Genomic DNA, 60,948 nt, shown 5'->3' with positions numbered 1-60,948 from the left:
ATATTAAAGTGTGTTTGAATGTTTGCCGGTTCCCGCCTCCTTCCCACAATAACAAACTTTGTTACAGATGGAAATCAAAAGTTTGATAGTAATGGCATTATGAAAGCCAGCTACTGTGAATGAAACATTTAAATAGATGAAACAGTTATGTTGAGTAGTGAAAAGGATACTTTGTGATTTTGAAAACACAACTGAAAACATGATGAAATGCTTGTAAAAAGTGCACTTTTGATGATCTGTTGTGATATAAACACCTTACTTGTGTGAAAATAGTATCAAAGCAAAAAAAAAAAAAAAAAAAAAAAAAACTGTAAATCATAAGAAGCCTCAAAATGAAAAAAAAGAAATATGACATAAAATAGTTTGCTAAAGCATTATGTAAACATGACCAAACAAATTTCCCATTCGTGCATCACAGCCTCAAAACTATTCAGTTTTGTTCCTGGTAACCTGCTGCAGTCATTCCTTTACTGCTAAAAATGCAAAGTATTTATACTTATGAGGAAACTAGGAATGACTGACATTGCTAATTTGTATTCTAGATCACAGTGGAAGGGTTCTCTTTCGAGAGATTGCAAGGATGAGTCAGGGTAAACTGTGTTATAGTCATTTCAGTTTGAATATTGGACATTTAACAAAATACATAATAACAAAACTAAATTCAGACAAAAATAAAGTTACATAGAGTACCTTTAAAATTGCTGTTATAATTGCATGTGAATGAACCCAAGTGCATGATTACCTCTTTTCTGAGTGAAATTTATATTTTTGCTTCATGCATTAATACCCTTTATTCTTGCTGCATCATTGAACTTTGTTATGCTATTAGTGTCTTGTTTTCTGAAAGCTTCTGCAGATTCTCATGTACATAGGTCTTAGCATACACGTTTCTGCCTTATTCAAATTAACTTTTTGCTTGTATCATAATATAAAAAGGCCAAAAGCACAAGTCTGTTCCTTCAATGCTATCACTGACTGAAGAAGACTAATTAAGTGCATGAACCATATCGACATCTTTTTTGGCTTTTTTTGTCCATTTCGAAGATAAATTATTAACTAGTCTAAACTAGTCTCAAAGTTCACACTTATTAGTTTAGCAGAAGGTTTTAGCCAGCGAAGCGGCTATGAACAGTAGCCTACAACAAGCTATTCTTCCTAGCATGAGAAGAACTGTAATGCCAAGTTCAAAAATTGTTCAAAGTACAACAGTTTATGTAAAAGATACATCATGCAGAAATATTTTTATTTGTTTGTTTAAATAAGCCAAAGAAGGGTTTATTTATAAAGGAAGAATATAAAGTGAAGATTATAGCCTCTAGATGGCATCCTCTGTACTGCTTTTAAACATTCATGAAGAAAGATTATCAACAGAATGTGGCACGTCAAATTTGCATTTGTTTTTACATAATATTATATAATCATGCTCAAAACACCAATATCAAAGTGCAGAACTATATTTATCTGCTCTGCCTTAATTCTTAGTTGCTGTTGTCATAAAAAATTGTCCAAAAAAAGTTGTCATTTTAAAAATTATTATCTGGATTATGTTAATAAAGTATATGATTCTATTTTAGGTTGCCATGGAAGACTGTACTTTAACCTTTGAAAGCTGATATTCAAAATAGTTTTCTACAGAAGCATAGTTCCCTTGTCGCTTGTGGGTGTTACTCCACCCCACTTTCTCTTTCACACAAATGAAGGAGAAACAACCACCAATTGTTCATGTGAAGACGTTGTTGTGAGCTTTAATAACACACACCTGCAGAAAGAACAGAAGGAAAGGACTGAAAATGGGTAAGAATCTACATCTACGCAATATTCCTGTGGCTATGACTATGTTTATACTAATATAATATAGCAAGCTAATTTCTGTTTTATTGAGACAGATGTCCTGTGAAAAGAAGTGGGTGATGTGGGCAGTTTATGCTTGCTGCAATGCTTTTTCAAAATGACATGCATTTTTTATTCCTCCACCCCTTGGTTGAGGTCATTATCTTGACTTCTTTGAATTGCTGATTTGATCAAGATTATGCAGCATGGCGTTGAGTTAAAAGCTTAGACTCTAATCCAACAGAAGTCAGAAAGAGATCTCATCATCCATCCCTGCTGTTGTTTTTCAGTGTAAACCACTATTTTAAGATAAAATAAGAAAAAAGAAAAAAGAAATATATATTGCATCTCTGGCTAGTTTTTGAGACTTCAGTCACGTGTGCAATATACATGCCGTGTACGTCAATACTGGTTAAAAAGCTGTGGTCAGAAAGGATGTGTCATTTGAAACTGTATTTACTGCTTAATGCAAAATGTATTTGCGTTAATGCAAAACTGGCTGAAAGCATTAATGAGACCAGAAAAGCAGGAAAATTATATTTTGTCTTTTCAATGTTCAATTTTGTGGTCTTATGTTGCATGTGAATTGTGCAACACATTTTGCTGACACAGTCTTTTAACCTACCAGCCACAATTTAAGCTGTAGACAGCAAAAATACTTGGTTGGGTTATAAGTACTCTTGTTTATTCTTTTAAAAGCGTAAAAGCATATTTTTGAGTTAAAAGACCCAGTAAAAGATACACACATCATGCATTTTATACATAAGAATATAGGACATGATGCCCCCTGGTGGCATCACGGTAAGATTGAGCATCTCCTTCTCTAAATTTGCAAACATTTATTCCCCATAATTCTGACAAATAAAATGAGATTATTCATTAAATATAATTTAGCCTAATCTTGAGCATGATTAACAATGAACTGGTAACTAAGGTTCTAATTTGAACAACAATAATAAGATTCATACTTAAAATCAGAGCTGTAATAACTATCCCAAAATTATTTTACAGACATTCAGCTTTATACACAACTGAAAATCATTCATTTCCAACTCCAGTGAGCTGTTAACCACTGCAACCGGATTGCTGAATCAGTTGGATTTCTGAATGAATCCTTCTAATTCAGTTTTCAACCAAAATCCAAAGAAAGAATCAGAAATGTTATGACTTTATTTTACAGTTTGCTTTCTCTTTTTCTCTGTGCAGCGAATGCAACCTTTTTGTGTGCAGTGAATGCAACCTTTTTGAGTGCAGTGAATGGGACCAATGCAACTCAGATGGAAGCCTTTTCAAGCATTGAAATCTTCAATATATGCATATATTTTGTCGTCTTCGCTCTGGGTATCGTTGGAAACGGGCTCGTCATATTTGTGACTGGCTACAAAATGAAGACGACCGTCAACTCCATTTGGTTTCTCAACTTGGCGATTGCAGACTTCATCTTCATCTTAATCATCATCCTCTACATTGTTACTGCCTTTAACAAGAGGGCTTGGCACTTCGGTGACTTCTTGTGCAAGTTTGTCAGCTTCGTGGCGGTGCTAAACATGTTTGCCAGCGTTTTTTTGCTGACCGCTATCAGCCTGGACCGATGCCTGTCCACCTGGGTGATTGTTTGGGCTCAAAACAAACGAACTCTGGTCAAAGCCAGGATCATCTGTGCATTTGCGTGGGTTTTATCCATCCTCTGCAGCATCCCCTTTGTCATCAACCGCTATGTAAATAATAACCGGTGCATTTATTATACAAAACCCTTCAAGTCTTTGGTCATATATAGGTTTATGGTGGGTTTTCTCATCCCCTTCCTGATCATTGCATCTTCATACATTGCTATCGGAGTGCGTGCCAAACGTCTCAAAAGGGGGAAGAAGCTTAAGCCTTTCCGGGTCATCATATCTGTGATCATGGCCTTTTTCATATGCTGGTTTCCTTTTCATGTTCAACAGCTGTCCACCGTAATTGCAAAGGAGAATATTTGGTGTGACTTTTTAAAAGTACTAAGACTAATAGGACCTTTCGTAAACTGCCTGGTTCATCTCAACAGCTGTCTGAACCCCATTCTCTATGTGTTCATGTGTGAGGAGTTTAAGAAGAAGCTTAAACAGTCTCTACTGCTGGTGCTGGAGACGGCGTTTGCTGAAGAACATCTGTCTTTCCGATCATCTCGCCCTTCCACTTGTTCAGGCCTCTCAGAATCACAGGGTCTCAAGATGAACGACACAACCTTCTCGTCAACTGGCAGCAGCCAGGACAATAAAACATGCTTTTAGAAAATCAGTCCCAGAGATATTCATTCCTTGTATTAGTCTGAAGTGATCCGATAAAGCATATTAAGAAGCTTTCCACTTTGCCGCCTTGAACCCCTCATCCCATGTCAGATAAGCAGTGATTCAAAGACTTGTTTGTTCTAAAGTCAGTCCAAAGGTGTAATTCATGCAACATTAAAATGACATTTCAGGCAGGTTTCTCAGACACGCCCCTTGTTTTCCATTGGTTGGACTAACAGATAGCTCTACCCCAAACTCATGCCATTGGTCTGTGTTGTTGCGTCTAAACTGGTTGGGATGATAAAAATGCTTTGTATTATTTATGCTTTTTATGGGAAACCTACAGATGTTTATTGTATACTCATGGCTTTGGGGAAATATTTCAACATACCTGTAGATATAAATATTTTAAACATATTTTACCTATTATATGTTGATTATATATATTGTATATTATATGTTTTACCTTTTTAATGCATTTCTTTTCCATTGACTTGTTTTACACAATCTTTAAGCCACGTTGTAGTAGGCTACTGCTAATTTAGTTATATTATATGTTTATATAGTAGCCTACCATATAATGTTTATTCAATCACCAAAACTGAAGTAATTCTGTGTGAAACATGCTGTCTGTAGTCTTCCCCTTTTTTATATATAAATACAAAGAAAAATGTTTATGCTGTCTGATCTTTATTATTAGGCATAAAACAGTCACAGTGTTAAACCATACCATGCTTTTACTATGACAAATAATAAGTGTTGGGTGTCAAAAAGTCACAAAGTAATCCGAAAAATAATCAAATAACTAGTAAAGTTACATTAAATTTACAACAGGTGATTTTCAAATAAGTAATGGAACTTACTTTGTTTTCTCATGTATTGACTGACAGCTCTCCTGTCCTCATCATAGTAAGTAAAGTAAGTAAGTAATCTTTATTTGTATAGCACCTTTCACAGACAAAGGCCACAAAGTGCTTCACAACACAGTTTAAATCAGAAATAACATGCAATGAAAACAACACCGAAATCATAACAGCCCAAAAAGTAGCTAATTAAAAGCTTGAATAAATAAGTAAGTCTTAAGATTACTTTTAAAAGTATCCACAGAGTCAATAGAGCGTAAAGAGAGCGGAAGACCATTCCATAGCCTAGGAGCAACAGCCTGGAAGGATCGATCACCTCTAGTCCGAAAACAAGTGCGTGGAGCCTTCAGCAGAGTTTGATTCACAGACCTCAGAGCCCGTGCAGGGGTATACGGCTGAATCAGATCGCTGAGGTAAAAAGGAGCCTGACCATGCAGGGCTCTGAATGCTAGAACCAAAATTTTAAATTGGATCCTATAAGACACTGGCAGCCAATGAAGTTGTTTTAAAATGGGATATACGTGGGTCCTCTTGTTAGTACGGGTCAAAATTCTCGCTGCACAGTTTTGCACTAATTGTAGTCGAGAGAGCTCTTTCTTGTTTAAGCATGAAAACAAACTATTACAATAATCCAAACGAGAAGACACAAACGCATGAATGATAAGTTCCAGATCATTACGTGCGACCATATTCCTAAGTTTAGAAATGTTCCTTAATTGAAAGAAACAGTTCCTTGTTAGCTGCTTACAGTGCTGGGCTAATGACATATCTTTGTCAAAAATAACTCCTAGGTTGCGAAGACTTGGCTTCGCAGACTGGCCTAAATCGCCCAGGTATTGTTTAATCCCCGGAATTGCATCATCAGGTGCGATAACCAGTGTTTCTGTTTTGTCTGCGTTTAACTGCAGATAGTTTTCACTAAGCCATTGTTTAATCTCCACTAGACAATGGAGCAGAGAGTTTAACTTCTGGATTTCAGACGGCTTAAAGGAACAATAAAGCTGGATATCATCAGCAAATAAGTGGAAAGAAACATCACTAAACCTTTTGATAATCTTTCCCAAAGGAATCAAATACAACAAAAATAAAACAGGGCCCAAAACAGACCCTTGAGGCACTCCACACAGCAAATCCACAGACTCAGAACTTATTCGGTTAGCTGAAACACTAAAGCTACGCCCTGATAGATATGAGGAAAACCACTGAAGGACTGACCCAGATAGTCCTACTTGATCCCTCAGTCTTTTCAGCAGGACCTGATGGTCAACGGTGTCGAATGCTGAGGACAGATCCAAGAGAACTAGAACAGTGCGTTTACCAGAATCAGCAGCCATCATAATATCACTAGACACTTTCAGTAAAGCCGTTTCCGTAGAGTGTTGTTTACGGAAACCAGACTGAAATGGCTCATGGATGTTATTTTGTTCCAGGAAGAATGTAAGCTGTTCACAGACCACCTTCTCAAGGATCTTAGACAGGAACGGGAGTTTTGAGATAGGCCTAAAACTATTAAGATCTGTCGGGTCTAAGCCTGCTCTTTTTAATAATGGCTCCACTATGGCATGTTTAAAGGCACTGGGAAACACGCCAGTTGACAAAGAGACATTAACCATTTTGGTAACACAAGGGCCAATTACCTCAAACACTTTTTGAAAGAGCCTGCAAGGAATGATGTCAGATGAACAAGAGGAGGGCTTCATCTTAGACACCAGTGCTGAAATATCAGCAAATGTCACAGTCTTAAATGATGTCCACATGCTGGACACAGGCTCAAACACAGCAGGGGTACCACACTGAAGGGGCGGGATCTTATTCTTGATCATCTTAATTTTGTTTGTGAAAAATCTCAAAAAGGCATTGCTGTCAGCTTCACAAAAGACAGGGGTAACTGGAGCAGCAGGACATACAAAATAATTAATGGTGTCAAACAACACTTTAGGATTTTTCTTATTCAATGTTACCTGTTGACGGATATATTCAGATCTGGCATTTTCAACCATCACATTGTAAGATGACACAAGATCCCTGAGATAGAGCCTGTGCACCTCAAGTTTAGTGGATTTCCACAAACGTTCAGTCTTACGACACAGCCTCCTGAGTCTTAAGATGTCTTCATTTATCCAAGGACACGCTTTTTTCTGTGACAAGTTTGATTTAACAGGAGCCACCTGGTCCAAAATTGTTACACAGTGGTTGTTAAAACAGTGAATGAGATCATCCACATCAGAACAGTCCATGAATAAAAGAGGATCAAACATCTCAGAAAAGCCATCTGCAGTATTAGCAGAGATGACACGCCTCTGAGACCTGACTACTGAAGGCTTGGACTCAGGACTAAAGTGCAGATTAAACCGAACAAGACTATGATCACTCATATGGACATCAATCACAGACAAGTCTAAAATGTCTAGGCCAAGCGTAAAAACTAAATCTAAAATATGGCCTTTTTGGTGAGTGGGCTCAGAAACATGCTGCTCAAAATTAAAAGTTTCAGTCAATGTTAGCAATTCCATTGCGGGGCAAGATGAGCAGTCATCAACATGAAGATTAAAATCCCCAAGGATTAAAACAGATTCCAACTTTATTATAGAGGATAAAAAGTCACTAAAATCCTTTATAAAGGCAGCAGCGGGGCCAGGAGGACGGTAGATCAACACACAGTAAAATGGGGATGAAAATCCCACTTTAACCATCTGAGATTCAAAAGATGAGAATTCTTGGGACTGGGACATCTTACATCTGAGGACATCCCTGTGCACAAAAGCCAAGCCACCACCACGGCGACAGGGGCGGGGCTTCCCAACAGCAGAGCAGGCAGCTGGGCAGAGATTATTTAAATGAATGAACTCTTCCTCTCTCTGCCAAGTCTCCGAAAGACACATGATGTCCAAGCTTTCCCTTGCGAAAAGATCATTCAATGAATGAGATTTATTCGCAATAGAACGAGTATTCAACAGGCCAACGCGGATTGTAGATGACGTCACGAAGGCAGTGCCCGTGTTGCGCAGCGGGATTGGTTGAAGGCACGTCCAGCGGTCACGTGGACTCCAGCTGGTCCATCCTGGGAGAGCCGGCACAAACACGGAAGTAAACAATGGCGATGACAGCTCCTGACCACAACTCCAGCGCTGTGATGGATCAAGGAAACCCGTTGCAGTCGAAGCAAGCGTCGGCATGGACACCATGTCACACGCATCGAGAAGAGGAATCCGGCGCAGGCACCGAGAGCGATCCCGGCGACCGAAGACAGCGTAACCCCCACGCGCTGCGGCACGCCTTCGCTTAACTTGGACACCAGACCGAGAGCCTCTTCTCCTGGATCTCCTGCGGACCCTACTCGGCGCCCGACACAACAACAAGTAGTCAGGTGAGCCGGGATCGATGATGAAAGGAGGAGGAAACGCCTGTTTGTAACTGTCCCACGTATCAGACAGGTCCTCCATTGACTGCTTAATTTGAAACAAAGAGTCCCGATCATAAGTCCTTAAAGCCAGGAATCCTCTCGTAATTTGGGCTGATATGATAGCATATGTTGACAAAATGACCATTGGCAATCTATACAGCAGGAGACGAGCCGTGGTACCGCCAGTCACAGGCGCCATCTTCATCCCCCAATTGAAAGGTCAATGAGAGAAATCATGAGTAAGTGCAGAGGAGATGTGTGTGCTGTGTGTGAACATGATGATTATTGTAGCTCTAGACTAAATGTGAGCATTTTCTCATCTCACTCGCACAAAAACACAGTCAGTATTCCTCCAAATCAATAAAAACAGTGAAATGCAAACTCAGAATATTATGCAAAAATGCATTACATAACACAAATATACTTTATGTATTTAATTTCACTTTAATAACCAATGTACTTGCTGTTGACCTTCAATGATCCAATTAAACAATAATAAGCAACAATGATTTTAGTGAAACATCATTTGTTTTTGTTTTTAGTTTTTTTGCTGAAGTAAGAGTATTGTACATAGACATAATAGAGAGTAGACGCCCTATTGGCTGCTGGGCGCAATAAATGCGGCCGCCATCTTGAACCGGTCATACTCCTAGTTGCGTTGCGTAGCAGCAGTTAAGATGCCAGCGCACTGTGCAGCATATTCCTGCGGACCATCGCAAATAGGGCTCTGGGATTTTTACACAAGTGGCACAGACTGTATTATCAGTGTTGGGCAATCGCTACTTGTAGCTTAGCTAGTAACTTAGAAAGGGAGCACAAGAAAGAAGCTCTGCAAAACAGTCCACTTTCAGGGGTTTTAGCTCATGCAAAGCTTTCGTGTGTGTGTGTGTGTGTGTGTGTGTGTTGGGAGAGGGGCTGATGGATGCACAAGAACGTGGTAGTACAGTGTGTGTGTGTGTGTGTGTCCGGTGTGTGTGTGTCTGTGTGACAAAGAGAGACAAATATAAAAAGCTTCAAGTAGACTCTAATATAATATAATCATATATTGTTTCTGCAACTTATTAAAATATCTGACTTTAGCGCCACTATCTGTTTCTGCTTCTCTATCATATTTATGTGATTTGCAAAATACCTATCATAGCCTACATCACATATCATAGGGTGACCAGACGTCCCTGGTTTCAGGGGACAGTCCCCGTTTTTTGGTTGCCTGTCCCTGGCTAAATACAGAGAAAAAAAACTACCTCTGTTCCCGTTTTGTTTTTGAGGACACAACATTAGGTTTTTCAGATTGATAGTCAAACTGGAAATGTCCCCGTTTTTTCCCCCTTTTCGGGGATTATGTTCCCAGTTTTGATCTCGGAGGTCTGGTCACTTTATATCATATATCAGAATATTGGTAGTATTCTCGTGCAGCATGTTGAAACTCTGACTAAACACCAAGTTAAACCATGCAAATGAAGACAGAGTCGTAGTAAGTTTGATGCTTTACTGTCACGCTTCCTCATATACATGTAGTGGTGAAAACTGTAATAAAACAATACAGCAATATTCAGTGTCCATTTCTTGAGTAATATTACATTGTGAATGATTATAACATGAATATACAATGCTATTATCACGGTTAGTGATGTGACATTTGAACCGAGGCGTCGGAGCTTGTGTTGAGAAAAAAAAGGCGTGCCAGATGAAGCCGCGATTCGAGGCTTGTGTTGTTAACGTGAAAATCACGTGACTAATGACAAACGAGGCCTCGGTTTGTGTGGATACATCATCAGTTCGGTCCAAGTGTCGCGTCCGGATAAAAGGCGGTTCGAAACTCACGCCACCTTGTGGGTGTTGTCAGCAGTAGTAGAAGCAGTTGTAGTAGTGTCAGAGAGTCAGAGAGTTAGATAACTATCATTGTCATTGTCGTTATTGTGTCATATACTGGTTCAGAATGAATTAATTTGTCTGCTATTTCTTTGCACAGTAGCTAGGTGTCACTAGTGAGCAATGCGGAATGAAGCTTTGAGTAATGAACCTTTGGCTGAAGCAATGGGCTGCGAGGTCTCAGTGGTTCAGGAAGCCTAATTTTGCCATCACTAATCACGGTAGCAGCAGTTATACAGGCTATTAGCATTGCTGTGAGCTTGTACACAATAGTAAATATCGTTTTTAGCAATCTTATCAAACATCTTCTCAACAAAATCTCTACTAATATATGATCTTTAACATCTAATATCACATAAATAAACTTACGGCATTGCCTCTATGATGCTTTGAGGTGGACACAAGTGGATTTAACACCGAGAGCACACCATGTTTGTCTCATTGTTTCCATGCAGTACCAGGAAGGACAAACAGGAAGTGACTTAATAGGAAGTGACATCACCACATGACACAAAAACACACTCCCTGCCTGACCTATGTGAGGTCACTATGAATTTATGAGAGTGCCAAACCTTAGATCTCTAAATCAGTCTTTGTTTAGAAGTAGAACAACTTCTGCAATTAGCCTGAGAAAGGCTTTTATATTGCCTTGGTCACTTGTCGTTACCTCAACCAGAACTGGTGTAACACCCTACACTGTTAGACTTTTCTGTAATTTCTACAGTGATTTACTTTAAATCCCCCAGTATTACACTGCTATTTGTCTTTACAGTAAATAACTGTGACTCCCATTGCATCACGGGAATTTTCTGTGACGTCTAACACCACATACAGAGACTTAATGTATTTTTTAAATTTGCTGTATACTACTGTATTTCACGTAACGGCCTCTCTGGCTGGCACCATTCCATCTGCTTTTTAATTCTTAATTTTTGCCTTACACCGCGTGTCAACAACGCTATAATAGCCAGAGGCTGTCTATATTGGACACATTGAAGCTACCGGACCATTAATACAAAATGCAAACCTGTTTGCCCTTGTCAGAAATAGCGCGAGCACTTGGACTCGGAGAACCGTACATCAGAAATATAACGGCGCATCACTATACACACTGTCTGGGATTTTGTCGTGTCGCGCCGGAGCATCCAGTGTAATATCACTGGGTTCTGACTGTCTTTTTTTGGACCGCGCCGTTCGTGTCTGGCCCGGGGAAGAGACGGAATTCACTTCACCGAGAGAAGGACCAGCAAGCAAAAAAAAAACAAAAAAAAACTTTCTGTGTGTGTTGACAGGATTGTGCTCAGTTTAACCTATGTTAGGCTATAACGTTAGCTTAACGTTACTCGTCAACATGGCGGTAACGAACTTTACTACGGTAAACTGCGCTAACGTTTCATTTTACAGACTTTGTTAGATTATTGAATTGTCGAGTTTAAACATGCCAACGAGCAACGCTTAGTTTACATTAACAATAAATTAACTAATGTGAAATTCTGTTTTGGTTGTAGATAATGTTGGACTACTGATGAGAACCTTTATAGTTTTAGCATTAGTTTGCAAACTATAACATATTATAGGTTTTTATTTTATTTTATAGAATTTAATATTTACTTCCATTTTTGTATGTGTTTAAAGGCAACTGCAACAAAGCGGAGATTCTGGAGGTAGGCCATTTGTGATATATTTTGAGATAAGTTTGCTGAAATGATTAGCAATATGTGAAAAGTGCTTTGAAGCCACTGGTGCAGACTAGGTAGCTTACAATTAGGGATGGGAACCGAGAACCGGTTCTTCTTCAGAACCGGTGCCCAGTGAATCGATTCCTTGGAACCGTTAGCATGCCTGCTTAACGATTCCGCTTATCGGTTCCGCTCGTTCAAATGTGACACGACGTCACACAAGTGCTGCGTTGTTTTGGTTCAGAGCAAACATGGCATCGAGGCAGAAGCGCTCTGACCGCGTCCTAACTACATGCGACGCGACGGCGCGACACGCGATGAAAAGTATCATTTTCCATGTTAATCAAAGTTTAACCAGCCGCGACACGCGACGATTCTATTTGAAACGGATCCTATTTTACTGCGACGTCGCGCTGGAACAACAATCTCAAAGTGTGGCAATGATAATATCAGATACTATTTATGTGCTTTATTTAATGTTAAAAGCATGTATAATGTGACTGAATATCATTTAGTGCTCCTAGCTTTGTAGCTGTAAAAACAACAATGGATAAGTCACATCAGATCTTGATTAATTGAAATTAAACAAATGGAAACAAAAACGTTCAAAATGTGAAGAAAACACGTGTATTATTTGACAAAGATTGTTTTAGTAACTCAATAGCCTAATCCAAATGAGCACTGTTAATATTCCAAAAGGCACAAGCTCTTCCTTAACTGTTTTCAGTCTGTGTTTTTAGTTTTTATGGCACATAAATGGCAGTTTTATTTATTTTTTTGTCCGGACCAATGAATGTGAAAATGATCAATTTCCTAATCCTAAAGCACTCTTCTTGATAATCTTTCAAGGCACACACTAGCGTGCCATGGCATACTGGTTGAGAAACACTGCCCTAGGCTATAGGTCCCTGGACTTTACTTTGTAGCTCACCTACTTTTAGGTTTGTTCTGAGGTTGCTACACATAATTTGTGTATACTCTGTGCTGTGTCTTCTGATCAGATATTAAAGCGAGTTAATACAAACAAATTTGTACTTATTCCCTCACCCAATAAGAATCGATAAGAGAATCGATAAGGAATCGGATCGATAAGCAATATCGATAATGGAATCGGAATCGTTAAATTCTTATCAATTCCCATCCCTACTTACAATATCTTATAAAATCTCTATAAAATTGGCTAACTTTATATCAAATAAGTGACCTTTGCATCATGTCTAACTTTATATTTATTACACAGCAAATGAACCATTCAGAAGATGGACCATTTTCTGTGTTCAGTCTAACCAGATTAAATGTATCCAGGTAAGCACTGCAGTAAAACTCTCACTAATTCATTCATACCAAATCTAGCATTGTAAACTACTTAGGTTTATATTTTTGCATTATTTTGATATTTTATTAAGCAGAAAACTCTCTACCATTGCAGTCCCACCTGAACAGGAAGGTCCTAATATCAGTGCACAGGTGGGTTAACTACTGTAGGAAGGAGAATGATCATCACTCAGTGATTTCTTGCATGTGTCTTACTGTGTATTTGTCTCAAACAGGTTGAAATGGGCTAAAATCATCGATTTCAGTCTTTCTCTCTATGGATCTCAGCATTTTTGGACAGAATTTAGGATTTGTAAGTATTAAAATTTAATCTGGCATAATTTAATTTAGGTCTTTTGTATGCTATTTATTGACAAAAGCTGTTTACAAATATATAATCTTAAGTTTTTGTGAAAATAATAGTAACAATTTAAAAAAAGGAGGTTTAAAATAATTTGACACTAATATTTTCTCTCTCTCTCTCCTCTGAAGGACAGAGTACATTTGTGTTTGTGGACACGCATACAGACCAGGGAACATTTTGATGTTGTCAATCAAGTTCTGAACAGGAACCAATCTTTGGAGAAGTTCATTTATTCGCAAAGGTGGACAAAAACATTGTGTTGGCTTTTTAAAGATTATTTTGATGATGACTTTTACTCCTATGCTGTGGAAAAGATGGAGTCAGACATTGATAATAATAAGAAATGTTTCTTGAGCATCAAAGAGACTTTTGTCAAAAACATTGAGACACTTAAATACTTCTTTTGGCCACCAGTGTACATGAATCCAACAATTTTTTGTAAATAAGTGAAATTATTTTTAAGGTGGGGTTATGTGTCATGTATTGTGAAAATAACTATGTTTTGTCCTGTGTTGGACATTTCCTTTTTGACTGCTTAAAAATGTATTTATATTCTGCAATTTTATGAATGTAATGGTTGATATTTCATTATAATATAAGCTAAACAACCAATGACTCTACATTCATTTTGTCAAATGCTAACGTTTTGTTTATGGTTTTATGTATGTTTTTAACAATGTGTGTAGTGAAGGACAGCACATAATGTGTTAATTTAACACGTTTACACATCTTTGTGCTAACCTTTCGGACAAATTTACTTTGTTAAAATCATTAACACAATGAATGAGTTAAAATTAACACAAAAAAACGTTATCCCTAAACTCACCCATTCATGTGTAAAAAATTCACACATCATTTCCAGCATTGGCAGACTGTTTATGTTGTGATATATATGAAATGTTTTAAATAAATTAAAAAAATGGTATTTTGTGATAACTTTGTCTAATTGGTTTGTATGTCACTTATGTAGGATAAAAATAAAATTAATCATATATCAAAATTATGAAATCTAATTTATGTTTAGTACATATACAGTTTTTTTTATTACATTAGTGTACTGATTAGCTTCGTTTTTACAGTAATGCACTGTATTACACAATTACAGTACCATACTGTAAAACTGAAATACGGTTTGGTACTGTAAATATTAATTACAGTAACTTACTGGCAAGAGTGTTGCCAGTAAGTTACTGTAAAAAAACCCTTGAAAAGTCTAACAGTGTACTCAGACAGAAGGTTCTTCTTTCCAGAGATATTTAGAGTGATCACACGGGTTCTTTTATTTTGTGTCTCTCGACTAATTTTGGGAACTCCTTTTACAGCTCAACTCACACTATGCTAACCTCTTATTGATATGGAGCACAAAAAATAAAACACTCAAAATGAGTATTTAACAACACCACTACCACTATGTAAAATACAAAACCAAAATAAGGTAATAAATCTGTGCTTTCACAATAAACAAGTACAAATTTTATTGAAAAAGTGATTTGAATATAGAATGAAAATAATAAAAAATGGCAATAAGAAGAATTACAATTTCCCTAGGGTCTCAAAAATACTCCCCACATATAACTGAGGAAATGTCACTCAATACAACACAAATAAATCACTTGAATAGTTCAAATGACAAATTGCATATGTAGTTTGTTTTTAACTACATAAATTAACCCTTCAAATCAACAAATGAAAAAATGATCCTCTTAATGAGATGAACCAAAGTTATAATAAAACAATCGTGGGCCCACACACACACACACACACACACTCACACAGTATCACGTCCGCGCTTTCCCCTGCGTTGCAGGCCTGTAGCATTGCTTGTGTGCGTTGTGGCCTTTAATTATACATTTAAGTATATCTCGATCAAAAGATAGGTACAAGTAAGCTAAATATAATTAGACCTTTCTGTCAGTGTAAGTCAAGTATACCCACTTCAGCTCAGTTAGCACATATTACCCAAGTGGAAACACATAGAGTCCAAACTGATCACACACCAATCAGAACCTTCAATAGATAAAAGAGCCAGAGTCAGTTCATTCAGTTTTGTAACAATGGATCCAGAGATACATGAAGGAAGAGGACGAGGACACTGGAGAGGAGGAGGACGAGGAAGAATAGTAGGGAGTGGAGGAAGAGGTGAAGGACGAGAAGAGTATGAGGTGGAGGTGGAGAAAGAGGACGAATATGAAGTGGAGGAAGAGCAGTAGGGAGTGAAGGAAGAGAAAGAGGACAAGGAAGAGGACAAGGAAGGGCAAGGGCAAGGAGACAGGAGGTCTCGGATGAAATGTGGATTTTACCCCCACTGCCTGGCTAGAGGGCCAATATAGCCTGTAATGCTGATGAGATTCTCTGGCTTGTCCCAGGCCAAAGACAGGATTTTTTTGTTGTTGTTTGTGTGTAAATTGTGCGTAAATTGTGCAAATGTATACATTTGTTGTCTTTTGTTGTGTTTTGAAAAGGATTTTGAGTGGGAGAACCACAAGCAACATAATTCACGTATCACCGTAGTTTTTGTAGTATTGTTTTGAATTGATCTCACCGGTGTGTAAAACTATGTTGTAGTGTGTTTGATTTTGAGAGCTTGTGTGTCATTTCTGAAGGCAAAGGTAGATTTTTCAGCAAGATTTAATGGTTTTGAGTGGAGAGCTTCATTTTGACCTGAAAATAGGAAGAATGCGGAATTGGGTAAGAAGTTATGTATTTGTGCTTAGAGTTTCGAGAAAAGGAGGCATAAATTCAAGAAATGTGTTTAAGCAATTGGAAAAACCTGTAATCACTGAAACATAATTTTATGATTGATTTTATATTGGCACTGTTATTCAAAACAACTTACAGTATATACATTTTTATCAGTTCATGTATTTGAATTGAAGTCTAGCACCATGCGCTGAGTTTGAGCCTCAGGAACATGCTGTGGCAGGAAAGGTTCTGCTGTAATAATTTCATCAATCTGCCGATGGCCACTATCAGTAACAGCCAATCAGTCTGTAGGGATATACATTTGCTGTCTGGTATAAAGCTAACAATCTGTCAGAAAGACTGAGAAGATATAAGATCAAGACTTGGCTTGTCCCAGTGCATTAACAGCTCAAAAATGGGTAAGAACTGAATATGCATTTATATGAACTAATTTAAGCAGGAGTGGATGGAAAATTCTATAAAACAATACAAGTAATGTATAGTGGTACAGTTGCTAGTGTTAAGATTAATGATTTCTTTACTGATTGGTTTGATACACCTTTTGGAGTAAATTGGGATGTACTCAACCCTTTTCGCTTTATTTGTGAATGATTTAGCTTTACAAATTAAGGATGCTAATTTAGGAGTATTACTTGATGGTACTAAATTGGGAATTCTATTATATGCGGATGATATAGTGTTATTGGCTGAGTCTGAGTCTGAATTACAGAAAATGTTAAATGTGGTTAATCTGTGGTGTTTCAAGTGGCGATTAGCTATAAATCAGAGCAAAACACATGTAATGCATTTTAGAAAGGCATTGAAAGAAGTACACATATATTTAGCTATGGCTCAGTCAATTTGGACTATGTTAGTTCATATAAATATCTGGGTTTCTTTCTTGATGATTTTTTGATTTACGAGGTTGGTATTAAGTCACTCGTTGATTCTGGCGGGAGAGCTTTAGGATCAGTTATCAATAAACTAAAAGTATGTAAGGATCTTGGATATTCTACATATACTCGACTTTATGATGCATGTGTTTCTCCTATACTGAATTATGCTGCAGGGGTGTGGGGCTTGAAAGAATCCAAAACGGTAGATACCATACAGAATAGAGCCATACGATGTTTTTTGTGGGTTCATAAATTTGCTCCGATCCTAGCAATTCAGGGAGATATGGGCTGGGTACCAGGAGTTGTACAGAGAAAATGTGAAATGATACGATTGTGGAACCGTCTAATTAGAATGGCAGAGGATAGAGTAAATAAGAGAGTATTTAGGTGGAGTAAAGCTCACAGGTTCCCATGGGTAAAGGAGATCTATTCTATTTTTGAGGAGGCGGATATGTTGTATATCTACAGAAACAATTTAAGTTGTAATGTCAATTCGCTTAAACACAAGTTGTTATTGAAATTTGAAGAAAAATGGTTTGAAAATGTTATATTATAGCCAAAATTAAGAACATATATGCATATCAAACAGTACTTTAGTCCAGAATTATATGTTACATCTCGTTTATCTAGAAGCCAGAGATCCTTGGTTGCACAGCTGAGATGTGGGATTTTGCCTCTAGCCATTGAGGTTGGTCGATTAAAAAATATTCCAGAGGAAAACAGATTGTGTGTGCTATGTGACCTTGGTGAAGTGGAAAGTGAATCTCATTTCCTTTTGTATTGTACACATTATGATGACCTAAGAGAATCTTTGTTTCTGGAAGCTACACGACAAATTTCTGAAATATTTTGGTATGCTGATGATCAAAAATGATTATGCTTGTTTAACTATGATGTATTTAAGTTTGCAAACTTTGTTTCAAAGGCCTGGAAAAGAAGGCAAGCTAGTTTGTTTAATTATATTCAATTTTGTTCTGTGTAGGCTTATGGGTTTATATGGGTGGTTATTTGAATAAATGAGAATACACGTGTGTATGATTACATACATGCATGTATCTGAATACATATGTACTATTACTATTTTGTTTCTAATACTTGTCTTTATTTTGGGAGCAATGTATTCGATGTACTCTGGACCTGTCTATCTTGTATATTAATCCTCTTACTTATGTTTATTAATGTTGGTGTCTTGTAAGTCCATGCGGGCTGGGCGTAATCATACGCATGACACAATAATAAAGCTTAATTCATGCATGCATTCATGCATTCATGCATTCGTGCATTCATTCATTCATTCATGTTTAAAAAAATTTTTTTTATATAAACACCTCTCAATAGTAAATGCAAAACTGTTTAAGAGAAAGTCAATACAAACAGATAGAGTGCCTGATAAAACCATTCAGATCATCAGTAAGTATATCATGTCATATAATTAATGTATAATATAAAATAATATTTTTAAAAAGTATTTAAAAAAAATGTCTTTAGTCTGTGTAACAATGTATAACAATACCAATGTAATGAACATATTTGCCTTATAATTAAAAAATTACACAATGTAGTTGAATGTACAAAATATAGAATATTCTGTTACATTTTAAGTATTTACAAAAGGGGCATTTTATTCTTCAAATGAATAAAAGTGGACAAGAAATAAATAATTAAATAAGTAAAAAACAGTAGATTCCATATTATGCAGGTATTAAAACAATTTTTGGTGCCAGCAGCATTTGTCCAAACAATATCTTCAAAATTTGAATATACAGTAACTGCTGAAATAACAGCATTTTAATGTGACTGAATTTGGTCTTCTTTCTTAAATCTGTTTGCATTCTAAATTGTGACTGATCTTCTTTATTGCATTTAACCACCTTTACACAGCAACACCATTTAAAATAAAGTATAGTACTGCTAATAAGTGCATTTTTCAATATAATTTAATATTAAGTATGCTTTCAAAACTGAGACAGAAACTCTTTTTGTGGACTCATTGATTTGATTTACAATTCATTCATGAACACATCCATCACAATGTGTAATATTTCACAAATCTCCCAAACATCAAGTGATGAAATTGTAAGGGATTTCTTGCAGCGGTTCAGGCTGATATATATATATATATATATATATATATATATATATATATATATATATATATATATATATATATATATATATATATATATAGATATATATATAGATAGATAGATAGAGAGAGAGAGAGAGAGAGAGAGAGAGAGAGAGAGAGAGAGAGAGAGAGAGAGAGAGAGACTTTGGGCCCTATTTTAACGATCTGAAATGCAAGTGTCAAAGCGCAAAGCACAAGTAACTTTGTGGGCGGGTCTTGGCGCTGTTGCTATTTTCCCGGCGGGATAAATGACTCTTGCGCCTGGCGCAAACCTAAAAGGGGTTGGTCTGAAGTAGCTTCATTATTCATAGGTGTGGTTTGGGTGTAACGTGAAATAAACCAATCAGAGCGACATCTCACATTCCCTTTAAGAGCAGGCGCGCTTGCGGATTCCTATTATAACGGCGGATTTGCCAGGCGCACGACAGGAGCGGTTCACAGCCGAGGAGACCGACGTTCTCGTCAGGGACGTTGGGGACGGCGAAACACACCCAAATTAACTTCGGTTAAACAGGCGTATAATAATTTGGGTAAATGTGTAAGCTAGATGTATGCTTTTATAATAAAATGTATATCTATCTATCTATCTATCTATCTATCTATCTATCTATCTATCTATCTATCTATCTATCGTAATAATGTATGATTTGCAAAAATTATAACTGCTGCGTCTGTGTGTAGATGAGAGAATCAAAGTGTATGCGCGTTGTGCACACGCTACATTGATTAAGGCCAAGCATGCGCCCTTAAAATAGCATATGAATAACATGCGCAACGCGCCACTGACTTTAAACTGTTTTTTTTTTTCGGTCAGTGGCGCAATTGTTTTCTAAACCTGTAAAATAGCATGAGGGAACGTTTGCGCCGGAACACGCCTCCTCTTTGCGCTGAACCGCCCCGGGGAGCGCAAGTGTATTTCTTAGTTAACCGACGTGCGTCTGTGGAGGGAAAAGTCCGCTTTCTTTTCTTTTCTTTTTTTTTTTTTCTCTTTCACAATTACACCTTTGTTGACGGTTTACAATCTAAGATTATTAAAAACAGACAACAAATATAACATGGACATAAAAATGACAATGTACCATAGGTTTAAAAAAAATAATATCTATACACCTTAGATATTAACTTGCAAATTACCATCAATATCAACTTCACACACACATTGATTTACTTCCCATTTACATTTAAAAGGCTCAAGATTATCAACTAGCTTATAATAAGCATACTCTATTTTAACACGGGTTTTTATCAATCCTTTCAAAATTGGTAAAACATCAGTGGACCCCGTATCATTTATTTTTCCTTTATGTGACAACCAAATTGCGATTTTTGCCTGTCCAAATAAGAAATTTTGTAAAACAAGTACTTCCTTTTTACTTTTAAATTTCCCTTTTAATATATTTTGGCCCATAAATAAAACCCATTGGGGTAAAAACGATGCCCAACGATTGGCACCACTTCTGTAATTCAGAAAATAATAACTGCAATCTCCCACAATTAAAAAAACAAATGGAAAACAGTTTCCTGTACCCCACAAAAAGGGCATCCCTCCCCTACCTCTGGATCAAGGTGTGCTCTGTGTCTGTTTGTAGCTATTATACCATGCACTATCCTCCACTGAAGATCTCCAGTCCTTTTCTCAGTAGGAGGTTTGTACAGGGACCTCCAGCTACCTTTAGGGGAAGTGCCTGCTCCAAACACCTCTTGCCATTTTGACTCCTTTACACTGTCCAACTTTTGAAGGTATAAAACTTTTACACACAGTACATAACGAGCCTTTTTTCCAACATCACTGAACAAGCCAAGTTGGGGTGTCCCAAAAGACAGCAGTCCACCCTCCAATTCATTCCATAATCCAGTCTCTGCAGAAATAGTCAACTCTGGGAAGGAAAAACAATCCTCTTCATTATCATGCGTTTCCAGAGACAGTCTGTAATCCAAAGGTAGGGCTTTACTCAACTGAGTCAGTATGTTCTGGGCGAGCCGAATTGATCTTATACCCAGTTTTTCAGCTAAAAAGGCAGCAGATATCCATCCTTCCTCAGATAAAAATTGTCCAACTTTTAATAACTTTGCAGTCTTTAGAGTATTTCTTAGAGATATTGACTTTAAAATATTTAAGTCCAATGCAGGATTGAAAAGAATCGGTTCTTCTTTCAGCCACATTCTCTGCACACCATTGTGTTCTCGGGATACTCTGCAAACTGTCCACGATGTTAAAATTGACCTGTAGAAAACTGTTAATCCAGACAGGTCTATCTTGTTGATGTCCATTAGGAATAAATGGCAGTCTAGCCCCATATTGCCTGCTCTCCTCAGTAGGGTACAGGCGACTTCAGCCCAGCTCACATCTTCCCCATACAGGAGTTTCTTCACGGTCTGGAGTCTGAAGGCTTTTACTCTTGATCTTATGTCTACTAGTCCTTGTCCTCCTTCTTGCAGAGGTAGATACAGCACCGATGCTTTCAACCAGTGTTGTCCCGACCAGAAGAAATCTACCAGGCACTTTTGTAGTCTTCTCACTATATCTTCTGGAGGTTCCAGAATCCTCATTCTGTGCCACAAAGATGCAGCAGCCAAATTGTTACAGACAAGCACTCTTCCCCTGTAGGACAGCTGGGGCAGCACCCATTTCCAGTGAGACAACCTTGCACACACTTTTTCCCTCCCAATTTATTTTTCTAAATTCTTCTGTCCCTAAAAAAAACCTAAATATTTAAAACGTGCCCTCCCCCATTTTAAATCACCCGGGAGTAATGGACTTTGAGGTTCTTGATCACACCACAGGGCACCACTTTTGCCCCAATTGACTTTAGCTGAACATGCTTTTTTATGCTTTTTTATAACACTCTAATGCCTTCTCTAACAATTTAACATCAATTTGGATCCTCTGTTGTCTGGCTGTGGAGAACTGGTTTGTGAATTTTGCACAAACGACAAAGACTATTTGCTACAAAACTTTCTGAAAAACCAAGAAGAGAATTCAGGGCAAGATTGTCCCCACACACCTGTGCAACACCAACTTTTATGGTACCACTGTATTGTTCAGTCTCAATTTGAATGCCATTTTTTTCCAAATCCTTCAAATCTTTAACTATGCATTCAAGAACTGAATAGATAGAATATGACAAGAATATGTCTTGAGGTCATCTGACTTGTACACCGCCAACAGAAAGCATGCTGACAATGAAGACAGCAGCTCAGGTGGTAGACATCTCATTTGGAAGTAAATTAGCCCCAGTTTGTGAATTGAAGTCTTGGAACCGATGGGATTTACAATTTCACAATCATCGTTATACAGGGACAGCGGAATGGAGAGATCTTTTGAAAACAAGTGGCTGGTTTTGTACTGCTCACCATCAATGTAATCAATGAGGGCACCATCTTTATTTTGCTTCTGAGAAAGGATTTTTTCCATGGTACCTGGACTTTGTAGAATTTTTTTAAGGACAGGCTGCAAAGGAACATATTGAAAGGTGTCCTGGACTGCTATCTGTCTCACACTGCCAGTCAGTGCATCCAAACGCTGAACATATGAAATGCCTGGAAAATGCTTAGTCTCTGGCTTAATGAAAAACCCTGTTTGAGAAAAATATTTAATCTGTTTAAAGTCTGAATCCAGGTCCAACAATGGTTCAGCAGCTGCAAGTTAACTACAATATCAGTGATCAAAGAAGATGTTTGCTTTACCATGTAATTAATTGCAGAATACGTTTGATTTGATTGGGCTTTAAGCTTTGCAAGGAAGCATGCCACTCTGAAGGTTATATCTTCCTCTGCTAAATCATCCCAGTCCTCGGTTTCCTCATCACCCCCAGAATCATCAAGTGTTGTTGATATAGGCATGTTTTCTGATGGTGTGAGTGTTGGTATAAGTTGGTTGTGCAAATCTGTATCTGTTGTAGATGATACAGTTCGACAAATGTGTTCTTTTAATATGTGTCTCTTATATGACCATAATGTGACATGAGAGTTATGACGCTTGTGTGACGTCAGTAATTGGCGCCGTGTTACGTACACATATAAGCGTCACACACTCGTAGCTCAGGTAAGCGACTCTCCTCTGGGGTGCTGTCTCTTCTCCTGGCTGGGTTTGTGATTGAGGTGAAGTGTTTCAGGTAGGAAAAAGTGATGTATTGGCAGCTAAGAGTTGATGTGTAACTGCTAACAGGAGTGTTTTGTTTAGGTAGCTTCACTTTCCATCTGCTGTTTCCCTCCCGTGTGGCTTTGTCACTCCGTAAGCGAGTTTTACACTCATATGTGCGCATGTCCTCTAATCTTGCCTTTTACGTTGGCGTGTTACCTTCCCGTGTCGGCCTGGTACGTATGTTTAATTAACATCTTATGTAATTTCAGCATTTGGCAATGTTAATGACTGTTAGTATGGCTTTAGGGCGTTAGTGTATAGGAACGTACACTGGATTATTATTCCTTTTAAACGGAGTGTTTGAATGTGCTGACTAGTCAGAGTCCCGCAACGACCTGCTGGTAAGTGCAAAATCTCTTTGTTCGTAAGTCTCGACGAATGATTTTGCATGCCGTCTCTTTTTAATTGTTTGTTTAAATTTTAGGAGAAAGTGTGGCTTCACTTTCACGACTGTATCGCTGCTTTGTTCCCACGAGGAGCACATGTCCAATGTGCTGTCTTCATCAGGATCGTTCTTGAGCGTACTCCCGTCTATTGGGGCGTGTGGAATATTATTATTTCTTTTCTTTTTTTGGTTTGTGTGGTTGAGCTCTTTTCTTTAAGGGCATTTGTTTATTTTGTTTCATATTGTATTTTTGTTGTGATTTACTTATTTTTGTGTTATAACTCAGTGGCTGATTCCTTTTCATTTTGAAGAGAAACCATTTATCTTGGGTGTATTGAGTATTGTTTATTTTGCTGATTAGTCAGCTGACCTTATTTCAACTTAATTTAATTATTGGTTTGATTTAATGGTTGTAGCTGTCTTACCGTTTTCAGATATTTGTTTATTTTGTCTATTTTTGTCTTCTGATAATTCTTAATGGTTTAGTAAACTTAATCTGAAGTTTTTCTCTTATGTGGTTGTTTGGTTGCAAAATTTTACTTTGTTATTAATTTATGTTTGGTGTGTGCGTGTGTATTCCTCAGGAGCTGCAGGTTTACTCGGGACGAGGGCGTGTGACGTGCGGTGGTGGTGTTTCTCACGGATTGCAGTGCTTTGCTGTATGCATGAGATTTCACATTAGTACAAGTGTGCGTGTGTGTGGCACAAACCGGAATTGATCTTTCACCTAATTAACCTGAAGTAAGGTTGCAGCCCTGTGGATTGTCGTGTGTGTGCGTGAGTACGTGTGTGTGTCCCAATCTGTTGTTAAACACTGGATTGTTATTTTAAACTGATTAAAATAAAGCACCCTTTGTAATTTTGTACACAAGTCTGTGTCTCCTATTTATAACTGCCTTGGTGGTGAACCTGTGTAGCCTTTAGGCATAATTCCTGGGGTGAAACTCCCCAGGTGGCGTAGTCGGTGCTCTGGTAACTGTAATTGTATTCAGGCCTAGTGAGTGGGCAAATTGTAATTCCCTCGGATGCCACAATAAGTAATTGAATGTTCTGTTACAGCCATTTCCACTACATCTGAAGTAGGAGCTAGCACTGTTAATGCCATGACTCAATCTAAGATGTGCAAAAAGATCTTTTGTTTTCCCTGAAATTGCCTTATTTATGGTGGCCGAGAGAGCTCAACGCGCTGCAACTGAAGAAAACACATGCACTGACTTCATATCTCGGAATTGTGAGAAAAAAAGTCACAATTCTGACTTGATATATCGCAATTGTGAGAAAAAAAGTCAGAATTGTGAGATAAAAAGTCGCAATTATTATTATTTATTTATTATTCATTGGCGGAAACAAGCTTCCATAGTGTGGCGTTGGTACGAAAATCCGCAGAAAGAGCAGATTGCTTTACAGCAGCGGCGCTTTCGTCTGTTTTTGTTTGTTTTTTTTTTTTTACAGAGAATTCAGTGTATCAAACGTTTCTCACTGAATCTCACAGCATTGTTGTGGTGTCCGTCATGTGATTGAGCTAAGCTATAGAGCTGCGCTATGTGCCGGTCCGAGCTGATAAATGGTCCATGCAGCGTAAATACTGATTAGCTAACGTTAACTTACCTAACGTTACTTTATCTGTATACATTTCACCAGGCATTTTTATTAAAGTTAGGTCCATTTCTAAACGGTTTCGCTAATCTTTCGGCTAATGTTTTAATGATGTTATTAATAAACTGGGATAGCTAACAACAATCGCTCTGATCCGGAGAATAAATAAAAAAGACAAAAGTGAACGATAACATACAAAAAATAGTTCTAAGATATATTTTAACGTTTCAGTACACATTATTTCATGTTATAAAAGTTATATACATCATAAAACCTCATATTACTTACCTTTCACAATCAGGCTGTCGCTGATGGTCACTGACTGGTCCGTTAATATTTGAACCATTGAAGCGGCGCGAACTTTAACCCAACGGCATAAACAAATAACCCAACAAATTTTAAAGATAACCCAACATAATAACCCAACATGCATACACCAACGGTTGGGTTAAAAAAATAACCCAACGTTTTTAAGTGTGCACGCACACTCCCAACACGCACACCGGAAGTGAGAGAGAGAGAGAGAGGGAGAGAGAGAGGGAGAATATTATTGTATCCTTTCCTGACCATGTGACTAAAATCCACATGTGAGACATTCAAACTTACCAATCAGATAATTACAACTTCCCCCAGGTATGACAATTCATCGACCCCCAAAGTACACGAATCTTAGCGTAAACATAAAACGAAAGTGCCTTTAGGAACTCCAAATTGTCCTTGTGGTAGAAAGAGGGGGTGGAAACAGTAAAGCAAATGTCTTGGTTAATTTCAAATATCTCGGATTATTTTCAATCCTACAAAATCTAAATTGTTTGATCAAACATTGTGGTCTGATTCCCATAGGATGATAGCATGAGGACAATTCCAAAAGTTTCTTATTCAGTATTATGAACAGACTCCTCATACATGACAAGACAAAATATATTTTTAAAGATTAAATCAGACAGTAGAGATTATGTGAATTATTGTAGTTTGTTAAATATCTTTGTCAGTATACGATATTTGGTGTTTGGCTGGTTAAGGATGAGTGCTACCAGAATGGTGTGTCGATTAGAACACATGGAATGAGTCCAGAAGTTACTTCTCAATTGATTTATTGCCATTTGCTTTCTTTCTTCATTGTCCCATTTCCATGTGGCTTTACAATTGCTGCATATTGCTACAATCAAGTCTACAATCAAACAAAGTAAACTTTACTGATACAATTCATTATAATAATAATTATACATTCACATAACCATAAAGAAAATCTTTAACCAAAGTAAACAAATCAACAGTTATCAAATTAATATCAATACAAAAGGTTTAAATAAACTTACAAAGTCTTACAAGTCAGCAAGCAGTCAGCACAAAGAGAAACACACTAGTGAGGTTGATTGGCAATTATCCTCAGGTGAAGAAAGTTCCAGGAAGTGGGCGTGTCTCCCAATAGAGTGACAGGAGAGTGACTAATTGGGATTTTTAACAGTCAGTTTATCAAAAAAAAAATAATAATAATAATAATTTTGTTGATGCTTTAGAATATTTGCATTTTGAAAATGCACGAAAATTGCATTTTGGTGTGTGAAACTGCATGGAAAAATTATGTTGCACATGAAACACCACAATGTTAAGATGACGCATCTGAAACAGACTCAATAACAGCCCTCACCTGTTTCTCTCTCTTTATTTGTTGTGTAGAAGCAACAGGTTTTGGACCTGAAAACTTGACCATAGGCACAACAAATTATACCACTATCCAGCCTGATGACTCAAGCTTTCAGATTTTTTTATATATGCCTTTACACTGTCACCTTTATAGTGGGTTTCATTGGAAACGGGCTTGTCATATTTCTGACTGGCTGCAGAATGAAGACGACAGTCAACTCTATTTGGTTTCTCAACTCTGCGTTTGCAGACTTTATCTTCATATCATCCGTAATCATCTTCTTCTTTTTTTTTTTAAAACATCAACACTTTTTTTTTGTCCATTTCCTTTATTTATGTTCTCTTCATTATGATTACACAAGATCTATTTGCTAGTGTTTTTTTCCTCGTAGTTGTCAGTCTGGACCGATGCCTGTGCACATGGATGGTTGTTTGGGCTCAAAATAAACGATAAACGAACTGTACTTAGAGCCAGGATCATCTGCATGATCGTGTGGGTTTAATCATCAGCTGCTGCATCCCTTTCTTCATCGTGAATGTAGTTCCTTTAACGTTTCTGGTCACATATACATTTTTAGTGGGCTTTCTTATCCCCTTCATGATCATTGCTTCTTCACACGTTGCTATTGGAGTACGAATCAAACGCCTCAAAATGGGGAAGCAGCTCAGGTCGTACAGGGTCATTATGGCTGTTGTGCTGACTTTTTTCCAATGCTTTTTTCCATACCATGTTTGCAATTTTTGTTTAATAACTGAATAAAATAATAACTGGTGTGACAGTGATGAAGAAGTAATTCTGACAACAGTGTTTATCTGGTTGTTCTAAACAGCTGTCTGAACCCAATTCTCTATGTGTTCATGTATGATAAGTTTAAGAAGCTAGGAGCTTAAACAGTCTCTACTGCTGGTGTTGGAGACAGCATTTGCTGGAGATCATTTGGACTTTAGAGGAAGACAGATACAAAAGGATGAGCAGATAAAAGACAAACACCTTTGAATTATTAGATATGTAGAAAAACTCTACACAGTCTCTAAATGATTGTGACCACCATGACTATATGAATCTCACCATTACAACAACCACTTATCAATCAACTTATCAACAACATATGCTTTAAAAAACAGCAATTTCAAAATTAATGTTTGTGGAACGACTGTATAATTTGTGTTGTAGAACCAATTGATTATATATGTTTTTGAAACTTTTTATAAATCCAAATATGCAACAGCTAATTTTGTTAAGCTGATTTATTTTTGAACTTTATTCTGAATAAAACATCAGAAATACATGCATTTGATTGTAATATCCTTAAGGAATTTTATGATCTCACAGTATCTTACACAGCTCACAAGGTGCGTGGAAGCAGACAAGGGGAATCCAGCAACGCTTGTGGTAAAGGGAATAGTTTCTAAAAAACTTACCTTATACAATGAAAACACAATTCATGAACATTTAAAGATATTTAGATTTAAATTGAATGCATGATGAAGGCATTTTGAAAATGATGAAAATGCATGTTTTTAGAGGATGGATGATGGATTCTGATGTTCTGACAAAAAAAAAAAAAAAAAACATATAGTTAATTGTTCCATGAATGTATAGCTGAAATGCATGCCTTGTTAAAGGAATAACCCAAAAATGAAAACAATCACCCTCAAACCATAGGTAGCCTATATGACCATCTTTCAGTCGAACACAAACGAAGTGATATTAAAAAATATCCTGCCTCTTCACAGCTTTGTGGGTTAATAAATGCCTTCTGAAGCAAAACAACTCTCACGATTATTTACTGAAACAACAGGTAAGATTATTGGCCTTTTCACTTAAGTTTAAATGTTAAGCATGGTTAACAGTTTCTGCATTATATGTTTTATTCATTTACACTTTGCATTTTAGTTTTTCTTATAAAGTATCTTAGTTTTCTCACATTTTCTTCCTTGATTCTTCCAAAATGAATTAAGCGGATTATAATTTGTTTCTTTAACCCTATGTGTGTATGTTGAAAATTATTTAAATTCAGGCTCAAATGTTGATAATGCTCTGTTACAGATATAGTTTGGCTAAAAAGATTTTTGGTTAAGATTTTTTGTGTATTTCTTTTTTTTTCTTCAGTCTCTTCGACAAATATAGTTAAAATGAGTAAGTACAGCTGTGGTTCTTACTAAAATGACATAGCAGTTTCAGTGAACAAATTTTGCAATATCCTGTTGCACTTCTCCACATTTCTAGTGAAATATCTAGAAAAACAATGAGCATATATATTATGAAAATCAACCATGGTTTTATAGTAAAAGTGTAGTAACCATACTTTTTTTGGCAGATTGATTACCATTTGTATAACCACAGTTTTACAACAAATTCCATTCCATTTGTAGTTACCATGGTTTAACTATACTAACCATGCCTTTTTTTTTTAAATGTTATTTGTATTAAAACCATGGTTAATTTTACCTGTCTGTGTGTGTTTCTAGCAAGCGGCAACCTCCCCGTCTCTCTCTTGAAACCAACACGGAAGTGAGTTAAACTGCAATTCATTGACTGGCCGCTTGAGGCTGGTGTCAAAAGTGAGTCAAATCTGTATCTCCCCCATGGCAAATTTTATAGCAGAAAAAAACGTGTTTACAGCCTGGTGTCTGTATGTGGCTTTGGTCTATACAGCTAATTTTGCCCTTCATGACAACTGTGAGGGGGGTGATTTTTTTTATAACTCATCCGTTTAGTTGATTAATATTTAAAGTTCTGCATGGGTGTGGCCACTTGAGTGACAGGTGGATTCCCGCTGATGTCAATGCTAGCCGTTTGTCTGCTGTTACTAGCCGTCACTTCACCTCAGCAAATGTTAGCTGCTGACCTTGCCATCTCTGCAGTGTTTTGTGCTTTTTTTCAGGATTATTTCATACAATTTAATACACCCATTACTGCGCCCACAGCTTAGGATTCCGTCGTTGTCGTCGAGTATCGTTCGAGAGAACAACCAGCTCTGTATTTCAGTTGTTTTCCTCTGTGAACATGCACTAATGGATGTCTGACAATTTCGTTGCTTTTTGGAGTTTTCAGATTAAAAACGTCAATAAAGGCTCGTTCGTTCTGCTCTCACGGAACAGATAGATTATAATATGCTTATGTACCGTCAGATGAAATCCTGCAGGTGTCGGCGCTTTCTCCGTCCATAACTTAAATGCACATCCTTGAATGAGCGCGGATTTTCTAGCGCATTTACTTGAACTTCATAGGCAATAACGTTATATCTATGCTGCCCTACAAAGGCAAAAGACCTTAACTCACCAGAGTGTGAAACTGAGAAAAATGACTTTAAAGTTTTTTTGTTGTCCAGCCAATTGTATGATAGGTAGGACACTGAAAATTTGCCAAGTAGTTGTCATAATGAATATATTTATCTACATTAAAAAAAAAGAGCTCAAACTTGACCTTTGACCCTTATTCGGAAGTTACTGCATTCTGCCTTTGCATTATCTGCAAAACAATATGGCTCATACAAAGGCAAAGTACCTTAACTTCTAATTTATTGACCATTTTGACTTTTATCACTCTATAAAAACATTTCTATGATAACAATCATAGTCTTAAAACAACATTTAGTGAGTTCTGTTTAGAAGGCTTAATATTACATCAATAGAATATTACAAAATAAAAAATAATGAGAAGGCTACCTGTACTGGATCGTTTTAAAACTTTATCGGTGTTCTTAATTTAAGTAAAATAACACTTTAAGAAGTTAAAGTAACCTTTCACAAATATTTCTTACATTTGAAAGATTTTAATTTGACACACACACACACACACACACACACACACACACACACACACACACAGAGGCCTCTGTTCTCTGCTTACCGTTGCGGATTGAGGAACGCGCTGATTAGCCGGTTTCATATGTTGTGTGTGCAAAGATAAGCGCCAGTAAATTTAAAGTAGCCTATATGCTTACCGGCCCAAAAAACAGGATTTTAACTGTTTAACCGGACGTCTGCCTAGTAATAGCCTACGCACAGCGACACTTAAAATGTAAACCTCCGGACAACTTGCACTTTGATAGATTAGGTTAGCCAGCCGGCACATGATGGATTAAAACACATGATGGATTGTCTTCTCAGTGCCCAGATAGCAAAAAATATCGGCACGGCTTCTTTTTGCCGCCGGCCCCAAGCTGTCGGCTATAGGTGCGCCCCGCTGGCGGCGATGAAGCGTTTGCCGCCGAATACGTCACTCCCATTTCTTGCGAGATGCCGCCGGCGAACAGCCGCCGGGCCGCCGACTTCATTCTCTCTGGCGGTTGCCGCCGTCTAAATGAACCGCGGCCGGCTGGCGGCAAGCCGCTTTGAAATCGACCAGCCATGAGTGAAACTGACAGCATCTTAACTACTTTTCACATTTAAAGCGATTATAATTATTATGTGAATTATATCAATTTTTGTTGTTGCTCCAAAGCCATTAGGGGTTATAACAGATTTGACTCTGATTCCATGATAAGGTTTAGGAAATTACATTTAAATTACTTTGAAACTCTGAAGCGATAATATGTAAAATATATAGAATTATTTTATTCACTTAAGGTGACAATTCTTTACATTTCTTTGATTTATGCACAATTTGAGATGCACCAATAGACCAAACAGAATTCCTTTTGTAAAACTTACTTGGCAATAAATATCTTTCTGATTCTGATTAGTTTTTAAAATAAATATTTAGCAGAATAAATGGATGAAGTTAGATTTTTCACCAATGCTTGAAATCAGTGAACAGTGAAAGACATCTGCAACTTGGCCAAAATCTTGGGTTTGCTTTATATTTTTTTTATTAATTTGCAACCATGGTAATGTCTATGAGAAACATGAAAATCCCTGTTCTGACCTGAAGGATAAAGTGAAATATTTATAAATATTTTGTCTCTCTGTCACTCCAGGAAATTGTCGTTATGTCTTTCATTGTTTTACAAGCTCAATTTTTTTATTTATTTTACCTTTTACATGTATAAGGGATTACTTTGCAGTTTGCAATTGCGAGTTTTGCGACCTGTACAAATGTTTAAGAAAGTGTTAAAGCACAAACAGAGAAGTACCTCCACCGGTCGAGAGGGGCAGCACCTAAAAAACTGAAGCAGATTTACTCGTCTCGTCACACGGTTTCAGTATTTGGAGAGAGGAAATATCTTACTGTATGGGAAATATACGATCTTTTAAGTAAGTACATTTTTCCTTTTTGTGTAACGCAATATTACTATGTTCATTTTTGACATTGTTTTTAGTTCTTCTTCTTAAGATCTGTTCTTGCCTAACTAGTCAAGCTAAAGTAAGTTAGCCTTGTTTGCAAAGTTTCCGCCATGTTTCCGCCATAGCTAGGCTAACGTTACTTAGTTTCTTCCTGGCGTTGAGTTTTTTTCTTCTTCTAAGTATGTTTAACTGTTATGTATGTTTATACAAGTGTGAGTACATGTGGTTTAAGATAGTATTGGTCAGTCGAATGAACTAACGTTACAGTTCCTGAACTACGGACAATTATTCTGCCGCCTACGTGGGAATGGTAACGTTAGCAAAATCTAACACCTCCACACAGCACCTGGGAGAAACATCATTTTAAGTTCATGAAGGGAGCAGGTAAATGGGTCTGACTTGTACATTTGATTTTCCTTTATTTCATCTGTGTAATTTATTTGTCTGTTTATTGTGGATAACGGAATCTTTCATTCATTATTATTATTATTATCATCAAATTTCTGTTTCCTCTTTCTTAGAACCAGGTTTCTCCCCAGTAATCCAGAATCCGCCAAGAGTTTGAGTACAAGTAAGTGATGTTATTTGTGAAGTTTTTTTGTCTTGGAAACTATTGCTTCTATTTAAAGTTGGCATGAACTGGAAGTTACAAACGACTTTTCTCCAGTGTTGACATATTTCCAAGTGAAAGGGAATATTGAATAGAGGAGCAGGGTTTTACTCTAGCGCTCCTCATCTCCATCTCTGCTCATAGCAGACTAACGGTTTGAGGGGAGTTGCCACGCCCTCACGCCATTGCACATGACCAGAAGAGAAGTCGTTTCGAGGGGGGAGGGAAGGGTAACGTATTTGATTAAATATTATAAGGGTACATGAATAAAAAATAAAAAAAGTGCACAGATGAATAATTTACATAAACACTACAATATTAGATATAAAAATACAAATTGTAAAATTTGATTTCATGCTGACTTTAAGATGATGAATCCTTTAATCATAATCTGTTTTTCACTAGGACACTTGATGGGATTCGCTGCAGCAGTTTCTGGATGAAAGGTGTTGAGGTGTGTTGTACATTCCATTAGCTTTACACAGTTCAATTATTGTTTCATTACTGAATATGCAATACTCTAGCCTGACTACGTCAGACTTCGTACTTCCGCTCAATTTCATTTCGCTTCTGTACTCAGTCTGAGACAGCGTCATAGCTTTCCGTTTTCCTCCGGCCTGAAAACAGCCGGCCAATCAACGAACAGAGGGCGGGCTGAGAGCCGTGACGTAGACGCTGATTGTACCGTGGATGCGTAGATTTACTTCACATAATCTGCAAAAGTCATTCACAGCCATGTTCACTCCGGTATTTCGCTTGATGGTTTTGTTTTCGCATCATACATGTTTACAGTGGAAGTTAGATGCGGCTAACACATAACACACGCCATAACCAAACGTTATGTGATTGGCTTACGGGTAACCAATGATTTTAAACTTCAGACAAGCGCCCCCCCACACCCCCCCCCCACAAAAAAAGAAAACACTTTTCAATTATGCCATGCCAGACTCTGTCTACGAAGCAAAGCGAAGTAGCAGAGTTTCGTATTACCAGGCTAGCAATACTCTGCATTGAAATTAAAGCTGTTATGTTTGCTCCCCAGCTCATCAAGTACTAAGCTTTACACCCCCGGCAGCAAATTTACCCTGACAGCATATGGGTGAAAACTCTGGAGGTATGTAATATGTTGCGCTTAACTAAGTGTTACATTTAAGTCCAATTCATTAAATGTATGCAATAACTTCAAACATATTTTTACATGTCAATGATTATCAATAGGAGGGAGAAAGTCATTGCTCTATTGTTGGCCCTTGTACTCCAATGGCATCTCGTGTCAAGCATGAAGTTTTCAGCTGTGAAGGTATATTCTAGCCCTATGTCTTAATGTCCAGTGTTTTAACAGTATTGAAAATAGTGCCTTTAGTTGTTTGTTTTATTTTATTTTTTAAATGTAGAACCAAGCCCTGAGGGAAAGCAATGCACGAGCAGGTGAGAACTTGCACTGTTTCTTAAATTGTACTTTTTTGTGTGTGATGTAAGTCCAAAATTACCATATGCCTTTCATTTTGTAGCTTCGGATCACACCGGCTCACTTCAAGAGCAGGTGAAGCAAGTTCAACAAACAATGTTGAAGACGTTTGCTTGCACTGGGAAATCAGGTACAACTTGCAAACAGCACCTGTGGTTGTTGGTTTAATTCCCACTGGGGCTACCTGACCATGTAGTAGACCTAGATATAAATGTCATAGTTTAGTAGTTGAGGGACCAGGACTGACTATTTTATTCTGGGAAACCCTGTAGGTGCAGATCAGACCCTTATGCTGTGACGTCTTGCAGAGTTTGGTGATGTTGTGTCTGTTGGAGTTATCCCTGTCAGGGGATCTGTTACTCCCCCTACACACCCAGGAAGATTTGCCGTGTCTTGACAACAGTTTGAAGCAGGATAAAAAGCTCCAGGAACAATTTGTAAGTTTGCTGATTATAATGCCATAGAGTAATCTAAAGTAAAATGTAAGATTGTATACTGCAAATATTATAGTCTGAATCCTCAGCCTTTCACATTTTTTATTTATTTATGAGAAGCTTCAGAGAAATGTAATTTGTAACACTTTTTTGGATTTTCAGCTCGGTGTAGGGGATAAAGCATGTTTTAGAGACATGTTCCTTTAGACCATTGTTCAAAGTAAGTTGGATATTTTTTTAATTATATTTAAGTAGATGTGTATGGCCTCATGCAATTCAAATGAAATGACAGATCTGTATTTTCTAAATTAGCCATCCAGAAGAACCTGGCAACCCAGGATGCCACTGATGAAGCGGTCTAGGTTAACGTTTCGCGTTACCTGAAAGGAGCATCTGACCGTGAAGGCAGAAAAAGGCACCGCACAGCTGAGAGGGACCCACAGCCGACCCCTTAGGCTGACTGCTGACACCCCAGAATCACTGACAACTGGAATCCTTTCTTTATCTTGCAGTCAGTAACATCAAGACCCCTAAAGAAGTCAGAAGTGTCACACTATACTCACTAACTGTGGAAATTACTTTCTTTTTTCAAATAATGCTTGTAAGTCCTTGTGCCACAGGTCAGCATTGCAGCTATAATGGTCTATTCTACTCCAGAGCTTTACTATAAATTACTACCACTTAACCTATTGTTAGAAATGGCTTGTAAATGTGATGTCATACTTTGATTTATTTGGTATCCTGCACATTATTTCGTATCAAGTATTCTCTTTACTTACAGGTAATTTTTTTCACCCTAGAGCTGTCCTCTTTATATGAACAATTATTGTAAGAGTTGTAATTTGCTTGTAAGGCTGTTTTTTGTTTGTTTGTTTTTTTACCAAAATTTAATAAGAAACCTGCATGTTAGTATATTGATTTATTTATTTTTCTGTTATGTTTCAGTGATCTGACACATCTTGTTTAAATGACAGTTAATGTACTTTGAAATGTGGAATAAAAATGCCAAATGGATATTTGTCTGGTTTGAGCAATCATTATTCTTGATAAACTGCATGCTATAAATATTAAATATTATATATATATATATATATATATATATATATATATAGCCAGAATAAGCGGCGGCAGATCGCTCGAAAATAGCGCTTGCCTCCAGCGGGCCGCGGAAGGGCCGCCTTAAATATAACGGCGGCGGGACGGCGGTTGGCCCGCGGGCCGGCCGCGGAACGAAGGCGGTAGGAAGGCGGCTGCCGCTTTTAAAAAGCGGCTGCCGCCGGCGGTGCGCCGTCCAACGTGTTTGCGATGTCGCCATTCTGCCGCTTCTACTGCCGCCGGAGCGCCGACGGTGGTCCGCCGACTCATTGCTATCTGGGTGGATGTCGTTTTCCATGGATTTTGAGTTTGACCATGTTAGAAAAAAAGGTAAGCTGCAATCTAAGTTATATCTGCTGGGTTCGTTTGTTTGCGTGGTAATGTTTTCTCCTCCCCTTAAGTTACTTCGTGAGGCGTCCCCAACCCACTCGCGTTGTTTTCTGTCAGTGAGTGCATGGACTGGACTGTCAGATTGGCTGGATGGTATCCAAGCTTTGATTTATGGTGTCTTACAGCTGACACACCATCTATTAACATTAGGCTATTTTTGGATCAGGAATAGTTGTGTTTTGTGTGAAGTAGCCTATCTTAGCCCAAGTTTGCATCGCTAGCTAGCTAACTAGGCTACCAGTATCCTAGCTGAATTTCACAAAATCTGAAGTAAATTGCATATCTAAAAAAAAAAATTCTTCATGTAAGTTATCCATATCATCCTTACCTTGATCTTGGTGTTTGCGTTTCAAAACCATCTCCACTATCATTTTCCCGCGAGGATATAGGCCATTATTAATGTTAGATAAAGTTAAAAACAACCACTGCAACAATTTTATTTTCACTTTATTTATTTAATGGTTGTGGCAAAAGTGCTTCAATTACATATAGGCATTAACGTTACACCGTAACTTCAGCGCGGCAAAATTTTAACGTTGGTAAAACAAAGGCAGAGTGCCTTAACTCCACCTGTAACTTGATTCCAGCATTCTAGAGTGCAGCGGAACAAAGCTAAAAGCTTTGCAGTTGCACATAGGAAAGCCCGGAAAATCGCGCTATAATGTAAGAGAGCATCTTTTTTATGTATTTGGACCTAGGCCTAACAATGTGTTATGGTGCGCTGTCACCAGTGTTTTTTTTTTTTTTTTTTTTTTTTTTTTGAGCATAGGCTCCTCCTGATTTTGTTAGTCATCTCATCTCTTATATGCTGTGTATGATCATATCCTGCCCTATTCATAGTAGCCTACTCACGGACATTGCGTCATCAATGTCATCAATTGCGTCATCAAGGGGCCCGCCTTGATAATCCTACTTAAGGGCCCGGTGTTGGCTCGTTACGCCACTGAATATAATTGTCTAAACTCCTTATCAAAATTACATATTTACAACAAATTTGACAGATATAAATGGCCACACTTTGAGTACTACTAATAAAAGTGGTGGAGATCAGGCAAGACTGTAAGAAGACTTAGGCAAAAAGGTGCTATAACTGTAAAAATGCTTTAAAACCATATATTTCCTATGGTAAACTGCCTGTATTGGCTGTAAATTGACTTTTTTTAATCTATGATGGCAGTTGTTAAATGCTTGCTAAATAAAACGTAATGTCTCTTGATGCTTGTGTGCTTAAAGGCCTTAACTGCTTGAAGCCCGATAAATGCTGCTTGCAGCTTTAATTAGTAATTGTACATATTTTTTTATAGGTTGGACTTCGGGATGCTTCGCCTGTGGTGGTAACGCCCAGCAAGTGCTTGTGTGTGGCAGGCACTGCTTTGTGCAACCATACTGTTGCCCATACTGGGTTTTGTTTATAGTTTTAGCTTTAAGCTAATTCATCCATAATGACTCTTATTTGTCTTTAGGGTGTAAAAGCAGGACCCATCAATTCCATGGTCAACACAAAACCTGTACCAAATCTTACAGAACCAGGTGGAGTGAGTTAAGTTCAGCTGTGGCATTTTGAAATTTTTGTTTTGTTACATGTACAGTATACAAAAATAGCTAATAACAATATGAAGACCATATTTTTAAAAGACATATGCTTTAAACATGTCCATAACAGACATTCAAAATAATCCACACTATTACAGAAGATAGAAATGCAAAGATTATGTATATAAAAATGTAACATTATCAACATTAATTCTCATGTTAAACATATCTTTACATAAGTGGACTCTACAGAGGGATGGGGGGCCCTTTACCAGATCCTTGTACTTTCAGACTTGTGGAGGCATATGCAGAATTTAGCCTTGAGGACAAGCCACTTGCTACCACCATGAACATGACGGCTGAAAAGCCACTTGTAGAGAGTGCATTTGGGTTGGTCCAGGAAGGAAGTGCATTGTCTTTCCATCAGCCTCTGTTAACATCACGATACATCACCCTACATGATACACCACCGAGTCCTCCTTTGCCTCTAGAAGGATATTATCTAGCTCCAAATGAATGCACATTTGTTTGTAGTGAGGAAGAGTCCTTACACTTACAAAGTCTGAACATGACATTATATATGGCTCAGAAAATTGAGGAGGCAACACGTGACCAAAGCTCTTGTACTGAGTGGCATGACCTTCGCAGACCAAGGGTAACAGCCTCCAGATTTCGGGAGATGTGCCACGTTAGAGGCCTGAGTTCTGCAGAGTCCCTTGCCGAACGCATCAGCAGGGGAAGCAGGCAGACAGCATAAATGAGACGAGGTGCAGAAATGGAGTCAGAGGTAACAGTTGAGTACAGCAAGTTGACAAATGTTAACTACTCACCTTGTGGTTTAATTGTTCATCCTAATGCCCCCTGGATTTGTGCATCCCCTGATGGTGTAGTGTTCGATCCCACTGAACACCCTCAATTTGGGCTTGTTGAAATTAAATGCCCTAATGTCAAAAACTTTGTTGACTGCAAATATTTGCAAATGGAGTATGGGGCAATTTCTCAAAAAACAAAAACAAAAAAAACATGCATACTATTGGCAAGTGCAGGGACAACTACTGGTCTCCGGAATGCAGTGGTGTGACTTTGTGGTGTGGGCTCAGGAAGATTATTTTGTGCAGCACATCTACAGTGACACAGCCATGCATAAAGTTATTAGAGAGAAGGTTGATTATTTTTACTTCTACACATACATGCATAAATACTTGTCAAAGAAACATTAATTTTGTAAAAAAAAAAAAAAAAAAAAATGCCAGTGAAAAAGTACTGATACAAATGTGTTTATTGTAAATGTACAGTACAAAAAGTGATCTTTATGAGAGATTGTTACTACTTTTTACAAATATTTATTCAGAGGTATTGTCTTAATAAAACTATTTCAATAAAACCACAAATATTTTGATTATACAGAGTTGTATAGTAAATGTTATGAATTAAAGTTGAATGGATTGTCAACAAGAATAAAAAGTAAATTATTAACAACTATGTTTGGTTTATTTACTGAAGAGTAGAAATGACAGGACATTATTTGACCCATGTCTTAACTAATGCCTTGTTTTGATCATTTGACAACAAGCATGCAACTGTAAAGAGCTGATTGATGTTTACAGTATGGGAACATATGCACTCGCAGTCGTGCTATGGCCTGTGTTTCTTTCACCTTATATGCTGGCATCTGCTTTGTCTTGGACAGGAATTGTGGACAGTACACTTTACATTTGACACAGTCACTGATTAGGAAGCCTTTGTTTACCATAACTGCCATGTCTTCTGTCAGTTGTTTGGCTATTCCAGACTGTTTAAAGATCTCCTTGTCACTCATTGACCCAGCATAAAGCTGAGAGACTGCACCATGTGGCGCTATCCCAAAGAGACCTTTCATTGTGCAGTGAGATTTGTAGTTTGAGTACATTTCACTCTGGAGTAGTGGGAAGGATGGAGTCTTGACATCTGAGTTCAGTGCAGTCGAGGATCACCTGTGTGTCTGGGAAAGCATTGAAGTCTTCAGGGAGGTTAGCTTTGACTTGAGCTGGTGAAACCCACCAGAGATGCTCACAAGTCTTTGAGCCAGAGTCCAAGTCAAGTCTCAAGTCTTTGAGCTAGGGTCCAAGTCAAGTCTCAAGTCTCTTTATTATATTAAGTCTCTGGTTATAATAAGTGTTGCATCACGTACAGCGACCCATCCAGGCTGCTTAGAACACTGCATAGCTATATATAAGGAATTCAAAGCATGTAATATGTTATTATGACTCCTTTATCTATTAGCATACAGTATCAGCTTTGATTTTGGTGTATAATCAGTAAACAGGCTATTGCAACATGACAAAAACACCAAGAATGCTTTACTTTTAAGTTAATATCTGTATTTTGCCTTGTAGCATGAACACACAGTACAGTACAGTACAGTACATACCAAAAATTAAGAAAGACCAAATATGGTCAAACATCACATTGTAGCTAAATGCAAAACACTATTGCAACGAATCAAACGATGTGAAATATACGAAGTTCAGATGCAAAAGCCATCTGAAATTTTCTTCTCTAATGATCATTTTTATCAAGCTCGTATATTTAAGTTCAATAATTTCACTTAAATGGCAATGCAAATTACCTATTAATTGTAATTTAAGTTAAATTACTTAACTTAAATTTTATAAAAAAAAAAAAAAAAGCTTTATAAAAAAATTATCATTCTAGAAGAAAATTTCAGATGGCACTTAGAGGCTTTTGCATCTGAACTCTTCATACTATCACATTCCACAAAAAATAACACACTACACTTCCTTATGATAGAGAATCCTCAATTATTTGTTATTTACTTAGTGGCTGGATAGCACAACATTCAAACGCTCAACATTTTTAGAGTGAATGTGAAGCAACTGACCAACTTATGGCATGTAACTTAAGAACAAAATGTTTAGAAATAATCAAATAAAAAAATCCAAAGGATGAGATCAGACTGAGATCAGAGAAGAACTTCTCTTCTCTTAACACACTAGGTATGGGCCACAAAACATTTCTGGCTTCTAGGTGTCCTTCAGTGGCCTAAGAACTAGAAAAGTCTTAAGCAACAGAATGGTTACATTTCAAAAAGATCAAGCTTGACAGTGTCTTTGCACTAAGTCTAGCTCGGTGAGGGCGCATTATAAGGCCTCCATGACTAAATACCCTTTCCACTGGTGCACTTGTGGCAGGAACTGCAAGCAGTTTCATAGACACAAGATAAAGCCTTGGGAAGATCTTTGCATGCTTTTGCCAGAAATCCATACAGTCAACTTCTTCTTCAGAGCACACCTAGATGTAGCAAATGACCTCATCTTTGCAGGATGTGTGATGGTCTGCATTTTTCTTGGTACTCTTCTTGCGGTAGCCAGAGAAAAGCCGTGGAGTTTTAGCGGGTACTGGTGGCTCCTCCTCATCTTCTCCACTGCTGCCCTCAGGTATGGTGACTTTCTGAGCCTCAACCAAGAGAAGGTCTGAAAATATTCCACAAAAATGATGGTTAGTTACAATATTATGACGTTAATACACTAAATGCACAGTGGCAAGGGCGTAGATTTGGTTTGAACATTGGGGGGGTTGAAGTTTGGGTATGCCTCCTGATATTTTTTTATAAGAAAAATAATAAATACAGTTTAAAAAAATCAGCTTTGTTATATGTGCAGTATTTTGGGATAATCTCTATCTATCTATCTATCTATCTATCTATCTATCTATCTATCTATCTATCTATCTATCTATCTATCTATCTATCTATCTATCTATCTATCTATCTACAAGCATTTATGGTCAAATGATTGTTTGAATAAAACAACAGTGAATGCACACCAAATGAATGCACACTGTAACTGATTACAAATTCAACTCATTTATTTTGAGATTACACTTTTTTACATGCCAGTGTAATCCTTTTGAAAGGTAAACACATACAGTAGTCAGCTCTTGCACAACAGTCAAGTTAACTTTATATAAGTGTATTTTTTTACAATTCAGATTGTAACAACTATAAACTTGGGATTAGGATACGCTTATATCACAGAGCAGTGAATATGATCATACAGTTCAAGTGAAAGCACCAAATATCTGCTTGCGTCTTTCACAACCAACTACAAATTGCTGGCACACCAACTTCTTGTCTAAGAGGTCCAACTTGTCTTGGTGGACATGACAGACTGTCATGATTTTGTCTCTTTTGTGACATACTTGAGCGTAGCCAGGTTTTCAACCTTCTCAGAGCACTAAAGCTCATTTCTGCTTCAGAAGATGAGACTGGTACAACCAGGAGCAACCTGACCAGAGTTTCCACTTCACTGAAAAGGCCACGGACTTCCACTGAAAAACCTTTAAGAATGTCTGCTGCCTCCATACTGGATCCAAACTGGTAGTTATGTCTAAACATGGGTAACTGAACTGCAAGCAACTGGCTGTTGATCTCAGGATACTCATCACATACTGAATCAATTTGTCCAGTGAGCAGAGTGTTCTCTATTTTCTGCAGGGTCAATATACCTTCCTGCTGAAAACGTTCATTGAGCTCTGCCTCAACAACATCAAGCACCTGATAAAACTCATCTCTATAATGCTCTATTGCTGTTTTTGATGTGTTTGTGCTTCCTTCTACCCTAAAACGCTTAGGTGGTTGTCTTAGTTCTGGGACTTTGATAGCCTTTAAGTTTAGAGAATTCACAATCACATTTGCTTGCTCAAAAAGACTTTGAAAGGCTTCTTCATTTCTTTTGTCTTTCAAAACATACTGAACACAGGAAACAGCAGCTTTCATGCCAGAGATAGTTTGGGTTTTTCTTTGGAGAGAACGATTCAAACATTCCAACTCTCCAATCACAGCTCCTGCCAAAACAAGACCCAGTATGGTCTTACCTTTGAGAAACTGTTGGTGCAAGCCATTGGCAGTGGCAGCACTAGGAGCACTGCCGTTTGACATTTCCTCTAAGGAAGTGAGTACAGAATCATACTGCTTGAGAACAGATGTTATTGCTTGGTGTTGTACTGTCCATCGTGTTTGGCAGAGAGGCTTTAGAGTGCTTGCGATACCATGATCTTCCTTAGCAATCTGTTTAAACTTTTCTTTGAATTTACCAGACAGGCTACACAGATTTCCTAGCTGATGCACCCAATCAAGAGAATCTCTCAGCAGTTTTGAAGCTGTGCATGCCTTTTGAGTAACTAGGTTTACACAATGAGCTCCACAGTGCACATATAAAGATAAAGGCTGTTTTTTTCTTATTACAGCCTGTGCTCCAGAGTATTTTCCAGACATATTGGCTGCACCGTCATATGTCTGGCCACGTAATGCAGATAATGGCAAATGTAATCGAGACAACACATCTATTGACACTTTTGCAAGACTCTCTCCTGTAGTTTCTGTCACTGCATAAAAACCAATTAATTCCTCATGAGGAATCAAGTCGTGGTCAACATAACGAAGACAAACAGACTCTTGCTCTGTGCCTGAGACATCTTGTGTTCCATCAACAATTAAGGCAAACTGAGTCACTGGAAGGGATTTAATTGTATCTGTTATTCCTCTGATGATGTCATTGCTCATTATGTTGAGTATGTCATTTTGAATTTGAGGATTTGTGTAATTATGCTTTTGTGCTAGCCACTTGCGAAGTGCTGGATCATTGCATTTTAGAAGTTGGGAAACATTTCCCCTCTCTTAATCATGACCTTTCAATGCAATACCTTGTCGAGCCAAATACTGAACACATCCTACAATTTTTAGCAATGCATTTCTTGCTTCCTCCTGTTGTCTAGAAACAACTGAGGAGAGTTGTGAAGCTATGTTTGTTTCTTGAGCATACACAATTGTTGCATGGCAGTGGAAGTGACTTTTAGCATGGGCTGTAAACTTTTCAACTGCCTTTTTCCAGTTCTTAAAGCCAGCACTCACAAAGGCAGGATCAAATTTAGAAGCAAGCACTGTTTTCTTTAAGAAGACTTTAGCACAATAAAAGCATAAAACCCCTTTTAAAGTGGCACTGTAGTGCAGCCAGGGGAACATCTGAAACCATTTTTGCTGAAAATGTAACACATAGTTAGCTCTAGTCTGTACTACTATAAACTTGGGATCAGGATGTGCAGGCTTTAAGCAAGTGGTTATTTCTGAATCATTAAATCCTTCGCTGTCCCTGTTGACTAGGCTCAGCTGATCCCTAAAATTAGGTTCACTCTGAAACTGACATGAAAAGAAACACAGTTACAAATAACTCCATATTTTATAGAGTAGCAACTTGTAAATTGCAAGTTTATCATATAAAAAATTTTTTCTCTAAATTAAATGTTTACCTGCTCATCTGAAATGACTGCTTGACTTCTATCCTCACCCTGTCCCTCACTGTAATACACATTACCCAGTTTTATATTAACACCTTTAACATCTCCATTGGTCCTTTCAGTAGTGTTTGTTTGTCTTGTACCTGATCAGGTGTTCTTCCTTTCTTTCTTTTGATTGGTCTAATCTCCTGCTACTTTCACCTCGGATCTGACATGAGAACAAATCCACTAAGAGTATACACAAGTTTTTGCACCGTTTCCGCTCTACATCCTAAACTCCTCCCATCGATGCAATCCACTTCCGTTCTGGCGGGCTGGGTTTGTTTTGCTAGCTAGCTCCGTTGTGCCGACAAAGCACTGATATCGCAGTGGCAAAGAGGATAACAATTACAACATGAAGAAAAGTGGTTCGGGAACAACGTGTGCGGTAGTTGGTTGCAAACACTCGAGAAAGCACCTGAACGAGTGGTTAGATAGAGAGTGCTACGACCACAAACCAGCTACGACGAGGCAATGTCCATGCGCTCCATTGTTTACATTTTTTCGCAAGCCTGATACCGACTCGGAATCAAGGACCTGGCTGAAGGCATTGAATCTAAAGAAACCACCCCGCAATGTTTTTGTTTGTTCCTATCACTTTGTTGACCAAAAACAAACCAAGGATAATCCTTTCCCAGAGTTGTGGTTGGGATACAATCGCCCTCCCCTGCCAAAGAGGCGTCAACTCACCCAGCGGACCACTGCCTCCCCCCAGATAAAGAAACGCAGACTTGAATCTGAGGGTAAGTTCAGCAACTTTAGCTATGAAGCTGAAAAGACTGTTAATTATGAAGAAGTTGTCATACACTAACATTGCTACCGGTATTTTGCTAAGGCAGTTGATTGTTTTGGAGATGGGACAAACAATGCCCACGATAGCTACATCATTAACTGTGTGTGTGTGTCTGTGTGTGTGTGTGTGCACAGGGTTTGCATATGCGACCATTTTTTGAGAATGTGCGAGTTAAAATTGTATGTGGTCGCATTTGTGCGAGTGCATGTCATGTACTACTCAGTTAAATTCACGCATGAATTTTCCTGCATTGAGCTTGTTTAGCGCCCGCCAAAGTGAATTTTTGTCCCGCCAAAGCCTTATTTGATCGGTGAGTAATGTAGATGAACTGCTGCGCTTGTGACAGGGCGCATGTTTAACTGAAAGAACGAGCAGAGAGAGAGAGAAAGACCCGGTCGCGCGCGCGCACTCTCTCTCTCTTCGGAGCCAGGCGAAAGTGTAAACAAGACTTCACCGTCTCCAAACTAAGCGCTGTCTTGCTCTCTCTCCCTCGCACATATTAATCAAAATACAATTGTTAAATGTTGTGATGATGATTGTGTGTGTGTGTGTGTGTGTGTGTGTGTGAGTGTGTGAGTGCAATGTTGTAGTACAAATTTTGCCATTGTGATGTTTGTAGTGAGAGGACTCTATGCCTGCATTAATTTAGCTCCATCCATGTTTTCTCTTCCCCTTTTTAGATGCTCCTGAAACCTGTCAGCCTGCCTGTGAGGCCGAGCCTGCTACACCAAAATTTCGAGATGCCCAGACCCAATGGGAGGATCCGTCACATATTGACCACATGTACTGTTCAACAACACAGTCTGTTAAAGTAGACAAGGCCACACAGTGCGAGGCAGAAATGGGTCCTACTGTGACTAGCACCACGGTCATTGATGATGCTAGGTCCCGGCTGTATACAGGAGTGCGTATGGTTCAATTTTTCACCCTGGTGACGGTGTTGTTGCCTTTCAGTAAGCCATCAATTACCCTTCCTGTTGTTGACCAAATCCTGATGACCTTGATGAAGATAAAACTAAACCTAATATTAGGAGATATTGCTCACCGCTTCAATGTGTCTACATCCATGGCAAGCATTGTGATTAGTCACTGGATTGACGTGATGGGTGAACAGTTCAAAGTCCTGATCCCCTGGCTTCCAAGAGAGACCATTCGTGCCACCATGCCCTTGTCGTTTCAGAGGAACTACCCTCGAACCACCTGCATCATTGACTGTGCCGAAAGTGCCATGCAGAGAGCCACAAACCACGACTCAAGGAGTGACACTTTCAGCTAGTACAAATCACGCAACACTGTAACATATCTCGTCGCTGTGGCCCCTAATGGGCTAATCATGTTTATATCTGATGCCTATGCTGGCAGAAGCAGCGATAAGTTTATCACCATGGACAGTGGGTTCCTAGACTATCTGAGGGCTGGTGATGAGGTCATGGCAGACCGTGGGTTCACCATTCGAGACTTGCTTGATGAGAGAAGGGTCAGTTTGAACATCCCTGCATTCACCTACATATTGCCATATTGTTCATTAAATACAGATAAACACAACAAATACTGCATGCATTGTATTTTTTTATATTATATATGAATATTTTCATAGTGATGTAATTGTGTGGGCTGCTTTTTGTATTTTACTTTTTAATACCTGTTAGGATTAAACACGCAATCTTTCTTGTTGAAGCCATTTGTTTAGTTTCTTTAAAACAATTAATTCATCCAGTGTTATTTATGTACAGTATGAGCTTACTATGAATGATGAACTGTTAAAAGAAATTGTAGCACTCTAAGGAACATAAGGCCTATCATTCATGATCGTAGTTCAGTGCAATAATTAAATGAAATGAAATTACATCAAACTTTATTTTCACTCAAACAGTACAGGCACACTGATATATTAAATAAGGCAATTTATTTTGGTTTTAAAATGCTGAGATATTTACTGCAGAACTGTAACCTTCCCTCAACAGAATCATCAACAATTTTCGGGAGCATGTGGGCAAAGTAGAATGTGCGCAGCCTTATGATATGCCCCTGGACAAAGCCTTGGTCGTAGGGTACTTCGATTTCTAGGTGCTCAGTTTTGTTCCAGATCACCAACTTGGAGTGCTGAAGCCCTGTGCAGTGCATCCCAATTTGTACCTGCATGTAGTAGCCTTTTGGGTCCATTGCAGGCAATATGGTAATCTACCCTATCTCTGTTTGCCACAGTTGTGATTTCGCAGTTCTTTGTTGCCAAAAATTCTGCAAGTGACTTGTTTCCCATCACAGGTGATTTGATCTCCAACAGAATGTCTTTGTTTATCACTCCATCAGGAGATGCTGCAAGCCACGGTTCCTTTTCGCACACCACTAAGCCTTTGGTTTCAATGCTGTTGCCCAGAGTTTCCAAATAGTCCCTTGCAAGTTCCTCCCCCTCCGCTCCTTGACGGGTTGCGGCATTGCCACGGAAGGATGGGTGTAAGTGTTCTGACAAAAACTTGTCAGGCGCCGTGGTTGAGCGAATGGGCACCTTTCTAGCTGTGCTCGCTGTGACGTGCACTCTCCGCGCATCATGCCAGACCTGTTCTTTGCTCTGTGCTTTTGTAACCTTCTCAATCTCCTCAAGCTGGGCTGTGGACATGTTAATGTATTCATCATAGAAGGTTCTGCATTTTACACAAGCCAGTGGTGTGTGGTGCTCATCATGGGTTAGGAGATGGAGGTGTGGACATGGTGTTGGCTCGATGATGGAGGAGGTATTAGCATTAAAGCAGAGCTGCAGGAGGCTATTCCCAGGGCAATTGAAAAGTTCTGCTATTGGTGAGGCAAGTGCGTTCTTCCTCCACTCTTCATGAGTCCTAAAGAGTGTCACCTCCTGTGCCGGTTCTGGAGTGGTAGAGGATGGCTGTGAAGTTGGTGGCGGCTGGTAGAGATCCTTCCTGTTGTGTCGTTTGAAACACACATACTTCATCTTCCTCTGACCAGCATTTCTTTTAGACCCAGCATTCCACGGGTTCTGTCCGTCTGTGCAGGCATGCCCGGTTTTCCCGTCTCACAGCATTTTCTACCTAGAGAGATATAGTAAAAACAGTGCATAGATATTATAATGGGTTCACTGCACACATGTCATATGATGTAATACATTGCACACATAGCCTTCAATGAATATACAGAACATTGGGCTTGCAGAAATGCACTTTATGAAGAAAATGCGTTATTATTATCATCATGGCACACACACACTTTGCACTCTAGCCAAGTAGCCTGTGATGTAGTTCGGATACCAACAATAAAAAAGACATAGGCAGTCCCTCCAGGATTTCACGATTTTGTATGTGATTTTTGCGATCAAAATGACTGATTTTGTGGTGGTAATTTCCATTAAATTCCATAAAAATTCCGATTTTTATATTTTATAATTAGGACATCACATTTACCATATTGTATTATGTCAGATGCACAATAGTCATACATGACACAAATCACAAACAAAATGCATAAAGCTTGTTTATTTTGGTCTAATCAAATTCTCGTCAAATTAACTTTTAAAACAACCTATGGGCAATTTTTCTACCTGACCTATGTAAATATTAACAGCAGGTGTAGTAATTTATACTGTAGAACTGTGTTTAAATCAAATCCAGTAATTCATAATCAAATGCATAATCAGTGGATAATTTACTTCTTTTTTCTTTTCTTTTTTTGTGCTGTATTGTTGTTGCTTGATTAACATTAACAACACTGACAACAGCAGGCAAATTAGGTTACTGTCACTTTAAGACTTTAAATGCGACATTTTGTTGATTTTGCGTTGTATTCAGCGATCGCGGAATCGCGAAAAACTGGAGGGACTGCATAGGCCTATGCTACAATGATCAAATAATCTAGTTACCTTCCACAGGATCGCAGCTGAGTGGGAACAAGATCTCCCTGGTCCAGCAACACACGTACATCCCGCAGTTTTGACTTCTCCAGCTTTGCCACGCATTGTTCAAACACTGGCTAGGCTCTACATTTGCTTTCAGATAAACAAAACGATCATGTTTGTATGACATGACACAACCGACTTTGTTGCTGTGCACATATTGATATGCCTCGGAGGCTTTCAGATTGTCCATTGCTTTTCCATCTATTGCCATGGATTGCACGAAGTAGGAGAAAATCTTGCTGTACGTTATACTGGGCCACGTCGTCATGTTATCCTCCCAGTTTTGCACTGAATTCGGGTGGGGGAGAGTAACGCCATCTCCAGTCAAAGAAGTAGAACCGTGTTCCCAAGCTAGCATCGCAATCGCTGTGTTTACACCGGCAGACGCTGCGCAAACCACTTCCGGCGGAAATGAAATGCATTTGTGTAGAGTTATGGCGGCGCCCGTGATTTGGTGCGTTAACTTGTGTATTAGTCTAAGACATACAACTAAAACAGAAAAAACTAAACCTATCAAACACATTGGCTACAGGCTATTCTAATCTTTTTTTTTTTTTTTTTTTTTGGCTATTTATAACATGTTTTTGTTTATACAATTTTTTTTATTTGACCAAATAAAAGGTCCTCAATAATGAAAAAAATATCTTAAATGTCTTAAAATATCTTAGACACAAATCTGTGTCAGCAGCCATGTCACCCTGTAGCCCAAGACTGGTTGCCCACTGAAGCTAAGCAGGGCTGAGCCTGGTTAGTACCTGGATGGGAGACCTCCTGGGAAAACCAGGTTGCTGCTGGAAGAGGTGTTAGTGAGGCCAGCAGGGGGTGCTCACCCTGTGGTCTGTGTGGGTCCTAATGCCCCAGTATAGTGACGAGGACACTATACTGCCAAAAGAGCACCGTCCTTCGGATGAGACGTTAAACCGAGGTCCTGACTCTCTGTGGTCATTAAAAATCCCAAATTTGCCCCTTGGCATCTGTCCATCATGGCCTCCTAATCATCCTCATATACTGATTGACTTCATCACTGTCTCCTCTCCACCAGTAAGCTGGTGTGTGGTGAGCGTTCTGGCGCAATATGGCTGCCGTCGCATCATCCATGTGGATGCTGCACATTGGTGGTGGTTGAGGAGATTCCCCCCTTCTATGTAAAGCACTTTGAGGTCTCAGAAAAAGTGCTATATAAATGTAACGAATTATTATTATTATAAAGATGTATATTGTGGATTATCAAACATTCAGCAATATTTCTGTACCTGTCCTGTCTGTCAGTGTTGTGTTTCTGTTTAGTCTCGTCAAGTCATTATTAGCTCATCTGTTTCCTTGGTTACCTCTATTAGTTCATTTTCATCACCTGTGTTTAGTTAATTACCTTCATCTGTATCACCTGTTCTCTTACGAGAGTTCTCTCGTACTGCGTCTTAGCTAAGACGCTGCGGGAAAAGTCTCTTTTCACGAATATTGAAGCAAAAAATTATCCTTAATTTTAATATTTGTAAAACGCATTTGCAGCAGTATGCAGCCATAGGCAAGACGGCTCGTTTGCTCATTGGCTGTTCTACTAGCAAATGCATAAGCCTATCGAGCGCAGGCTGATGCAACATCAGACCAATGAGGCCACTTCCCGCCGACGCGGGCGTGGCCTAGCCCTATAAAGGTAGCTCGAAAAGGCTGACTCACTTGATTTTTCATCTCTTCAGCGAACCTCTCACATCGCTGGATCTCGGATAGAAGCAAGCGTCGTCTGAGTGCAAGCACCTCAGCGGGACGAGCCATCTTAAGTCGCTGGCCTTCGCCGCCTTCCACTGCCGTACCTGCTGCGCTTTCCGGCGCTCATATCCTTTTCTGTTCCTCTGTGTGTGTGTGTGTTCGCCCCGCGACACACACTCGTAAAAGAGCTCGCGTCTTTTTAAAGATGCCTTCCTGCGGCTCGTGCCGAGCCCCACTCAGCGAGGGAGACCGTCATGTCATCTGTGTCTCCTGCCTGGGTGAAGATCATGCAGCGCTCGCGCTCGCTGACGGCGGCTGCCCTCACTGCGAGCTTATGCCTATGGTGACTCTGAGGACTCGCCTGGCAGTATTCTCCGAGCCTGCACTCCCCGCCGCGTTGCCGCGCCGTAAAAAGCGCCGCTCCCAGCTGATTCCGGAGCCCTCTACAGCCCGACCGAGCTCGCCGGAGCGCCCGCTCGCTTCGCCGGCCTCGCCTGAATCACTTCCTGATGCTCAGCGCCCGCAGTCTGCCGCCGCTTCATCAGAGGAAGTCGATTTCAAAGCCGCGTCGGGGGATGAGGACACGTGCTCTCTGTTAGCTTCGGGCAGCGGCGATTGGTCGAGCTCTGAGGATCTCGCGCTCGCTGCTCGTAAGCCTAGCAGACGAGCTAACATCGAGAAGGAGTTGATGCGAGTGCTCTCGCTGGCCGCGACGAGTCTCGGCCTCGAGTGGTCTGCACCAGCACCTCCCTCTCGTACCCGGCTGGATGGTAGCTTCCTTCCCGGTGAGCATGCTTCTCCTGAGTCTAAGCCCGCCCCCTTTCTTCCTGAGCTTCATGAAGAAGTGGCAAAGGCCTGGAACGCTCCCTTCTCAGCACGAACTCGTTCGTCTGTTTCTCCAGCATTCTCCGCCCTGGACGATGCTAAAAACAGAGGCTACCAGTCACTTCCGCTGGTGGAACAGGCGATAGCGACGCACCTTTGCCCGCCCTCTGCTGGACGGCGGACGAAACCAGTGTTGCCATCCAAAGCCTGCCGCACGACGTCATCGCTGCTCGCGCGAATCTTTTCCGCTGCTGGGCAGGCTGCGTCTGCACTACACACCATGGCCACGCTGCAGATTTTCCAGGGAGATCTCCTCCGTAAACTGGACGAGATGGGACCTGATGCAATCTGCCTCGCGGATTTGAGAAGCGCTTCGGATCTCACCCTTCGCGCTACTAAGTCTGCCGCTCAAGCTATGGGACGTGTTATGGCTTCTGCCACTGTGGCTGAAAGACATCTTTGGCTGACGTTTTCAGACATGGCCGAGTCTGAGCGCACCGCGTTCCTCGACGCCCCGCTGAATCCCACTGGCCTCTTCGGATCCTCTGTCAATGAGTTCATAGAGAGATTCGCAGAGGACCAGAAAGCGTCGCAAGCCTTTAAGCACTTCCTGCCGAAGCGCTCCAGTTCTGCAGCGAGTCGTGCTAAGCCGACCCAGCGGAGCTCTCAGCCACAGCCCCCTCCTCCTGCTGCGTCATCACGACAGCAACGCAGCGCGAGACCTCGCTCTCGCTCTACCAGCCGTCGCCCCGCGCCGCGTGGTCCACGTCAGAGGATTGTGGTGAAACCCCGAACACATCCTAGCACGCCTAGGAAAGCGCCGGTGTACGAGTCCCGCTGCGGCCGGGCTCCCACCCAAGCGCGCCGCTGTTTCAGTTCCAGGTATTGCGACTGTCTCAGCGTCTTATGCAACGCGCAAGCCTGTACAGTTGCCCGCTTGCCTGCACACAAAAGCCGTTTTCACGGCTACCCAGATATATCCCATAAAGAGTGTATTTTCTGGTGTCCCGGCCACGGCCGATGGTGCTATAAATGTAACGCTGATGCCCACTATTCAGTGCCCATCCGTACACACAAGCACAGCCCTTCACACAGGGCTCGCGCCCATAAAATCGGCTCAAGTCGATCGCGCGCACTGCATAGTAGACGTGCCCACTCCTCAGTGCACACGAACACTATGTCACGCACGTCTGACGGTTTCTGTAAAAACGAAACCCGTGCACGTTCGTTCTGCTCAGACGGACAACGCGCCAAAAGTAGTAAAGGTGCGCGCTTCCAGCCCACATTTACTCACAGACGATACGAGTCCCACGGGACTCGCTCAGCCCTCCCTCACTCGGCTAAGCGCCATAGCGGGGTCGAGGACGAGCGCTCTGCCCGCTGTCATCAGCGCGCCCCACGCCTCGAATGCCACAGACATAACGCCTGTGTTACAGCACACCGAAGCGCTTCCGTTGCTCAGCCAACAGAGTGCGCTTCGCATCCAACCCTTAGCCATCCATGCAGATGCATGGGCAGCGCTTCCAGGGGTTTCGGAATGGGTGCTAAGCATTATAAAGAGAGGCTACTCGCTACAGTTTTATCGACGCCCTCCCCGCTTTACGGCGCGTGTCGAAACTACGGTGAATTCGGAAGTAGCACACCTACTCCGAGCCGAAATTTCAAAACTGATGAGCAAAGGGGCTATAGAGCCTGTATCTCATGCTCAAAGCGAACGGGGGCTGTACAGCAGATACTTTCTGGTTCCCAAAAAAGACGGGGGCTGCAGACCCATACTGGATCTGAGACAGCTGAACAAAGCATTAGTGAAACGCAGTTTCAGAATGCTTACGACCAGGAAAATCCTCGCGCATATTCGCGAAGGAGACTGGTTCATGTCAATAGATCTGAAGGACGCGTATTTTCAAATACAGATAGCGTCACGTCACAGGCAATACTTGAGATTCGCCTTCGACGGTCAGACATACCAGTATACAGTCCTGCCATTCGGTCTGTCCCTAGCACCTCGCACATTTACGAAGTGCATGGACGCAGCGCTCGCCCCTCTCAGACTCAGAGGCATGCGAGTGCTGAACTATTTGGACGACTGGCTGATTCTGGCTCATTCACGATCAGAGCTCGTGGAGCACAGGACCATGTTACTCGATCACCTCGAGAAACTCGGTCTCAGAGTCAATTGGACGAAGAGTTCACTGAACCCCAGTCAAACGATTTCGTTTTTGGGCATAGTTCTGGACTCACAGTCTATGACGGCGCGGCTGTCGTCACAGCGCGCGCTCGGCATTCAGCGCGCAGCGAGATCTCTCCGCTGCGACGCGTCCTTCCTGCTCAAGACGTTTCAGAAGATGCTAGGTCTCATGGCCTCAGCATCGCCAGTTCTTCAGCTGGGCCTGCTCCGCATGCGCCCCCTACAGTTCTGGCTGAAAGCGCGGGTACCACGCAGAGCGTGGACTTCTGGTCGACTGCGCCTCAAGGTCAACCAGAGCTGTGTTACAGCTCTAGAACCTTGGACGGTGAACGGCTGGAACCAAACAGGTGCAAGCCTGGGGACTTCCTCGAGAGTGAGAGTGGTGTCTACGGACGCCTCCACCTCGGGATGGGGAGCGCTGCTCGAGGGCAGACCGTTATATGGCCTGTGGTCAGAACGGGAAAAGCTCCGACACATCAACTGTCTGGAAATGCTGGCAGTAGAAAACGCGCTGATACGTTTTCGTCCCCATATCAAGGGCCATCACGTCTTAGTCCGTTCGGACAACATGTCTGTGGTGTCCTACATAAATCGCCAGGGTGGTCTCAGATCCCGAGATCTGTACAGGTTGGCGGAACGCCTCCTGGTATGGGCTCAGCACAACTTGCGCTCGCTGAAAGCAGCTCATGTGCCTGGGATACAGAATGTGGGTCCAGACAGGCTGTCCAGGAACAACATTCCCGCGGGCGAATGGTCTCTACACCCACAAACAGTCCAGCTGCTGTGGGAGAGATTTGGCAGAGCGGAAGTGGACCTCTTCGCGTCCAGCGAAAACGCTCACAGCCCCGCGTTCTTTTCCAAGAGCGAAAGCGCGCTGTCCCAGAGGTGGCCGCGCCGCCCGCTCTATGCCTTTCCCCCCGTCTCCCTCCTTCCAGAGGTGATAGAACGAGTGAGGGAAACGAAATGCTCAGTGCTGCTTGTAGCACCACTCTGGAGGAACCAACCTTGGTTTCCAGAGCTGATGCAGTTGGCAGACACTGCCCCATGGCCGGTGCCATTGAGAAGGGACCTTCTCTCGCAGGCCAGGGGCTCGATTTGGCACCCTCAACCAAAGTTGTGGGCCCTACACGTGTGGGCTCTCAACGGTTACCCGCTGATTTCTCAGTAGGAGTGCTAAATACTATCACTCAGGCTAGAGCACTGTCGACTCGACGGCTCTATGCCTCAAAGTGGTCGGTATTCTCCAGTTGGTGTGTGGCTCGGGGATGCTCACCCCTCGACTGTGAGGTAACGGAGGTTCTCTCCTTCCTTCAAGAGCTGTTGGATAAGGGCAGAGCCCCATCCACGCTCAAAGTATATGTGGCGGCTATCGCAGCGTTCGCTGAGACAACGCTCGGTCAGTCGATAGGAAGGAACGATTTGGTCATCCGCTTCCTCAGGGGAGCTAGGAGACTGAACCCTCCCAGACCCCCGTCGGTCCCTGTTTGGGACCTCTCTACGGTTCTGGAGGCCATGAAAGGTTCCCCTTTCGAGCCCATCCAGACGATTAGTCTCAAACATCTGTCATTTAAGACAGTGTTTTTGCTGGCCCTTGCTTCAGTGAAGCGCATAGGGGACCTGCACGCGCTCTCGGTGAGCCCGTCGTGTCTGGAGTTTGGGCCTAGTGACTCGAGAGTCATACTCAAACCTAGGCACGGCTATGTGCCGAAATCCCTCAACACGCCGTTTCGGGCTCAGGTTATATCCCTGTCCGCCCTGCCGGTGTTAGAAGAGGAAGGAGACTTGAGCTCTCTCTGCCCTGTCAGGGTTTTAAGAGCCTATGTGTCTCGCTCTGCTGTCTTTAGACAGACTGAGCAACTATTTGTCTCGTTCAGTGGACGTTCCAAGGGAATGGCTGTTTCGAAACAAAGCCTATCCAGATGGATAGTTGACGCCATAGCGTTAGCATACACCTCCAGAGGTCTTCAGTGCCCACTGGGTGTCAGAGCGCACTCCACGAGAGGCGTTGCCTCTTCGTGGGCCTGGTCTAGTGGGATATCTTTACAGGATATTTGTATGGCGGCAGGCTGGGCCTCGCCGTCTACATTTATCAGGTTTTATAACCTTGAGGTTCCCGCTTTGCAGGCTAAGCTGTTATCGGTGTAATTGAACACTGAGAATACAAGCGCAGTGCGTTACTACTATCTTACGGGCAGTATTACGTAAGACCCATATTCCCACTTTAGTCAAGGGTGTCTTGTCTAAGTGATGTCATATATTGCGTCTGCGGACGCAGCCACATATCAGAACGGAGAGTTCCTCCTCCTGTTCTAGGACTCTCTGTGAGTCCCTCTGGTGATTGTGCACTGTAAATCCTGGGTTCGCCTCCAGGTTTATGGTTGTTAATCCCTGCACGCACGGCGTCTTACATTGGGTTCCCGCAGCGTCTTAGCTAAGACGCAGTACGAGAGAACTCTCGTAAGAGAACGTACTCGGTTACTAACGTAACCTCGGTTCTCTCTAGTAGAGGGAACGAGTACTGCGTTCCTTGCCGTGCGTACGATTCACTTTGGTTCGCTTCTTCGATGAAATAAATCAAGTGAGTCAGCCTTTTCGAGCTACCTTTATAGGGCTAGGCCACGCCCGCGTCGGCGGGAAGTGGCCTCATTGGTCTGATGTTGCATCAGCCTGCGCTCGATAGGCTTATGCATTTGCTAGTAGAACAGCCAATGAGCAAACGAGCCGTCTTGCCTATGGCTGCATACTGCTGCAAATGCGTTTTACAAATATTAAAATTAAGGATAATTTTTTGCTTCAATATTCGTGAAAAGAGACTTTTCCCGCAGCGTCTTAGCTAAGACGCAGTACTCGTTCCCTCTACTAGAGAGAACCGAGGTTACGTTAGTAACCGAGTACGTTTTCAGTTCATCAGTGTTTGTATTTAGTTCCCTCTGTTCAGTCTGTACTGGTTGGTTGTTAGTTGTATTTGGAATGTGTTACCTCCCTGTTTATACCTTTTTGATTTATATTTGAAATTAAACTCTTGCATTGAAGCCTTATGCCTCTTCGCCTTCGTCTGCCTACACACGCACCGTGACACTGTCCCTATTTTCTTACCTGCTCATTTGAAATGGCAGCCTGTCTGCAGTCTTCCCTCTGTTCCTCACTGTGATACAGATAAGTCAGAAAGACTAATTATAAAGCGGTTTATTGGAGTCTTTGAAACAGTTTAAAGACTTATTAAAATATTTCAACTCAGATCAATATTTTGAGTCTAATTATTTACTTATGTGGCAAGTAGATGTGTAATAAGCGAGATAATGTACATCCAGCCTCTGCTTCACATTGGGGTCCAAATCACCCTGTCAGGGGTTATTTTGAGAGAACCACAGACTGGATGTACATTATCCCTTATGTATGACGTAGGCATAGCATAAGCTTAGTTTAGAATAGACGCCACTTGCGAAAACCATGTAACTCTCTTGTGAACACGTGTATGACCTTTGTTGGAAGCCAGTGATTATAGCTTATAAAGTTTCAAATATGGATATACCAGATTAACCAGAAATTGGTCATCGTATTGTGTATTTGTATGAGTTATGTTCTTTATGTGGACTCTTATTTTGTTTTTCCTTGGGTTCCCATGTTTCCTTCCTGTCTTCTTGTTCCTTCCCCCTTTGTTTTTTTGTAAGCTGGTTTCTATGGATACTCATTGGTTACTTGTTTGTTTTCACCTGAGTCTTGTTTGGTTCCTCATTTAGCCATGTATTTAAGCCTTCATTTTGGTACTTCTCTTAGTCTTGCACTGTCGCTTTATGTTTGTGGAGCTGTGATGTTGATTCATGCCTCCTGGATTGCCTTTTTTGTCTTTTTTTGTGTGTTTTTTTTTGTGTTTTTTTTCTAAATAAACTAAATCTGCTGCAATGGAAATTCTCTGCTCGTCTTCCCTTGCCTGCACCATGATGGTATTTATATCAAATTTTCATGGGTTTCTCTACATACTGAAATGTAGGCAATTGTTTTTGCTTTGCAGATTGTTTGAATAAATCCCATGTAGAATTAACTATTTCAATAAACTTTATTTTTTAATATAAAAAATTAAAGCCAACATTAAATCAAATATAATTAATGACTACACAGTAAAAATATTTTTCTGATTTAGTTAGGCCTATTTCAGCTTATTTATTTTGTGTATGTATAAGTATACTTAAGTAATGTTCAAGTTTATTTTTAAGTATACTTTATGTAGTAAGTGCACTGTCAATGTACTACTAGTAAACTTATTAGTGTACTATTTCAATACTGCTTGGGACAAAATTTGCCCACTTTTAGTAAATAAAAGTATACATTTAAGTGCACTATAAAGCCTCTATTATACACAGTTTGGACGCGTACACAACAGCCGCGCACAGCTCGGACACGGATTACTTGTATTTATACTTTCTGCTGAGGTCCGCTGGGTGAACGCGTTCAACGCATGCGCAGTAGATTGGGATTTTTTATATTTATAGTTCATATTTGCATTTATGTCAAAACCTAGACACTTTCAAACATCAAAATGACATTTATTCATATGTATTCGTGTCAAAAATGACATATAAACATCTTTTCCTATTCTATTTTGCCTGGGAACGCTTCCAACACGCTTGCGTGAAAAATAGGCATTGGTTCTTCTAGCATGCACGTGTTTTCCGTTTTTTTCAAATTCGGCGTCCATGTTATTTCCATCTCTTTCGCGGTTTTAACCTAATGAACGCGCGCCCTTTTGTCCGCGCGGTCACAAAAAATGTGTGGCACGCGGTTGTCTGCAACGAGCCTCCGCGCGCACCCCCGATGACGATTTTTACTTCACGCCGACCCTCGCGGACCCTCGCGCCCTCGCGGTCATCGAAAGTATAACAGAGGCTTAAGTGTAACAGGAGTAAACTTTAGGTGCACAACAATTTCACAACTACGTTTTTCATTTGTACTAGCTACATCTGTAATACAAGTGAACAGTATACTAGTAGTTTGCTATTTTTATACTAGTGTCACGGGGTGACAAATAAGCCCGGGACTATCCCCGCTAGAGAAATGCCCCTGTTGAGATCTGGGAAGTGAAACACCGTCCCAAAGCTGGGTGAGTGCCTGTCGCTATGGTAACTAGTGGCGGATTGATAGCAGGTGTGGGTAATTTGCGCTGAGCGTTTGAATGGGGCCACGCTAGCTCATGAGAGTATAAAAAGTCAGAGGAAGAGAAAGCGGGGGTTGTTCCTCTCCTGCTTGTGGTGCTTTTTTTTTCGTTTGGATGTGGCTGGCTCCTGTTGGGAAGTGTTCTCTGAAGTGTGTCGTTGAGGGCTCGTTGCGAGGAAGAAGGAACGTCGTGTGTATGAGGAATTGAAGACGGAGAGAGAGAGGATTTAAAGAGGGAAGTGCATCATCTGGATGAAAGAGTGAAGATAAGTAACCGATTATTGAATCTCCTACCACACGTTTGATACTGAGATAGATGTGGGTTGAAGTGCTTGGAGTGTACCGTATGGATATCACTGAGTGAATTAAACTGATTCTCTGTCATTCTTATCTCCTCTTCCCGTTCGGATGGTGAAGCGAATCCAGTTTATGCCTATGAAGTGTTTAAATTCTCCTTCCTCTCACTGCCGATCCTTCGCGTTTTGAACCGAGACCCAGGGTGAGTGCTGGCCTTAAGTACACTTGATGAGTGGATTTGCAGTGTTTGAATTGACGTTCTGTCTCTTCCCCCGCGTGGTATATTGGAGTGAAAATTCCTGTGAGTGTGTGAAGGTCTGTTGTTAACTGCCGTGCGCTCGCCCAAGAGGCAGGCTGGTATATTGTACATCTCTAGAGCTTGGAGAGATCGAGTACGTCCAACTGAGGAAAGGTTTGGGAAGGACAGCTGGAGTGTCGTTTCTGTCTTCTCTGCGACACATGTGAGAAAACTATATTGCTGTGTGAAGTATTGACTCTGTCTGCCCTAGAGAAAGCCCAGCCCAGTCTGTGACTGTGAGTGCGCTGCAGCCCTGAAGCCCACCTGTATGGAGTGAAGTTTCTGTCTTCTCCGCGACACATGGAGAAAACTATATTGCTGTGTGAAGTTATGATTCTGTCTGTTCTAGAGAAAGCCCAGCTCAGTCTGTGACTGTGAGTTTGCTACAGCCTTGAAGCCCACCTGTACGGTGTGAAGTTCCTGTCTTCCCCACGACACCTGTGAGAACATTATATTGCTGTGTGAAGTTATGATTCTGTCTGTTCTAGAGAAAGCCCAGCTCAGTCTGAGACTGTGAGTTCGCTACAGCCTTGAAGCCCACCTGTACGGTGTGAAGTTCCTGTCTTCCCCACGACACCTGTGAGAACATTATATTGCTGTGTGAAGTTATGATTCTGTCTGTTCTAGAGAAAGCCCAGCTCAGTCTGTGACTGTGAGTTCGCTACAGCCTTGAAGCCCACCTGTATGGTGTGAAGTTCCTGCCTCCCCCCCCCCCCGACACATGTGAGAAACACTATACTGCTGTGTGAAGTTATGATTCTGTCTGCCCTCGAGAAAACCCAGCTCAGTCTGTGACTGTGAGTTCGCTACAGCCTGGAAGCCCACCTGTATGGTGTGAAGTTCCTGTCTTCCCCACGACACATGTGAGAAACACTATATTGTTGTGTGAAGTTATGATTTTGTCTGTCCTAGAGAAAGCCCAGTTCAGTCGGTGACCGTGAGTTCGCGACAGCCCTGAAGCCCACCTGTACGGTGTGAAGTCCCTGTCTTCTCCACGACACATAAAGCCCAGCTCAGTCTGTGACCGTGAGTTCGCTAAAGCCCTGAAGCCACCGGTACGGTGTGAAGTCCTCGTCTTTCCTACGACACATGTGAGCCGTTCTACCTGTGACCGTGAGTCCGCTACAGCCCTGAAGTCCATCTGTAGGGTGCGAAGTACTCACCCGCCCAAGGCACCCGTGGGAGTCGTACACCGCTCCTGAGCTTGCCCCCTTCTGCCCTAGGGGAAGTCTCGTACGGTGTTTACGGAGGACCTGCTGCAGTTCTATCTGTCCACTTCTTACCGTTGTAATTGCCCTTGGTGTAGAAGGAGTTCGGTCAACCTACTTACCGTAAGATACCTACCTGCACATTATCGACTGCTGTGAGCTGTCCCCCACATGAAAGAGGAGAGGAAGCTTTGACCATCCGCTCATCGGAGAACTCACCTGCTCACCACCTCCCATTGGGAACCTGATACCAGCTTGGAAGGAGCTCGGTCAACCTACTTACCGTAAGATACCTACCTGCACTTTATCGACTGCTGTGAACTGTTCCCCACGTGAAAGAGGAGAGGAAGCTTTGACCATCCGCTCATCGGAGAACTCACCTGTTTCACCTCCTCCTATTGTGAACCTGATA

General features: G+C 40.4%; 1 protein-coding gene, 2 long non-coding RNA genes and 1 pseudogene across 8 annotated transcripts; all 4 read left to right on the top strand.

The window, feature by feature from the left end:
• The first annotated feature begins 1,673 nt into the window (after nt 1-1,673).
• LOC311297614 (C3a anaphylatoxin chemotactic receptor-like) lies at nt 1,674-4,772 on the top strand. Its single transcript, XM_084419995.1, has 2 exons — nt 1,674-1,794; nt 3,037-4,772. Exons 1-2 carry the CDS (start codon nt 1,791-1,793, stop codon nt 4,098-4,100), a joined length of 1,068 nt encoding a protein of 355 aa, XP_084276121.1. The 5' UTR covers nt 1,674-1,790; the 3' UTR covers nt 4,101-4,772.
• An 8,394-nt stretch (nt 4,773-13,166) lies between these two features.
• Nucleotides 13,167-14,464, top strand: LOC311297616. The gene is made up of 4 exons (XR_014628845.1): nt 13,167-13,219; nt 13,324-13,381; nt 13,465-13,541; nt 13,721-14,464. It is a non-coding gene; the product is annotated as an uncharacterized lncRNA (long non-coding RNA).
• Nucleotides 14,465-27,169: 12,705 nt separating this feature from the next.
• LOC311297378 (C3a anaphylatoxin chemotactic receptor-like) lies at nt 27,170-28,067 on the top strand (annotated as a pseudogene). The gene has a single exon. The product of its transcript is annotated as a C3a anaphylatoxin chemotactic receptor-like (transcript).
• Nucleotides 28,068-32,630: 4,563 nt separating this feature from the next.
• LOC311297615 lies at nt 32,631-35,396 on the top strand. 5 transcript variants are annotated; one of them, XR_014628840.1, is made up of 10 exons: nt 32,631-32,686; nt 32,824-32,873; nt 33,318-33,366; nt 33,955-34,026; nt 34,131-34,212; nt 34,307-34,340; nt 34,424-34,510; nt 34,653-34,817; nt 34,977-35,034; nt 35,127-35,396. It is a non-coding gene; the product is annotated as an uncharacterized lncRNA (long non-coding RNA). The 5 variants fall into 5 exon arrangements; XR_014628841.1 differs by having other exon boundaries at nt 33,060-33,366; XR_014628842.1 differs by having other exon boundaries at nt 33,057-33,366.
• Nucleotides 35,397-60,948: the final 25,552 nt, after the last annotated feature.

Source organism: Rutilus rutilus (assembly GCF_951802725.1).
Source record: "Rutilus rutilus genome assembly, chromosome: 9".
NCBI classification, from domain to species: domain Eukaryota; kingdom Metazoa; phylum Chordata; class Actinopteri; order Cypriniformes; family Leuciscidae; genus Rutilus; species Rutilus rutilus.
The sequence above is the reverse complement of the archived record's forward strand: the minus strand, read 5'-3'. Positions and strand labels throughout refer to the sequence as shown.